The following is a 72,089-nucleotide window of genomic DNA, read 5'->3' as shown; positions in this document are numbered from 1 at the left end:
CACAAATATACATTTAGAAAAGAAAGCAGTAAACACAAAGGAACAATTTTGCTTTTTTTAAGAAAAGATGCCAGTATAACCTCATTTTATTTTTTGTAGGATCATAAAACTGATCAATTTAATTGATCAGTAGAAAGAATCAATTTAGATTGCATTCAAGCATTTAGTAGAAATTTCTTATTTCATGCTTGTAGGAAAAATGAAATATTGGCTTATTGATCATGTTAGATGAATTTATTGTAGAAAATATCTTATTAATTTATTGAACAAGCACATAAGCATATATGATGTGCTATGTAAATGTGACAAATACTAAAATATCTACAAAGAAGAATAATCCTCTGTCTACCCTGCCTAAGCTTACAATCTAGTTTTGCATCACTAGACTGGAACATTCAAATTACTAATTTAGTTTTGTCTGAGCTTCAGCAGAACTTGTTGCTCATACATCAGTGAATCAGAATTAATAGGAATCTCTGAACTTATTAAGGGCAGTTAATTCTGAAAGATAGGAAGACCAAAAAGAGGGCCAAAGGGCTCCATCTATAAAAAGGACAGCATCAGAAGCTAGTAAAATATTTTATAGCGATTATGCATATGAACAGAGATTAATTTCAAAGATATCATTCTTCATTTTAAAACAAAACAAAGCTATTTTATACACACATACATATGTATATATGTATAAATACATAAATAACTATTCCCACATAGCTGTCAAGCTAATTTTCCTAAGGTATATGTAAGAATGTGTTTAGCTATATTCGAGAATCCTCTTACTCAACCTTTAACTTAAATTTTCTCTTCACTTGTATTCAGATGCTTTATGATCTAGGAAGATTAGACTCCCAGGTGTTTATATTAAATTTGTCATTTCAGCTTTGGTGTCTGTGGCCATGCAATTATTTTCTGTGCTTGAATAGTCTCTCCTCCTTTCCACCTTGAGGATCAGTTCAAGTGAGGAGAAGTTCAAGTCTTCTCCAAGAAGATTATTCTAATCACCAAATTATTGACTCTTTCTCTAGTCTAAGATTACCTTGTATTTACTTATATGTTTTTGTGTTACATTCTTCTAGTAGGAATTCAGTTCATTAAAAGGAGTGCCTGATTAGTTTCTTTGCTTTGTACTCCTATTATATCTCCCCAAACTTCTGGCCTTTTGAGATTCTTTTGAGTTCTGATTCTTCCTGTGTTCTCTGATCACATTATAATTTTATAACATGTCATTGTTTTCTTGATAAATGTTTATAATGGAATGATGATGTTTGGTGATGATATCAACCATATATATGTACCGGGTTAAGTTTGGGAGATAAAATTTTCTATATTTATTTATTTAACTATTTTAACTTTATGGGTATCTGGTGGCATAGAAAATAAAAATGGCTCTATGAAATTCTAAGGGACAATACTAAAATTCAGACCAATAAGACAATAGGGCGATTTTAGCATGATGCAAGCTTCTCACATAACATTAAATTACTTAGAAATTTTTGCTTTAAAACTTTCTGACCAAGATAGTTATTTAAGCAGCTGCTACAGCTTCCTCAGGCTCCCAGCTCATTTCAGTTTTCTACTTAATTCAAGTTTACCTTGTACTTGTTTTCCAACTCCCTTTTGACATTAGAATATTAAATCTTTTGATTCTGAAATGGAATAGAATTGCATCAGAGAGTAGTTAGATAGTGTTCGTAATTCTGAGGCTGTGGCAGGAAATATTCCCTGGAAAGAACAAGATAGGGAAAAAGATAATATTGCAGACCCCTATTACCTTCTCGAGGGCAAACATTTACACAAACTGTATGTTATATGTACTGCCTTGTATACTAGAGAAGTTTAGAAATATGTTATAAGAATGATAAACATGGAAACTGCCCCTGAATTTGCTAATAATTTCCTCCCACCTCAGTTTTCTATTCTTGTCCTACCTTAGATTATGGGTAGAATATCTTGCTCTGGGACCCAGTATAAACTCCATAGATTTAAGCCTCTATTAAGATTGTTAATTCATTTAGCAAATTTACATATTTGAAATGAACAGGGACTTTATAGTACTTCCTGAGATATTATGAAAGACTAGACTATTTACTTAGTATTTACTTTTTGAATTAATTATATCACTGCTATTCCTTCAAGCCCAAGGACTAAACTGATTTAAATGGGGATGCAAACAGCTTTGACAATCAAGTGGAAGAATTCTGCAGTAGTACTCAATGTTTTCATTAGAACTTGAGAAATTGTTAGCAAGATACATGGTTGAAAATTGAGATTCCAGGAAAATAATCTACCACCTATTATCATCATTATTCATACAGTGTTGCAATACTACTCTGGCTCGAAAGACTTAGATTTCTATTAGTTTTCTAAAGTCTAAGTAAGATACAGTACATTAGAACACTATTGGAGTTAAGATCACATATTCTAAGATAAAATCCACCCAGAATACAATTTTCTGAAAACCTCGATTCTCATCCTAGAACTCACCAGGGAAATTGTGACTAGCTTGTTCTGCCTTTTTGCATTTTTGCATGTCTTCTTAAGAACATTTCTTAATGTTGTTAGGATAGCCTGCCTGGTTCTTATTCTTTTCCAACATTTTCCCCAACTTTATTTTATGCCAAACTTTCATATATCTTCCATATGAGCTACTTCTAATGTACTTTCAATGCATTCCCCAAATTGTCAAATATCCCATTCCAATGGCAAGGGGTTAAAATAGGAAGATATGTTTATATATACTTTATTCTAGATCACTATTGTGGTAGGAATATGATGTTCAGTTCCAGAATCTACAATTTAAGAGAAAAGTAAAAATCTGGAGAATTTCCAGGAGGGATCAATCAGAATAATGAAGAATCTTAAATTTATGTCATATGAGGATACATTAAAGAAAATATGGATGCTCAAACATGTTTAAGGATATGTAAGTCTATCTTATAGAAGAGATAATCCACTTGGAATGGACAATTTTAGGAGGGAACAGGGCCTCTTTCACTGAAGAACTTTCAACAGAGACTGGATGACCTCTTATTGGCTATGTTATTGTTTGGATTACTTTCTTATTTAGGTTGAACTAGTTGGCTACTGAGCCCTGTTCTGAAATTTGGTGACTTTTATTTTGAATAGAATCTTTGCAAAGCCAATTTTGAGTGAGTATAGAAAACATACCCCATTTGAGGAAGATAAAAGGAAGTTCCTGAATAGCTGACAGTGTGGAAAAAGAAAAAAAAAGTAAAGTACAGATGTTTTTGTGTATATACTCCAGGTTCAACTTTACTTTGGGGAAACCATGAAGTAACTGAGGATATGAAACTTCACTGGGTTTCCTTGTTTTGAGAACTATTATAATTAAGCTCAAAAATGTGTCTTTAAGGGCTAATCTGATAATTTTCCCATATAGTCAAAAGACTATATGGGAAACATGCTTCATTAGTTCTATTGGGTCATACACAAAACACTTAGGAATCTTACTTTTTCTTATTGTATATTTCTTTGCTTTTTTTCAATTCTTTGACAGTTGTCTGATAATGTATAATTTTTGTTAGTGAAAGAGTAAGAGGAAGAAGTTGAGGAAAAAAATTCAATGTTGTTTAAAGCTGATTATCACTTTTTTCTCCTTTGCGTCAATGAATTAGAAAAGACAGAGTGAGGTTTATCACCCAGAAAAACTTATTTGAACAATTGTAGTAATTAAAAATTCTTTAAGCTCTTAGTAATATAGAATTTAAAAAAATAGAATGAACAGGAATTTAATTATCATTAGCTTAATACCCTAATTTTTACTTTAGGGAATGGGAATCAAAAATGAGAAGTTTAGTCTAAGATCATGCTACTTAGTAGCAAAAATGAAATTAATGTCCATATTTCCTCATTTCTGATATAATATTGTTTTCATCATACTATTCTATTTCCAAGGAATTAACTGTGAGGAATATTATAAATAAACATTTCAAAAATAAGCTCTATTTAGATCATAAAAAAGGGAAAAGAAACCACATGTGCAAAACTGTTTATAGCAGCTCTTTTTTATAATGCAAGGAACTGGAAACTGAGTGGATTCTCATCAGTTGGAGAATGGATGAGTAAATTATGTTATATTCATGTTATGGAATATTATTTATTGTTCTATAAGAAATGATCAGCAGGATGATTTCATAGAGGCCTGGAGAGACTTACATGAACTGATGCTAAGTGAGTAGAACCAAGAGAACATTGTACACAGCAGCAAGATTATACAATGATCATTTCTGATGGACATAGTTTTTTTCAACAGCGAAGTGATTCAGGCCGATTCCAATAATCGTGGAGATGAGCCATCTGCATCCAGAGAGAGAACTGTGGAAACTGAGTATGGATCATAATATAGTATTTTTACTTTTTTGTTGTTTTCTTGCATTTTGTATACTTTTTGCTTTTTTTTTTCTTTTTTGATCTGATTTTTCTTGTGAGCATAATGTGTGTATAGAAGAATTGGGCATGTTTAACATATATAGGATTATTTGCTATCTATGGGAGGGGATGAAGGGAAAGGGGGGACAATTTGAAACACAAGATTTTACAATGGTGAACGTTGAAAATTACCTATGCATCTGTTTTGAAAATAAAAGGCTTTAATAAAAAGAAGCTTTGTTTGTATCTAAAATATGCAGAAGTGTGTGACATTAACTTTTATTTTACTTACACATTGTTGGGGAGGAAGACTGGTTTAATAACCATGATCAATGACTCTCCTTCTCATAGCATAATTGACTGAATCATACAAAGTGATACTGAAAACAAAATTAATGAGTGTCATGTTAAGGTTTAAAAGAAAGTATAAAGATTGGCTAATATTCTTTTTGTATTCAGTTTAAAGAATTTTTTAGATAAGCTTGAAGGAATCAAAAGGGTCAGTTCTCATTATTGACTAAATATTTCACGTGCTCTGGAGGATTAAAATAAGCTAGTTTTCTAGCTCCAGAGTAACAATTGAGGCACAGAGAACTTTAAAGAATTCTTTAGAAATTGGTTAGTTATGAAGGAAAAGCCTAACCCATCAGAGTGGATTGCATTTTGCCTCTCCAGAATGCAGGAAAAAGATTTTCTCTTTCCCATCCCTGTGGTGGTTCCCATTCCTTGCATCACAGTTATTCAATTAGATATTAAGAAGATAATTATGGCAGCTCAAAATAAATTAGCTACTGACCAAATCCAACGCTTATTTTATATTAAAATTATCACAATCATAGGAATAAATGAAACAATATAGTAAATCTTTATTAAGCTATTGTGTATCAAGAATCATGCATACCTCAATATATCCCAACTCAGTCAACTAGCACCAAGCTCTGTTTTAGTTGAAAGACATACACAGACAAAAAAAATCCCTGTCCATAACAAGCTTATATTCTATAGATGGAGACACATATGAGTATATTAAAAATGTATATAAAGAAATACAAGCTATTTTGGATGGCAAGGCAGTAGCAACTGGAGAGTTTAGAAAAAGACTCATGTAAAAGATAGTGTCTGAGATTCTCCTTGAAGAAAGTAAGGGATACTAAAAGTCAAAATTGGGGATGTAATATATTTACTTCATCATAAACAATCTGTGAAATCTAAAGAAATGGGAGATAAAATGCTCTTCATATGTGAAGAGCAACAAGAACACTGGCTAGACTAGTAATGTTTATTAAAGTTTAAAAGGTAGATAAGTCTTGGATTGAAGAATTTTCAATGTTTAATAGAAGAGAGTATATATTATCCTACAAACAATAAGGAGCTACTGAAATTTCTATAGCAAAAGAGTGAGACAATCCAATCTACATCTAAGAATAACTTTTTGATAAGTATTTGGGCAATGTATTGAAGAAAGAGAAGACTTGAGGAAGATGAATAAGTTGGGAAGCTATTTAACTTTTCCAATTGTAAGGTGGGGAAGATCTTAAATTACTTCCCAAAACAATTCCTCTATTTGATTTCCTATTGGGTTCATAATACCACCTTTCAATAATATAAGTTAATTTTTGAATTACAAAGTATTTTAAATTCATTATCCCATTTGATCCCTATTAGGTTGATATAATAGATGTCATCTTCACTTTTAGAGATAAGGAATTTAATAACTATAGGAAAATGACTTTCTCATGATCAAAGGTGGTGAGAAATACACATTTGTATTTGTATATCCACAAATAAAACAAAATTAGAAATTCTCAACTTAAAAGGATTTCAGAGGACTAAAACAATGGATGACTGACCAAAATACTTCTATATAATACAGCTGAAAAAAATCATCCATTCTTTCAGGAATATCTCCACTTAGGGGAAAACTAGTCCTTCCTTAGGTAATCCATTTCACTTTGGGAATCTTGTAATAGTTAGGGATATTATTGTCACATCAGGGAAATTCTGTGACTTTCATTTACTGTTCTTAACTGTTTTCTCTGAGTCCAAGAAGCACAATTTTTCCATCTGAGCCCAGTGTTCTAACCTATGTAATTTTTAGTTCTTTATCTACCATCAAACATGTTGGCTGTATCTCCTACTATAGCACTTTATGTTATAAGAAAGTTTAATAAAAATGTTATCTAAAGGGAGACACTGGAGACTTCTTTAAACAACCATAATTAGTGACTTATTATTTAGATCCTGACATTAAACTAGTCCCAACTATATTTAAGTGGACTGGTCTTAGCTCATATATGTCCATATTTTCCAAAAGAAAACTATGAAGGGCTCATCAAATAATTGATTTAAATCAAGACAAACTATAGAAATATCATTTCTCTGTTCTCCTAATTTAGTGATCCTATTAAAATGGTTTCAATTAGAATGTCTTTTTGTTGGTGAAGTTATACTTTGTTTTAAAGATCATTGCACATTTTCCTGGATGTTTATTAGTCTTTAATAATATATTTAAATATTTTGTTAGGAATGTAAGTAATTTTCACTAGCCTTGAACTCCTTTCTTTTTTCCCTTTTTAAATTAATCAGGGTAATTTATTTTATCTCTTCTCCACAATATCTAAGGATAGGATTTATTAACTGTTTGTGGTATACAATTAGTAGCTTCTATTGGCAATTTCACTGTTTTGATTGAAATTATAGTATATCGATATATTTATGATATAATAAAATAATGATTTAACACTTTTTAAAAATAGACCTGGTCAGGTTTCATTTTGCTTTACAGGTAAAGTATAGGACCATTTTAATTTTCTTTGTACTTTCTTGTCCATTCTAATTGCTACCTAACTCAAATTGTTTTCTTCCTGTACTGGAATAAACAAGAGCAATATGACATTTATCAGAAACATGGAGCAATAGTAAAAACAGATTTCAGATCAGAATTTGGGCCTAACAATTTATAGTTTGGAGACCTATAGGAATTGATAATAAAAACAATCATATAACATTTTTTACTTAGGGCACTAAAAGTCAATAAAATTTTGGAGTTATATGGCACTGTGGACCAATTGTAATCTTCAGAACGTCTAAATACAAAATTTTTAAACCAGTGTGGAATGACAGGGAATTTTCTTAATTTACTTTATTACTTTGAAAGTATAAAACCACACTCAGCAGTGAGTTTAATTGTGTTGTTCATGGAAACTGAAGCACTAAATGATGCTTAAGAAGAATATGAAGAATGTTCTATGTGTTTTTAAACTCAATTATTGAGTAGGATTCTTCAAAATAAGAGAAAGAAAAGTATATGCACTGTGATCTGCTAAAACATCTAGACAGTGGAGTTTGTTGGGTGAAGAATTTGAAATTTAAGGCAGGGTGTCTTTTTGAAATGGTACCAGAAACCTATATTGTTATCAGAAAATATATTTTGCATTTTGTAAATTGTGTTTAATTCTACAAACTTAATATGCTTAAGTTGAGATCTGTCTCACTGTAAATATGATAATAATTTTAATAATCCTTTCAAATCATCTATGTCTCTTCTTAAAATGTTATTCCTTAAAGGGCATTTCTCCATTTGCAGTTCCCAAATAACTGGGTGACAAATGACAAAATATTTCATTTAATATTGTGTTTAATAGAAGTATAGCTAGAAGCAGCTTGATAGTACCTTGAGTGGGATAGAGACTGTATCAGAAGAAAGACCTGAGTTTGAAAGCTGTTTTAGATACTTAAAAGCTGTATGACCCTGGACAAGTCACTTTATTTCTATCAATCACAGTTTTTTGCTTTAATTTGTAAAATGAAGATGATTATAGCACCTACCTGAAAGCACTACTGTGGTAATCAAATGGGATAAGACTTATGAAGGACTTTGCAAATTTTAAAGATGTGCACATATATTATATCTGCTACAGAAATATAGAGTACAAGTATCTGTGTATATAGAAAGAGAAAGAATATATAGATAGTATATGCAGAAATAAAGATAAATCTATAGAGATATACAAAATAATAGAGTACACACATATGTGTAAAATATCTATACATACAGCTAAAAAAAGAGAGAATGTACAGATTTATAAAAATATAAATTTGTATTTCTATATATTCTATCTTTTTGCAATGTCCAGATCAAGAAAAAAGATATCCCATTATCTTTTATATGAGTAGATTATAGACCAGACAATATCAATAATATTATTATGCTCATCTTTAGATGGCACATTTTAAGAGAAATAAAATGGATCATAAGAAAAGGTGCTGTTCCAAATAATAGGGGATCAAAGACTTGTGTGTGTATATGTGTGTGGGGGTTTATTAGTCTTTGTGTTATAATTTCTCTCCTTTTCCACCCACTCTCCCCTTCCTAAAACAGCAAATAATCTAATATAAGTTAAGCATGTGCAATTTTTCTAAACATCTTTCCATATTTGTCATTCTGCACAAGAAAAAATCAGATCAAAAGGAAAAACTATGAAAGGACAGCAAAAAACAACCAAAGTGAAAATACAATGTTATGATCCACATTTAGTCCCCCTAGTCCTCTCTGTGGGTATAGATGGCTCTTTCCATCACAGGATCTTTGGAACTGGCCAAGTTCATCAGAATTGATTATCACATAATCTTTTTGTTGTTGTATACAATATTCCCCAGGCTCTATTTATTTCATTTAGCATCAGTTCACAAATCTCTCCAGATCTCTCTGAAATTATCCTGCTGGTCATTTCTTATAGAACAATAATATTCCATAACCTTCATATACCATAACTTATTCAGCCATTCTCCAGTTGATGGGCAGCCACTCACTTTCCAGTTTTTTACCACTACAAAAAGGGTTGCCACAAATATTTTTGTACATGTGGGTCTCCTTCCTTCCTTTATGATCTCTTTGGGATACAGGCCCAGGACAGACACTGCTGGGTCAAAGGGTATGACAATTTGATAGCCCTTTGGGTATGTTACAAATTGCTCCACAGAATGAATGGATCATTTCACAACTCCACCAACAATAATTAGTGTCCGACTTTCCCTATATCCCTTTCAGGATTCTTCACTATTTTTTCCTTTCTTCTTATCCAATCTGAGAAGTGCAAGGTGGTACTTTAGAGTTGTCTCAATTTGCATTTCAAAGACATTATTATAAGCACTAAGTGGTCAAAAAATAGGGAATGTTTTCTTTTGAGAACAATAATCTTAGTAGGGGCATAATTAGGGTTTTCAAACTTTTAATTTAATTCAACAAATGTTTATTAGGCAATCATTGAGTTAAGCATCTAGTTTTTATTTATTGTTGTTGTCCACAGGCTGTTGTGTATGACTCTTTGTGACCCCAATTGGGGTTTTCTTGGCAAAAGCACCAGCATGGTTTACCATTTTCACCTCTAGCTAATTTTTCAGATGAGGAAATGGAGACAAACAGGATTAAGTGACTTACACAGGGACCCATAGCAAGTAAGTTTCTGAGACCATTCTTGAACTCAGAAAGATGAGACTTTCTGACTCCTGACCTGGTACTCTGTCCAATGACCCACCCCTATCATTTACTAAATATCTACCATGTATCAGTTATGTCCTAAGCACTGGGGATACAGAAAAAGGGATGGAAAGCAAATAAAAATCCCTGCTCTCAAGCTGCTCATAGTCTGCTGGGGGAGATAGCATGTAAGCAGTTATGCACCAACAGGATATATACAAGTGGAAAAGTACTCATATTAAAATGGACCCAGAAATAAATTTCTATAGAAGGTAGGACTTGAGCTGAGATTAATGAAAGTCTAGGAAACTGAGAAGCAATGAAGAGGGGGGAATTCCAGGAATGGGGAAAACCAGTGAACGTTAGTGAAAAAAGACAGTGTAGGGAATAGCAAGTGTCCTTGGATCATACAGTATAAAAAGGGGTGCAAAATGTAAGTCAAATGGAAAGGTAGGAAGGGTACAGGTTAGGAAGGACTTTGAAAGACAGGCTTTTTAATTTGATCCTAGAGCCAATGGAGTGTATTGAATTGGGTGATATAGTCAGACCTGCATTTTAGGAACATCAGTTGTATTGAAATGGGGAAGAATTTGACAAACCAGAAGTATAATGCAGTAGTATGGGGGTGAGGTGTTGGGACCTTGCACCAGTGTTGTTGCACCAGAGAAAAGAAAGGAATACATACTAGAAACATTATAAATGTATAAATGATAGGGATTGACCTATGATTGGTTATAGGAAGTGAGTGAGACTGTGTCAAGAATGACATAGAGTTCGCAAGCCTGGGGGAGTTGCTTTATAGTTGGCCAACAAGTTTTAATTAAGCATGTCTTATGTGATGTGTTAAGTACTGGAAATTAAAAAGAGAAAAGCAGTTTCTGCTCTCAAAGAGCATCTCAAGGAAGACCTTTAACATTACTAGGGAAGTTATGAAGAGGGGATGGTTTGGGGGGAAAATAATTGAATTAAAATTTAGACTTGTTAAGTTTAAAAGTCTATGGGAAACCCAAATGGGCAGCTAGCTGACAAAATGGGTAGAACACTGGTCTTGGAAACAGAAAACTCATCATTCTAGTATCTTTGTAAATAAACAAACCAAAAAAAAAAGTTTGGAGTCACAAAAAAAAAAAAAAAATTAGATGTGACTGAAATGACTGAGCAACAGTAACAATAACAACCAGTTAAGTCCAGTTCAAGATGTCTAAAAGGCATTTATAGCTGTGAGACTGAAGGGTCAAGTATATCTGAAATATCTGCATAGCAATGCTCAATTGGAATCGCCTTCTATGTAGAAGGAAATGTGTTGGGTGCTAGGAATTGAAAAATTAAAATTACATAGAATATGCCCAAAAGGACTTATAATTTGTTTGTTTATTCAGGGGGGGAAGGGAGAGTTGAGGATGTTAAAGACAAAAATAACTATAATGCAATATGCCTTGTGATGAAATGCATAGGCAAGTTCAAGCAGAGTGACATGAGTTATGAAGATTTTATTTATGTACTCTGATCAGGAAAGGCTTAAAAAGTCATGAAAGATAAGACACTTAAAATGAGCCTAGAAGGTGAGGAATGGTATTTACAAGCACACAGGGTGGGGAGAAGCTATTATGCAGAAAAGGCCTTGTCAGAATGGCTTAGAGTGCTAAAGCTCAAAATGATTTTGAGATACATTAAAAAGACAACAAAAAGCCACTAAAAAGGTGCAAAAGCTGTAAAAGGATGATAAAATAATGTATTAAACAGTGCTAGCAAGGATGTGAATGTGACAGTGACAACAGATGTCAAAGAGAAGGCAAATCTCTTTTATTTTTGCTCTTATTTTCTTTCCATGTAAAAATTATCTTTGAACTTAGAAGTGTAGACTAAACATAGTTAACATCTAGTTGAAATTCAAGACAAGTTAGGGGATGATCCGAGATTATTTAGTTCACCTCAATGCACTCAAATCATCAGACCTACATGAACTACATACTAGGGTACTGAAAGCACTTGTCAGCAGAATTGATGATACACTTGTGGGCGATCTTTGAAAGATGGTGGGATTGTGGAGAGTAAGTGAGTTGCTATATAACTGAATCAGGACAAATGTCTTTATTTCCCCCTGAAAAAAAGTTGGGGGAGGGTTAGGGAATCATTGTTGCATTATTCATGTTTCTAATGCTTAAAAGTGCACAGTTAACTTTCATTTCCTGTCCCCCAAGTTATCTTGGAGTGGGCAGGATTTCTTTCTCTAAGTAGAAAAAAGGAAACCATGAATCAAAATTTTATGCACTGATCATAGATCATTTTGACTTGTTAGTATTAGAAGAAAGCAATTTTTTTCCTGTTTTGTAAGCCATAGCTAAAGTTTCCACATTTGTTTTATACTCTTTACCTGTTAGGAACATAATGATTTTTGCAGAAAGACAGAAAACTTGGGATAATATATGCAAAATAGGCCCAAGGTTTGCCTATGTAATTTTTCAATAAAAGTTTTTAATTCTCTATTGATCAAACTTGATATAGAGAAACTAAAGAGCCAATACATATACAATATGTAATATGAATACAAAAATGCATAATTTTCTTTTGAAAATTGGGTAACAGAATTTTAAACTTTTTACTTTATAGATAAAATATCAGTACACACCAATTGCTCCTAATTATCCTCAGTATCAAATATAAAATTCTCTTTTTAACATTCAAAGCCCCCCACAATCTAGTCCCACTTTATCCTATAGGGTCTTCTTATATTTTATACCTTGCTAAATATACTTTGATTCAGCAACACTGGTCTCCTTGCTGTTTTTTAAACAAGACACTCACTACATCTCAGGACTCAGAATTTTCACTAACTGTCCCTTAAGGAAATAAATGCTTTCATCTATGTTCCTTGTGTTCCCTATCTTACTTCAAAGCTTAGCTAAAATTTATCACCTTCTACAAAAAGCCTTTCTCAATCTTTTTAATTCTAACACATTCCTTCCATTGATTATTTTCTGTTTATTCTACTTTTTTGTATAAGTTTGTTTTCATGTTGATTGTGAGTTCCTTGAAGGATAGTACTGTCTATTCCTTTTCATTGTATTCACATTTCCTTGTCATATTGTAGGTCCTTGGCAAATATTTATTGAATAACTGATGTTATATCTCTAATCACCTGTGATCATTCATCATCATCATCATCATCATCATCATCATCATCATCAAAATTTATAGCTTTATAAGTATAAAAATGGATATGTATGTGTAGATATATTTATGATTTAAATATATTTACATATGTACACATAGATATAGATAAACAGATTGAAAAGTGCAAGAGGAAAAGTAGTGTTTAGTATGGGCAGAAAATGAATCAAGGACCAAGTTAGATAGAGCTTTCAAGATCAATAAAGGAATTATTATTTTCTTTATGACAATGAGAAATTTATGGAGTTTATTTTCTATGAAGTCTATATGCATTCAGAATATATAAACAAATACATGATGTAGATACACATACATATAATGTGTATAGATGTATATATATTTATGTTGTAAATAAATGCATGTGTACTATCTATCTATATATACATGTATATAATGTATGTAGGCATAAATGGGTAATAGGTCAGAACTTTGGAGAAATATACTTGAGGCAGGGATTCTTACAACAAGGCATTAACTCAGTGGAATTGATAAGACACTGGTTATCTAATTTAGCGTGGTGATTAATAGTTCTCTAATTCAGTATAATTGATTTAATCTTACAACAAATAATGGTTCCCTAGTGATATAATGATTGGCTTATACTCACTATGATGAATTGATTTAATTGTAATAGAGTGAGTATACTGGGGATAAACTCAGCCACAGAGGAGAAGACTTGACCAGCCTCATGGTGGCTTTTCCTCCTTCATCACTTCTCCACTAGGACCAAGGACTTGGCCTGGTCCCTAGATCCTCCAGAGAGCTAGTCTGGACACAATATTTTAATCCACAACAGTGTGGGGGCTGTAGAAAGCAACAATATATTTTGTCACCCCAACTTGGGTTGGACATTACATTGATATGTGCAGACTGCTGACTGGCTGGCTGACTGAGACTGCTGATGCATTCTAGCAGACTGAAGGAGACCATAAAGGTTTTGGACTTTATCCCTGATATTCTCATGGTGATTATTCTTTTTTTTTGTGTGTGTGTGTGTTAATAGTTTTTGTTTACCAGATATATGCATGGGTAATTTTACAACATTGACAATTGCCAAACCTTTTGTTTTAATTTTTCCCCTCCTTCCTGTCCCCCTCCCCCCAGCAAGTTGACCAATACATGTTAAATATGTTAAAGTATAAATTAAATACAATATATGTAAACATGTCCAAACAGTTGTTTTGCTGTACAAAAAGAATCGGACTTTGACATAATGTACAATTAGCCTGTGAAAGAAATCAAAAATTCAGGCAGACAAAAATAGAGGGATTGGGAATTCCATGTAGTGGTTCATAGTCATCTCCCAGAGTTCCCTCGCTGCGTATAGCTGGTTCAGTTCATTGCTGCTCAATTGAAACTGATTTGAATCATCTCATTGTTGAATAGGGCCACATCCATCAAAATTGATCATCATATAGTATTGTTGTTGAAGTGTATAATGATCTCCTGGTCCTGCTCATTTCACTCAACATCAGTTCATGTAAGTCTCTCCAGGCCTTTCTGAAACCATCCTGTTGGTCATTTCTTACAGAACAGTAATATTCCATAACATTCATTTACCACAATTTATTCAGCCATTCTCCAATTGATGGGCATCATTCAGTTTCCAGTTTCTGGCCACTACAAAAAGGGCTGCCACAAACATTCTTGCACATACAGGTCCCTTTCCCTTCTTTAAGATCTGTTTGGGATATAATCCCAGTAATAACACTGCTGGGTCAAAGGATATGCATAGTTGGATAACTTTTTGAGCATAGTTCCAAATTGCTCTCCAGAATGGCTGGGTGTATTCACAATTCCACCAACAATGTATCATCAGTGTCCCTGTTTTCACACATTCCCTCCAACATTGCACATTATCTTTCCTGGCATTCTAGTCAATCTGACAGGTGTGTAGTGGTATCTCAGAGTTGTCTTAATTTGCATTTCTCTGATTAATAATGACTTGGAACATTTTTCATATGGCTAGAAATAGTTTCAATTTCTTCATCTGAGAATTGTCTGTTCATATCCTTTGACCATTTATGATGAGAATGGCTTGATTTTTTATAAATTAGAATCAATTTTCTACATATTTTGGAAATGAGGCCTTTATCGGAATCTTTAATTGTAAAAATGTTTTCACATGGTGATTATTCTACTGAAACCAAGGCTGGTCCCGAAACCTCCAGAAAGCTAACCAGAACATTATATACATGTATGGATATATATGGTTTCCTTATTTCCTCTTCTTCTCTCCTTTCTGATTTTTCAAATGACTTTTAGAGCTTTAACTTCATAAGTTATTTGTGCTTCTTGAACAATCCTATCTAATACTTTTTTACTTTTCCCACTAAGTTCAATCTCTCTGCTTCTTAATTAATAACCTATAAATAAGAGAAAATAATTTTACTATTGAAACAATTAAAGATTTAAACTTATTTTTTTTTGCATTTTTGTTACATATTTTATACATATTTGTTGCTGCCCCACTTATTTATTTTATTCATGATTATGTTTACTTCTGCAAAAACATATATATGAATGCACATATATATATATATATGTATATATATATATATATATATATATATATATATATACACACCCACACACCCACACACACACCCATACATGCATTTATGTATGTATAGTATTTTTAGTTTGCATTTCCCCATCTCCTCTCCTTTTTCTAAAAGTCTCTCTTCTGGCTACTCAAAATTGTATTGTTTTTCATTCTTGAAACCATGTAATCTTATTATTATTTATTTAGGGTTTTTACATATTCTGTTCTCTAAGATTTTTAAAATTATCTCTAGATACTTTGCTTTTTTAAAGTCAGTTGCTTTGACGTATGTAGAATCCATATGTTACTTAATATAATTCTCTTTTATGCTGTTGGCCAAATTATCTTTGTATTTAATAATCTTATATTCCAAATAAATGATTAGATTTTTGTGAGACTTTTACCTGTTGGAGGGAATGTTCATTAAGCCATTATATTTCATACCCTTTTTTTGTTTGTTTTGTTTTTAATTTTTCATTGAGAATTTCTACTTCTAACATAAATTTATTTCTAATATCGTCTAAACATTCATTCATAGATTTCAGTTGTAGAGTTTTAGGCTTGTTAGAAAAATCTGAGTTGAAATCTTTCCTGATCACTTAGTAGTTGTTGACTTTGGACATGTTATTTAAATTCTCTTAGAGTCAATTTCCTCATCTATAAAATAGCGATGGTAGTATCTAACTCACATGACTTTTGTGAATATTAAATGAAATAACAGATGTAAAGTATTTTGTAAACCTTAAAGAGCTATCATAATCATCATCAACAATAACATCTTTTCTTAAATCACTCTGAGTTTCTTTTTTAAACCCCATCATCCCTGAGATGTCTCTAGTATTTGTTTACTCAGCTAATATTTATTCATTTTACTTGATTTTACTTTATTTGATACTTTAGGTGAATCATTTCATGGTATAGTAACATGTTAATTGTGCCCTTACATATACCTTAGTTTTTATTTCTCTATGTATCACTCTTGATTTATTTGCTTATTATCTTTTTTTCTCATATGTGGCCAGTTGCTTGTCTCTGGTATTCCTCCAAATGCTTCTATTCCTTCCCCTTTTCCTCTGGTTTTCAGAAGTTAGGAGTCTTTAATCATCTCTCACTGGGGAGTATGGAGTACCAGCTAGGTGTCTAACCAAATGAAATTTTAGAACAGTGATTTAATACCTTTTTGTCTTGTGAACCACTTTGAAACTGATGAAGCCTTTGAATCTCTTTGCAGAATAATATATTTAAGTAAATAAAATAAAATACACAGGATTACAAAGGAAACTAATGTCAATGAAATCATGATTAAGAATTTTTCTATGTTAAAAAAAATCCAGATTAAGAATCCCTGTTTAAAGAGAGGAATGGCCCTCTAGGTTTTAGGGCAACTTCCATTATAGTCTGAAGTGCTTTCTCCTTTATATGCTTCCTATGTTATCTATCACCACTGCCCCCAAAGCTTTCTTTTTCTTGGTATAACTGGTAAAATAAATGTTTTCAGCCTCTTTTTAGGCATTTAGGCTGAAACTACCATGGGGAATTGGGAAGTATCACAAATTGCTACAATGTAAAGCACAGGTATAGAACACTAATTTAATTTACTTTACCCAGAGTTCAAAAGTCGAAGGTGGAGATGCTGAGAAGTATCTCCATATATTTTATATGTACTAGAAACCTAGCTGTCATTCTCAAAACCTCATTCTGTTCTCCATAATTCCCAAACTGTTGCCAAACTTTCTGTTTTCTACCTTTGGACTCCCATTTTTCTTAGTGTTACTGTATTTTTACATCTCTTTCTACCTTTTGTGGATAATTCCAATTGTAAAAAACCCTTTCTTATGTTATATTAAAATGTGCTTTCCTCAAATCTCCAGCTATGTAAGACTAATTTTCTTTTGGGGAATTATAAGAAATAAGTCAAATATTTCTGTTACAAAACAATTATCACTTTCTTTTAGAACTGCATGTAATTAGTCAATATTTGGCAAAAGACCTAGTTACTTGCAGCCATAATAATTGGTACTGAAAAGTGAAAATGTTATTAGTTCAAATCCTATTCAAAAAGTGAATGAAAAGTTAATTGCCAAAAAGCTATTTTAAAGTATAAGCACAATTTCAAAGTAAGTGATTAAGAAAATGTGATGTGACCTTTTTAATTCATTCTGCATAAATTGTCAAAAATTACACAAAATGCAAATTTCATTGTGTCTATTTACTACATAGTTTCCATGTTGTCCATAAATATAAGTTAAGTATTTAAGCATATTTTTACTTTGATTAGTTGTTTCTGTATAGAAAGATGTAGACATAAATTTGATTTGATCCTTGTTTTCTTTTCTAAATTAATGTCGTGTAAATTAACTTCTTGTTTCCCTTCCCATAGTGACTAATAGGAAGAATAACCTATTGTTTTTCTTTACTTAATTGAAATATGTAAATATTAGACAATTTTCCATTTTAATGCCGTATTTGATATGGTTATTTATTTATTCTTTTTCTTATAATAGGTAGAGATATACTTAGTTTGCCAAAAAGGGGCTAAGAGCTTTTGCAGTTCTTCAATAATATAGAAATAATTGTGCTTAGTATCTAGTTATCAAGACTCATTGATTAAAATCAGGAGCAACACACTTAATCCTGTTAATAACCATATTCAAGTTGAACACTTCTTCAGTGTTGTATTTCATGGTCAGCTGATCAGACTCTATTGTGCTTCTTGTCCTGAACACAAAATTGCTAGTTATGGTAATTTCATAGAAAATTGGAAGAAAAATTGCACAAACTATAAAGTGCATTATTATTTACTGATTAGACAGAGTTGAATAAAAGTTTAAAATCATTTAAACATTTTTCTAAATGTTCTTCATTATCAGCTTCATTATCATACCTGATGCCATTTTATTTGAGGTTTCTGTATTCTGAAAATATGACAGTCTAAGGTCTCCTTTCCTTTACCTTTGACTGATTTCATTCGTACTTCAAGTAAGGGAGGAAAAGTCAAGACGGTGGGATAAAGGCAGGAATTTATAGTGCTCTTCTCCAAACCACTCTAAGTTACTTTAAATGACTTTAAACAAATTTCAAAGTTTCAGAACACACACAAAGATAGAGAAGACTAATTTTCCAGCTGAAGTCAACTTTCCAGCTGAAAGTCAGCAGAAAAGATCTGGGGTATCAGAGTGGGAGCCCAGCATGCTATCCCAGTGAAGATAGCACCAGAACAGCTGTGGCCCAGGAAGAGCTTAAAAAGGATTTTTAAAATCAAGTAAGAGACATAGAGGAGAAATTAGGAAAAGAATTGAGAGTGCTGGAAAAGAAATACAAAAAGCTAATGAGGAGAAGAATTGAGTTAAAAAAGGAAAATGGATTAAATGTTAAAGAAGCTACAAAAGCTCACTGAGAAAAAATAATTCCTTGAAAATTAGAATTGAGTAAATGGAAGCTAATGACTTTATGAGAAATCGAGATACAATAAAGAAAAACAAAAAGAAGGAAAAAATAGAAAAAATCTCTCATTGGAAAAAACAACTAACCTGGAAAATAGATTCAGTAAATATAAATTCAAAAATTATTGGTCTACATGAAAGTCATGGTCAAAAAAAGAGCCTATACATCATCTTTCAAGAAAATATTAAGGGAAATTCTACTGAGTGATATTCTAGAACCAGAGAGTAAAATAGAAATTGAAAGAAGCACCAATCATCTCATGAAAGTGATCCCAAAATGAAAATTCCCAGGAATATTATAGCTTAATTCAAGGTCATTCAAATTTTTCTACTTTTTTTTTTTTTTTTTTTTTTTTTTTTTTTTTTGCTAAGATACTAGAGTGGTTGCATCCAGTAGATTCATTTTGTCAACCAATCAGAGGTTAATTGACTTGACAAGGGTCACACATTAGGAAGCTTATGAGGCTGCATTTGAATTCAGATCTTCCTAATTCCAACTTGCTGCTCTAATCAGTGAGTAGCCAACTGCTTTCAAGGCAAGGTATAATATTATTCAATTCCATTCTCTACCTAACAGGACTATAGCAAAACATTTGGAGTCATTGAGATTCAAGAACCTCATCTGGAGGTTTTTACTCTTCCAAAATACTAGATCTTTATAAGACACATAACTATTTTGTTGGTCTTCCTGATATAAAATTTTCACATCGTGTTCCTTTATGACTTTATCAAAATTATCACTAGGTCACTGCTACTTAAAATCCATAAAAGAAAAATCAGTTTTAATTCTTCAAATTTTTGTACTTTGCTGTACTTTGGTCATTCCTTCTCTAGAAGTATAAAGGAGGACGTGGACAAAAATTGGACAAGACAGGAAAATATGCATAAGTAATGATGTTTCTTCTTAGGGAAAATACTCATTTTGATGACATAATACATTCTGTGGACATTTTTTAAAGTGATGTTATCTCAAGGAAGTGGAACCCTTTTTGTGCATATTTCTACTATCTTCTAATCATAAAATCATTGCCACCTGCTCCAATACACAAATGCATGCTCTGCAGACATATTGTTACACTGATGCTCAGAGCATGTACTGAATTTAGAATACCACAAGCTTCTCCATACAATATTCATTTTTAATTCACATAGTACTTGTCATTCAAGATTCTGGATCCATGTTCCATTCACTGCATTTCCATCACCTTAACATATAAATTCAATTTTCATATTTTAAAATAACATTTTCTTTTAAAACAATATTTTGTACAGAATCTAAAATACAAATTATTTGTGGTTATTCATTCTCCTATCCAAGAACAGATTATGCATGTAACCAATTTAGAAAAGATGATGTTTCTCTTTTCTTTCCTTTTCTCTCTTCAATCATTCTTCTTTTCCTTCCTTCTTTCTTTGCTTCCTTCCTTCCTTTATTTCTTCTTTCCTCCCTTCCTCTCGTCATTTCTTCTTTTGTTCTTTCCTCCCTTCCTCTCTCCTTCCCTTTTTTCTTTTTCCTCTCTTTTTCCCTTCTTCCTTTCTTCCTCTCTTCTTTCATTTCTTTCTTTCTTTCTTCCTCTATTCTTCTCTTCTTTCATTTCTTCCTCACTTCCTCTCTTCTTTCATTTCTTTCATTTCTTCCTTCCTTCCTTCCTTCCTTCCTTCCTTCCTTCCTTCCTTCCTTCCTTCCTTCCTTCCTTCCTTCCTTTCTCTCCCTCTTTCCTTCTCTATTTTTTATTTTTCCTTCTTTCCTTTCTTTTTTGCTGAATTTACACATGGATGACATACTAAAAATTGTAAAAGATTAAGATTTAAACTGAAAATATTAAGTCTAACACTAAGATATAGAGACTGATATATAAATATGGGAGTTCGGTATATTCTGTCTAATCTTTTGTTATGTTCATATACCATTTCAGCAATAATGTTAAGAAAGCAAATGATATTTTTATTGATGCCTTTTTGCCTTTCCATAATAGAGAAGAATCTCTCTCACTATTCCTCCAAGAAATAAGTAGTAACAGTCTAAAAAATTGTTATCTATATATGACCATTTGAAGACATATTCCAATATTATTATCAAAAGAAATATAAATAAAAAACTCTGAATTTCAATCTTACTTTCAGTAAGTTGCATCTTCTCCCCCTGAAAATGGGAATAGTCAATGTTGGAGGAGTTATGAGAAGATAAGGACATTAAAATACTATGAGAATATCTATTACCTAATCTATTCTTTCTGGTTATTAATTTGTATTTATGCATGAAAAATTGCTAAGATGTCCATGTTGAGATCTGTTGATCTTATAAATTGTCATATAATCCCAATAAATTAAAGGAAGAAAAAAAGGTTCATCATAGTACTCAACAACCTATTCACAATAATCATGTTTGTAAGAACCGAAGTGAATAAAAAATGTAGGTGCCCATCTCTTGGAAAATGGTGAAACAACAGTAACAACAAACAACACAATACAAATGCAATGAAATAGTGAAAAATTATCATTCAGTAACAAAGAAACAATACAGTCAGAGAAATATGGGAAGAATTGTATGAATTGATATTTTGAAATGAACTTTTTGGATGTGGCAGTATATGAGTATAATCTTAGTTACAAGGAAGTGTGAGGATGATAGATCTCTTGCTATCAGGAGTTCTGAGCTGCAGAGAACTATGCTAAACAATTAGAGCAATAGATAGAATACTGGACCTGGAGTCAGACAGATCAAATTTGTTCTCAGATACTTGATCTGACAAATCACTTAATCTTATTTGCCTTAGTTTCCTCATCTGTAAAGGGAGCTGGAGAAATAAATGGCAAACTATTCCAATAACTTTGCCAAGAAAATCTCAAATGGGGTCATGGAGAGTTGGATATAACTGAACAGTGATTGAAAAACACAATGCTACTCAGGTATCTGCATTAACAATGGCATCACGTAAGGTAACTCAGTTGTATTGGGGATGGCTGGTGTCTAAAGAGAAATGGACTGAAATGATGGGAGTAAATCAAATCTTCTATGCTTATCTGCAATGGAATTTAAACATTGTGAGTAACCTCAGTGGGGGGAGTGAGGAATGGAAAGAAAAATCAAAAGGAAGAAATAAGGAAAAAAGGAAGGCAGGAATGAAATAGGGAAGTCGGAAATAGAGACACAGAGAAAGAGAGAAAGAGGTGGACACATAGCAATGTAAACTTTAAGAAAAAATCAGTAAAATGAAATTAAAATTGCATAGCTGAAAAATCTGGAGAATGTTGGGTCACAAGGAACAGATAAAATATTATATTATTCCTTCCTAACAAGAGAGTGTTAAAGAACTATTGAGGCAAAATGTTGTACTACATATGTTAGCAAGTTCTCTTTGTCAAAATTTTGTGTTTAATTTGCTTTTATCTATAATAACATGTTTATGAGGCGAAAAAGGCATTAAAGCTTCTTTTCCAAATAAATGTGATAGAAAAGAAAAAAGTCATCAACAAATCATGTTATCTGCTGTCTTAAGACTAATGCTGAGATGGCATATGACCAACTTTACAGTGTTACAAAATGTGTGAACAGAGTGTTCTGAGTCCCCAAATTTTATGATTATTGAGAAACTGTTGATTCTTGGAGAAACAATTTTATTGAAGTAAAAAGAAGTTCTATTATGGCACAATAGATAATAGTTTTTTTTTTTTTTTTTAAGATAACTTGTTGCCTTGGTGGGATATAGAAGAAGAAATTATAAATGGGTTCACAAAAGCTATGTATAAAATCATGGATATCAAATGTGCAGAATTTATTATAGACTATTTACAATTCATCTCTAACCATTAAGAATGACATCATGGAAAATAACCTCATGTTCTGCCATAAAATATTTGTAGGACCCCAGCCATAGTATCTAGTTGGATCGTTGGTATGACCTATTATGTTTTTATTTTTAAAGTATTTTAGCCATTATCCATTACAAATAGGATAAATAAAAAAGCTGAAAAGAAGCAAAATTTACATGTGCTAGAAATAATACATAGACATTATCCAATACATTACCTGACAGGTGAACTAAATGCTCAGATACAGTTTGTTTACTCAGAGGTATGGAGGGCATAGCTAATACTTGTTGTTCTCTGTCATTCTGCTGTAATCATGTGGAAGGACTATAATCAAACTTTTTTCTCCCCAAAATTAATCTCCAAATCTTCAGGAGCATTTTATACCAATTCAGTTCAATCTTCCGTAACAATTATTTAATCATTTTCCAAATTGGTATGCCTCTGTGAGGCAGCTAGGTGTCACAGTGAATAGAGCAGTAGTCTTGGGAATCAGAAATACTTAAATTTTGAATTTTTTACTGAGATTCTAGACAAGTTCTTAATTTCCTTTGGTCTCATGTTACTCCTTTGTTAAATGAGCTTCATAGTATCTCCCATTTCCCAAGGTTGTTATAAGAATCAAATGAAAAAACATTTGGAAAACACTATAAAACTTAAAATACTTTATAAGTGTTGAGTTACTAACTAAACATTAATTATGTTTATGCTATATGTCAACCAGTTTGCCAAACGCTGGTGATACCAAAAAGGGACAAAAAATAATTTCTAACTTTGAGGGGATCACAGTCTAATTGAGGAGACAACAAGCAAAAATCTATGTACAAACAAGGTATATACAAGTTAAATAGAAGATAAGTAGAGAAAAGTATTGGGGAAGGGTTGGGAAGGACTTCCTACAGAAAATGAGATTTTTCCTTGGTATTCAAAGCCAATAGACTCTTAAATCAGATGATCTGTGTTCGAATTGTGGCTCTTTTCCTTGCTATATGTGTGACCTTGGGATAATCATTTAAATTTTCTGGGACTATGTTTGCTCATCTGCTAATAAGAGAGTTAGACTGAATGTTCTTTATGATCGATCCCTTTTATGATCCTGTGATAATATTGAACCTAAAAGTTGGCAAAATCTCAGAATAATACGACAAAAATTTATTTTAACTAACCAAATAATTGGTCTGTATCTGGAAGCTTGGCATTAATTAAACAACATAACATATACATTTTTGTTGAAAAAATGAAAAGTAAAATTTGGCATTTCACAAAGTAATCATACAAAAGATACAAGAACTAATAATTCTCAAGTATTTCTCGAAAATGAATTGTAGATATTAACATCTGGCTCTCCTTTTACACAAATAAATTCCACATAAAAACAAAAGTATTGGAGCTAGTCTCCAATTATTTATAGTTGATTTGGAATCCAGCAGTTACCCAAAAAGTTCTTATTAAATATTTGCTATATATATGAAAAATTCTATCAGCTACTATATAAAAATAGTTTGCATTGCTCCCTTGTCATAGTCAAAAATTCTTATGCAGCTATGCTGTCTTTCTATATTGTTTCCCCCTAAGGATATATACTGAGATCCATCCATGCCTGATAATTCTCCACATTTTCAGTCCATGTCTTTTCACAATTTTGTCAAAAGGGTTCCATTTGACACACTAGGACATTTCTCACTTTCTCCTCTAGTATTGTGGATAATGGTGGAACATATAGTTTTTCTGTGAGGTTTCTCTTACATTTGTCACATGACCAGCAAATCTTTTCCAATCGTAATTTTTTGCTAATAATCACCATTTACTTCTCCATTGTCCTCTGAGTGATATCCATCTTTAATTCTTTGGTGACTGAAAAGTTCCATGACCCTAGCCATGCAATACCATTGTATAAAGCATTGATATTAAAAGAATAGACCTTTGTATCTGACAGGAATTTGAGGTCAGAAAAGCAATTTTGCAATTTTTAAAAGGCTGTCTAGTTCGTTCACCTCCTGTTTGCTTCTGAGCCTAGCAAATCTGTCTAGAGCATCAGTTTAAGACATATATTTAAATGGACAAGTTTCATACAAATTGCATAACACTTTGGGCAGTCAGCATTCACTGGTGGCTCTAGAATCAAAATTTGTTGTTTACTTGTTTTTAGTTTTCTCCAACTTTTTGTGACCCAATTTTCTTGGCAATGATAACTGGAGCGGTTTTGTCATTTCCTTCCCTACTTTGTTTTAAAGATGAGGAAGCTGAAGCAAATAGTGTTAAGTCACTTGCCTGTGGTCCCAAAGCTAGTAAATGTCTGAGACCAGATTTAAAACTCCTGAGTTCAGACTTGGCTTGCTATTCACTGAGCCACATTGTGCCCCTGATTCTTCAGGAATTGTAAGACATGTTAAAATATCACAAATTATGGTCACTGCTCATGGAGCAGGTCACTTACCTAAAGCCTTAAGTTTCTCATATGTCAAAATAAGAGAGGGATGAGGGGGAAGTGTGGGATGAGTTAAAATTTGTTAAACCTTAAATATATTGTCTGCAAAAGTTGGCTGTTATTATATTCATTAAAAATGAATGGGTAGTAAAATCCTGACTAATTAAATAACTAGTCCATAAAGTGGCAGACTTGGAGTCAGCCAGATCTGAGTTCAAATTGTGCCTCAGTCTATTACAGTTGCTGTGCCTTAGCTCCTCCATCTATAAAATGAAGATAATAACTGATGGTACATCAGAAAGAGCACAGAGCCAGGAGTGGGGAAACTTGACTTCAAAACTTCCCTCATACATTTACTAGCTATGTGACCCTGGTCAAGTTATTTAAATTATAATTGCTTCCGTTTCCCAAAACTGTAAAATGAGGATAATAACAAAACCCATTTTCCAGTCTTGTTGCAAGGATCAAAGGAGATATTTGTTAAAGGAAAAAATGCTTAGCAAAATGCCTGGTGCATAGTAGATGCTATACAGTTTTTCATTTTCTTCTCTTTTCCTTCCCTCCCAGAGTTTCTGTAACAATAAATGAAATAGTTTTTGTTAATTACTTTTTTAAAATAATAAATAGCTTTTTACTTTTCAAAATACATGCAAAGATTGTTTGAACATTCACTGCTGCAAAACCCTGTGTTCCAAATTTTTCTGCCTTCTTTTCCTCTTCCTTTCTTCCCTAAATAGCAAGTAATCTAATTCAGGTTAAACATGTGCAATTATTCTAAATATAATTATATTCTGCACAAGAAAAATCAGATCAAAAGGGAAAAAAAGGGAAAAAAAAAAGCAAGCAACCTATAAGAACAACAAAAGTGAAAATACTATGTTGTGATCCACATTCAATCCCCATAATCCTATTTCTGAATTCAGATGGCTCACTCCATCACAATTCTGGAATAATCCTGTTGATCATTTCTTATAGAACAATAATATTCCATAACATTCACACACTATAACTCATTCAGCCATGGAAAGAACCTTTCAAGCTTTATCCCTAGCTATTGTTTAGACACAGATAAACCAAGGCTTATATTCAGGGTTACATTGCTATTAAATATCTGAGATAGGCTCTGATCTTCCTTTCACACTTCCATCTATGATCCCTGTGATCCTATAATATTGGAACTAAGCATATTCACTCATTACTTTTTATGTGAATTGTTCACCTAACTATATTTGAGCAGTTATATATTTTAATAATGATTTTGCATTATTGTGGGGTCTGATTGAGGGTGATGGCAATCACAATAGCTAGCATTTATATAACACTAAGTTTTTTTAAAGTTCTTTATTATACTATCTCATTTTATTGTCACAACTCTTTTGGGAGGTAGATACTATTATTAGGCCCATTTGGCAGTTGAGAAAACTGAGGCAGATAGAGATTTAAGTAACTTGGCCAGGCTCAGATATATAAGAGGTATTTGAGTTCATATTTGAGTTCAGTTCTTCCTAAATCCAACCTCAGTCCTCTCTTCCCTGGGCATACGACAGCATCAGGAAAATTTGAAATCAGGAGGTAAAAGTCCTTCTTTGTTTTTACTCTGGACTGAATCATATTCTTAACAATGAGGTATATCTTTTGGGAGTACCCATAGTTCTATTTTATGTTTTTTCTTATGTTAATGATCAGAGAATCATCATGCAAAGCCATTTCTACAAATCCATCTTGCATAATATTTATATATTCATAGGAAACACCTTGTTGGAAGAAAGCCTTTAAAATAGCATGTTCCTATAAATCAAATGTTGTTCTTTTATAATCAACCAAACATGAATGCAGTGGGATTTTGTGCTCTTCACTTCTCTCAACTAGTTGTACTATATGATGAGAAAGCTGTGATATGTGCCGAATATCCCTTGTGAGAATCTGCCTGCCCCATACAAATACCTGTAATTTGTGTGTAGATTACTTTCCTGAAAGGGATTTGGCAAGCCCTCACACCAGAGATGCTAATCCTCCCTGAACACCTTTCCCATATTGAGACTGGAGAAGTTAATGATCTGGGAATACGATAGCTGTGTTTTTTATTTATTTTTTTCTCTTGACTTCTCCTTTCTTTTAAATAGCCAATAGTGTTCCTCCTAATTTTTTGTGTTCTTTTTCTGTTTTTAAGCTCTTAGCTATTCAGCACCTAGTCTCCCCTCCCTTCTGACATCCCAAAAAATTCCATTCCATTCTCATACTTATTCCTTTTATTTTTAGTGCCTGCTTTGTGTTATTTTCAATTTATCATGTATATATATATATATATATATATATATATATATGTGTATATATATATATATATATATATATATATATATATATGTAGTTTGTACATTATTGTTTGAGTGTTTAGTCTTCATTAGATTGTGAGCCCCATGGGAATAAGGGACTGTCTTTCGCCTTTATGTGTATCCCCAGGGCTTAGTACCATACTAATAAATGTTCATAGTTTCTCTAATTCACCTTTGATGTTCACCTTTCTTTCAAGTCTTACCTATGGCTCTAAGAAACTTAATATATGAAGTAGACCCAACTTGGTTAAGTAATTTTGTCAGATGGATCAAGCTATGTTGAGGGTAATAGACAGACCTTAAATCAGGAAAGTAAGCAGATTTCTACACTAACCACATGAAGACTTCCTCAGATGGAATGGATGGATGAGAATGGTTATTGCAACAGCCATGAAGACAGTTGAAGTAGTCACTATGGGGCACTTGAAACTTCATCAGACATCAAAAATACCAAGATCATTCACTACACCTGAGGTTATCACCACTTGGCTGACTTTTTGTTTTTCAGTTGGACTTGGATGATGCTGGAAGAGAGAGTGAGTTTGATGACTTTGTGTAATAGCCTCACTTAAATCCATTTCACATACAAGTCAAGACATCAGTCTTTGATGTCACTTATCCACGTTGAAATGGAAGATTATGTTGATATAAATTTAAATAAGCATATAGATCAGTAGTTGTTGGCTTCTTCTGGTCACTTTTTTAAATTTTATGTTAACATATATTAAAATTTTTTTTCTCATGTTTTTGGTATTTTCTCTTCCTTCAAATACCTTATGAATAAATAGATTCCTTCTTAACTGTTTTACCTTCATTACAAATTTCTTCTATATACTTTATATTACTTCATTTGATTTTTCCAGAAGATCAATTAGGTATGTATTATTAATAATTATTACAATTATTGTATTATTTTAAATATTCTGGACAGAGTTTTGGGTCTGGAGTCAGGAAGATAAGTCTTCCTGAACTCAGTGTCTTAATAGCTATGGTGACTCTGGGCAAGTCACCTAATCCTCTTTGCTTATTTTCTTCTTTATGTAAATGAATTGTAAAAAGAAATGGCAAATTACTTCAGCATTTATGACTAGAAAATTCTAAATGGAATTCACAAAAGGTTGGTCACAATTGAAAATGACTGAATGACAATAAAGATGATTTATTACCTTATTTTGTCTTATTCATACTAAAATTTTTACTTTTGCTTTTAAATTTTTCATAGCCTGTGGTATTCAAATTATTATGGGACTTTCTTCTTGCTTCATATAATTGTCATTGCTTGTCTGGATTCTTTCTTCATGTTTACAATTTTTTTTTCTCACTGATGTTGATATCAGTTACTCTAAAAATAACTGTGAAGAACAAATACTACAATAATTGTAAAATAATGAAATTGGATTAGATTATTTAAAAGGTCCAAACTAGCTGGAAAATACCATAATTCTTTTGTGTAAATAAACTTAATGAAAATAGATCTGTGAATTGAAGTACCCGGTTTCCACCAGGTAGGATAAAATTTAACTAAATTTTATCTATAGGATTTTGTTTAAAATTTAGGTCAACACACATTTAAAGAGCTTTTATTATTATTTTAAAGAATTTCAAATAGGTATGGATGATACAAAGACCAGAGTGAAGGTACTTGTCCTCAGAAATGTCTGGTAAAAACAAAGAAACAAAACAAAACAAAATTCAAATATAGTATAATAAGAAAATTGGAGAATAAGGGGGAAATCTAATTCCCTTTGAAAATAAAATGACACCAGTTAAATAAAATCATGAATAATCCTATTAATTCACTTTCAAATGTTTTTCATGGATTATTATTGTTGCTGCTCAATTATGTTTTCTAAAAGTAATTTTTTTGTACATCTTGAATCAGTGTCTTTGTTGGTCAGTAAACATGGCTTCTAAAATCCTTCATAATCAATCACCCAATTACCATTGTTATTTTAGTACTACCTTTCCATTTTAGTGAGACTGAGCTGCTAGTTCTCTCTTCTTCCCCACCCCTATTTACACAAGATTCTATTTCCTCCCTACACTACTGGATTGGTAAAGCAATAAAGTTGTTCCACTTGTTCTCATATAATGCTGTGCTGAGAGTATGGGCAAGGTATAGTAGCAGAGACTGCAACAGCATTAGAGATTTTGCTGAGAGCATCCCAGAAGAGATGTTGTTTAGCAACTTTGCTAAAGTTGTGAATTATTTCTAATAGCTTTTTATTAGAATCTCTGGGATTCTCTAAGTATACCATCATATCATCTGCAAAGAGTGATAGTTTGATTTCCTCATTACTCACTCTTACTCCTTTAATCTCTTTCTCGACTCTTATTGCCAAGGCTAGCATTTCTAATACTATATTGAATAATAATGGTGATAGTGGGCAACCTTGTTTCACTCCTGATCTTACTGGAAAAGTTTCCAGTTTATCCCCATTACATATGATGCTTACTGACGGTTTTAAATATATGCTCCTGACTATTTTAAGGAATAGTCCATTTATTACTATACTTTCAAGTATTTTTGTATTTTATCAAATGCTTTTTGTGCATCTATTGATATGATCATATGTTTTTTGTTAATTTGATTATTAATATGGTCAATTATACTAATAGTTTTCCTAATATTAAACCAGCCCTGCATTTCTGGTATAAATCCTACTTGATCATAGTGTATTATCCTGGGGATGATTTTCTGAAGTCTTTTTTGCTAATATTTAAGATTTTAGCATCAATATTCATTAAGGAGATTTGTCTATAGTTTTCTTTCTCCATTTTCAGCCAACCTGGTCTGTGTCATAAAAGGAGTTTGGTAGGTGTTGAGTTGGATGCTCTGCCAGAGCATTGTGCTGGTTGGGATGGGGAGTGCTTATTGAGAATGTTAGGGATTAGCCCTCACTGATTAATTAATTAGTTTTTGTTTTTGTTTTACTTTGTTAAGCTTTTGGGTGTCTTGGTCTTAGAAGGCAGATATATATATATATATATATATATATATATTTTTTTTTTTTTTCCCCCTGTGGCCCAATAATGCCTTATTTGGGGAAGCTTTTGAGAACTGGTGATGGGTGGAGAAAATTTCTTTTTCTAAATTTTGTTTGTGTAAATCAAAATCTCATAATAAATCATTATTATAAATATTCAGGGATTGTTGTTTATCTTTTCTCCTTTGCACTTGCACTTGGCAGTCTCTTCATAAATATTTATGGAATTGAATTACATCTAGATCAAAGACTATAATCTATAGCAAATTCCAAAGCAAAAATTGACCATAATAAAATGCTTTTCATGTAAGTACTTCAAAATTTCATAAAGGTTTACATTTTCTAGGATTTGAAATGGTGCCTTGTAGTGGAAATAGACACTCATTCAAAAAAAAAAAAAAACCACAAAGAATTACCATTCATTCCATATTTTTTCAGTATAATCAATAGACAAACTAGTCTATTATGTGTATTAGATATATTCCTGTAAAATTGTATAAAATCAAATTGTTGGAAATTGAATATTGTTTTCGCATTTCACTTTCGTTTATGTGATATTTTTCTGAGACAAATATCTTTATTTCTGGTTAACATTCAAGTGATAGTATCTTACTATTTTAGGTTTCCATGGAAACATACCCCCAAAGTCTGTTAAACAATTTTCTCTGTAAATAAAAAAAATTCAATGTACAAGGGATAGCTCCTCTTTATATGTGCTCATCTAGATAGAGATGCCTGTATTATACTTGAAAAGGGGAAAAAAGTATCTGAATTCAAATTTTGTTTATGTTCTTCCAAGCAAGAAGTTATTTTTGATGTACCTGCTATGTTAAAAGTACCATGATAATCTCTGGAGATACAAAGACTAACACAAAACAGTTTGTTTCCTCAGAAATTGTTGAAGTATTGCAGTGTACAATAGGGTTACAATACACATGTATTTAAATAATTGCAAAATATAAGGAAACAGTTGGGAAGGTTAAGTTTAGCCAATCACATATTTGTAGATAGGCCAGTTAAAAGTATTGACAAAGTAATTTATTGGGGAGTAATAACGGGAAACATAGTAAATTGTCTCAGTTAGGAGGTAACACTTCAAAGTTTTGGAGAAAGCTAGGGATTCTATGATGGATCTGAGGGGAAGAAGCTTACACTAACTATATTTCCCAGAGGAGAACAATGAAGCACAAATAATAGTACCTAACCAAATCTGGCCTCAGACACTTAACACTTCCAAACTGTGTTAGTTACCCTGGGCAAGTCACTTAACCCTAATTGCCTCAAAAAAAAAAAAAAATATATATATATATATATATATATATATATATATATATATATATATAGTATCTAACCCATGTTGAAGTCTTGAAGTCTTCTGCTTCCTAGGATTAATTTTCTTTCTATGGGATCATGCATGAGATCCCCAAAGATAATTTTTATATGGCATCCCACTACTCAGTAATTCTCATGATTTAGTAATGCATGATCTTTTAGAGAAATAATAAGCCATTAATTGTTCTCCTAGGACTCAGTCTTCTTTCCTACAAAATGAAAATAAATACTAGAATTTTCTGCCCCAATAAAGTGCTTTGAGGAGCAAATGAAAGACTACATGGAAAGCATTAGATAAATAACAGTTTTAATTTTTCATAGTAATAGAATATATGATTTATTTGTTTTTAATCTTAGTTTGCATTTTTCATATTTGAGGTTTTAAAGCTAGAAATATCCATAGATATGAATTAAAAAATTGCTTCATGATGAAAACAGGAGAAATGAAATTTTAAACTTTCCCCAATATCAAAATACAAATGTGTATGAAATATGTATATTATATATAGTGTATATAAAATACATATACATGTATGCATACAAGAAAAGATATAGATGATAAATAAATGATAGATAGATAGGTAGAAAATAGATAGATAGATGCCGTATTTCTGTAGTGATGTGTTTGATTTCATTCTTCCAACTACATCTCTTCATTAAACATCTGGGGTAGCTCCGAGAAACTGAGATGTGCTTTTCACCAATGCTGTCAGTTTGTCCTGAGTCAGGCCTATTTCCCCTATCATTGATTGGTGTCATTGATAGCTAATGTAACATCATTAGATTTTATTTTAAAATGCTTAAAAGATAAAATAAGAGAAAATTACAAACAATTTTTTTTAATTTTTAGGGATAAATGGTCTAGGATCATATATATCTTGATCTGTGGGGAAAATGGGCCACTATAATGCAATTTATACATAACATTTTCTTCATGGTTTACTGCAAAATGCAGTGTGTCCAAAAATATGTAAGTCTATTTGACTTTATTACTGCTTAACACTTTCAGGCTGGGTTTTGCACAGACTTACACACTAGACTTCTGATAGATCACTCTTCTGACCTTTGTAAGCTGTTATTATCTGTGATTTCTGTCACATAAAAGAAAGATAAGAAAAGAAAAAAAAAAAAAGAGAGAGACTCATATTCACAGATGGATCTCAGATGAGGACAGCCCAAGGTTTTGCTTCTTAAAGCATTGTCTCTACTTGCCATCAAAGGAAGGGTATGGGGGAAGGGGAGAAATTGAAACACAATGTTTGGCAAGGGCTAATGTTGAATAATTATGCACACATATGTTTTGAAAAATAAAAAAAATATTTAATAAAACTAAAAATTTAAATTTAAAAAAACCCTTTTCATAAAACTATAGATTATAAGGAGACGGCCTAAGAGAAAGGGCATTTGATAACTAGTGCCTTTTTCATATATTCCTAAAATACTACAAAAAGTATTATCATCCTCTTTATCTTTATTGGAATTTATTTTTTTTAAATGTTTTAGATGATTTAAATGTTTTAAATGATTTTAGAGAATTCAGGTATCTAAATTCAAAACATAAGTTCATAGCAAATATTGTTCAGTTTTTTTCAATATGTATAAAAATAAATGCAAAGTATTGAAAATGGGCATAAATAAATGAGAAAACTAGTAAAGGCCTCATGTTGCAGTTGATCCTTGAACTGAACCATGAAACAAGATGGAGCTTTCAATAGGTAGAGGTAAAGAGGGACAGTATTCTAGAATGGTACATGGAGATCCTGTAGAAAAATATTAAGACAAAAGATGGAATGTTGTGTATGGGGAACTTGAAGTAAGCCAATTTGGCTAGAACATAAAATAAGTAAGAGGAAGTAATTAGATTTAATTTGGAAGTAATAATTGAAGACAGATTGTAACCAACTTTAATTTTCAAACTGAGTAGTTTGTACTAGAACTACTGAAAACTTTCTAAGGAAAGAAGTAAAATGGCAGCTGTTTACAGGATGGATTGGCAAGGGAAAAACTGGATGCTGGGATGGCAATTACATAGCTATTCAAGTTGCCAAATATACTTTCTGTCTTTTTCTCCTACATCCTCAGGACCTCAAGTGATAGTAATTGGTTTACATTATGCAGAGATGACAAGCTAAATTTTGCTGTATTTCTGAAGATCAATTTTTACCTTCATCATAATGTAATAATATTTTCATACTCAAGCAAAATATAAAGTATTTTACATAAGCACTATCTTTACTTTTGGTAAAATCTATAAAAGGTTTTTTTAAAAACACATTACAAAATTCAAATAACCCTCATCATCAATTTAAATCAGTAGTACTAAGCATTTATGAGATGAGTTACAAAAAATTGTTAAAAATATTTCAATGGATGTTCCCCCTTCAATGTGTTTTACATATGTAGTTTATTTATCATAGCTGGTTGATCACATGAAGATTCTGGTTTACTTTAGGGGATATCACACTCCTTGAAACTAGAGCTCCCAAACAGAGCCCTTGTAACTCCAAAACACTAAAAGTATTCCAAAATACTAATACAATATATCCAATTTACAAATATGCTGTCTACCATTATTAAAAGGAACAAAAGAACAGTGTTAAAATTGTATATTCTGCAATAGGAAATCATACTATGATAAAGACAAACAGTGATTTACAGATTTTCAGTATTCCATAAAAGTACATAGTGATATTATACAGAGTATTAAATTTGAAGTCAAAGATCCTAGATTCAAATTCTGTCTCTTCTTTAATAAAACTTTTAACTGTCCTGCATTTCACTTTCCTCATCTGTAAAATGAATAGGTTGGACAATATGAATTCTTCTCTTTTAAAATCTACAATTGCTCTTCAGTTTTTTTTTTTTTTTTTTTTTTTTTTTTTTTTTTTTTTTGCCAGGGGATCTTTTTAACTAGGTCCTCTTTGAATTCCACAAAATCTAATTCACTGTCTCTAGCTGGTATGGTGTATTGACTTTTTTATTTGGTGTTACAGCCATGCTAACTTTGTCTATTTATTGATGTCCCCTAATTAATATTATTTGCTGTTCTGTGCTGGCATGGTCATACATACTGTCCTCTGCTAATACCTTAAAGAACAGTTAATTTTCTTTTCAGTTACTAGCAATTGCAGCTATAAATAATAAGAAAATTTCTCTTCTGATTCCCGGTATTCATAACCCTTTTGTCTCTGTATAAAAAAGACCCATATGAGCAGTGTCATTGTATCTCTTCAGAGAGCATCTCTTTGTTTCCCACAATCCTCACAAAAATGTAGCTTCATTTTTGTCTTGGACTCAAGGATACTAAAAACTTTGATTTTATTTAGAGATCCAGTGATAGAAAATCATCTTACCCAATTGTTCTTTTCATCTCTTGAAATGACTAACCTTATCTCATAGAACTAGCCTAAACTAATTCAAGGAAAAAGTGGAAAACAAAAAGCATTATCATTTACTTATTATTTACTCTTTACCAGTGATGGGAATATTCAAATCACATAGACTTAACTGTAATAATTAATAGTCATCAATTCTTACCCCTACAGGTAAAGGTACATTAAATTTGATTGAGTAATAATGCTTTGTAAGCAGTAATAGAAGCTACTTAGCCAAATAAAAGTCAAAGAACGAATCATAAAGATGAAGAATTTATGGGTATAAATGCTATGGAAATCTACCAGTAGATATCCTAAATAAGCTTGGGAAAGAGTAAAGTCACAGTTTACAATTTTTGATCTGCTTAAGTGTAATAATTTTATTAAGTATATCATTCTTCCAGGAAACACTCAGATATCCATAATCCCTTATTAGATTAAGTATTTACTTCTATTTATGGCTAAATATTGCCTCAAAGAACAAGATAGCACCCATCTAAAATAGATTTTTTTCCCTTTTAAATTCTTCACTCTACTCAGGATGACCTTTTTTTTTTTTTTGGATAATCTATGTATATTTACATTTTACCATGATTGGAAAATCCATTTTACTTGATCCTTTTCAGAAAATCATAAATCAAAAATTATAAAGGATTTTAGAGGGAACTAGACTCAGAGAGGTTAAATAAGTTGATCAATGTTACATATATTGAAAGATAACAGATAGATGATAGACAGTTGAATGGATGGAGGGATAACACATTTATTAAATACTTCCTATGTCCCATAAAATTGTTGAACTTAGAAGATGCAAATATAAACAGGCAAGGCAGCTGCTTCCCTCAAGAACTTTATATCGAAATTGAGGAAACATATACATATATATATATATATATATATATATATATATATATATATATATATATATATGAAGAAGTAGAGGAAACAACTCAATGTCTGGAAGGTAGGGAGAGGAAGATAGTGATCAAGAGCAGACATTAGTATATGAAGAAGGGCAAGAAATTCTGTGGAGATCTTAAACTGTGGGGGAAAAAAAAGCTCAACTTTCACATTCATAGTAGACCTGGCATTTTGAATGATTCCAAAACTAGTACTCTTTCAACTACACCACTTTTATTTCTGTAGAGTCAGTTTAAAAATACATTCCCCTTGGACATGTTCCCTGATTAAGCACATGTTGCAAAAATACTAATAGCTCTCTGTACCCAAATTACCTGTATTTTGAACATTTTACATTGTTCTAAGTATAGTCTATGCAATTCTGTCCTCCATTCCCATCCATATACTAAATCATATTTAGCTAGTTCACTTTTTATTATGTTATAGATTCTCTTAGAATCATTAAGTACAACATCATCAGTTTTTGAGATGTGTACCTCAGTTGTAAGCTTCCTGCCCAGATCAACTGCATACCTTTAAGTCATCTGAAATATCTGTTACAATGAGACAACACAAAGCATTTATGTTTTATTAATAAAATATTGAACTGGGATTAAAGCAATTAGGAAAGAAATACACTAAATGAATTTTCAAAGAGAAATGTAGACATTTATGAAATCAATAGGGTCATATGGGGTCATACGGAGAGAGCATTGATCCTACAAGCAAAGAATCTGGCGTTCATATTTGTTTTTTTATTTATGTGGACTGGTGTGATGACTGGAACTGTCTTTTATTTTTCTCCTCCTCCTGCTCCTTCTCCTCTTCCTCCTGCTCTTCCTCCTCTTCCTCCTTTTTTTTCTCCTCCTCCTCCTCTTCTTCCTCCTGCTCCTCCTCCTCTTCCATTTCTTCCTCCTCCTTCTCCTTCTCCTTTTTCTTCTTGTTCTTGTCCTTCTTTTCTTTCTTTTATTAATTGTGTTCCCTGCACACAACAGGGACTTAGACCTGAATTTAAATATAGCTCATATATTTACTAGCTTTGACTCTTCGAAAATCATCTATTCTTTATCTGCCTCATTTTCCAGGACTGTACAATGAAAAGTCAAAACAGCCTCTATCTCACTGACTTGTGAGGATCAAGTGAGATAATATTTGTAAAGCAAGTAACACAATGCATGGTAAGTAGTTGACATAATAATATATATTCCCTTTTCTCCCATCCTTCATAGATCGATAATTATAACCTCCTTAGTGAATAGGTAGGGACAGTTGAGGAAAACCTTACTCTTGGGTAAAAAGCAATCAACTTTCCTCTCACAGGAGATCATCTCCATTCTCAATTTTCTCTGCTTTTTTTTTTTTTTTCTTTAAAAATCAAGCCAGCTTCATGGATGACTACTTGCATTTTATCTTCTTAGTGAGTAATATCTATGAAACATGTTCCATGCAAAACTATTCTCAAGTAGACCTTCTTCCTGCAACTATAATATCAATCAGAGACACAGTTCTTTAGGATTAGAGAAGAGAGAAGAATAAATATATATTAACACCTACTCTGTGACTGGCATTGTGCTAAAATATCTGTGTTCCTCAACTCTAGAAATAGTTGCTTTATGATACTTTTTGTATACTTCAGAAATGAGGCAAAAATTGGTTAAGTGACTTGCTCAGAATCATACAACTAATGTTTGATTGCAGAGTTGATTTTAGCTGTTCTTAGCTCTGGATCTATTGTTTCACCTACTTGACTATTGATGATCACTCCTGCACTCAGATATTATGGAAGATGACAGAAATACATTTAAATTCATAGAAAATCTGATCATAGCAAAACCTATGTTAAATTTCTGTCTATACTTACATATATAAATGTATGCATTCATATATAGATATCCATTTTTTGTTTGTTTGTTTCAAAAAGGTGTCCTTTTGAGATCATGGTTTATGTTATTTAATTCAACATGACTAAATGCCTATTGTAGGCACTGGAATTATAAAGAGAAATAAAATGAAGTTGTCATCAGAAAATGTTATGTGTTAAGGATGTCTATACATTGTGAATTGATCTTAGAGACTTTTATTTAATCTGTGGATTTGCTCATTTTAGCATCTGTTTCCCTTCCCTATCCCAACAAGTTCATTAAACAACAAGCATTAATTAACAAAATCTCCAGCATATCTAGTATGTTGCCAAGTACACTTTGGTGACTCAGATAGTGTTTATTGATGAAGATTGAAGAGGATGGTAGATTCTGAAGGCTTTTGTCTAATATTACTAAGATTTGGGAAACATGTTATTCATCTTGATCCATGACATATAGATGAGGGTATAATTGGCCATCATCAAGTTTCTAGTAGGTGAATAAAGAGCAGTAACTAAGGCTTACAAATGGAAACATGAGTAAAAGAGAAAAGTAAAATTGTAAAACTTGTCTTTTCAAAGAGATCTTAGAAAGGTCAAAACATAAATGATACAATTTTTCAAAATAATCTAAGAGAGTTTACTTACTTTTCAAATCAGTGATGGAAAAACTCACTATGTTCTATACTTTGTAATAACAATAATTATAAACATACACACATATGTATGTGTGTGTATAATCAATAGTGCATGAAGAGTAATTAGTTCTAATGTAATAAGTTAAAGTTGAAAAAGAAATAAAGATGAAAATATTATAACATAAATTCCTTAATTTTTCTCTGCATTTAAAATACATGAAGCTGTGAAAGCTAATTGTACAGCATAATACAAGGCACATTGAAAATGAAATATTTCTAAATAAAACATCTTTATGCTTTATTTAAGGAAATATAGATTATAATTATTTATATAGTTTTTGTTTTTAAAAATGCTACTCATAGGCCAGCTTTAAGAGTATAAGTTTCAAAGAATAACCGAACATGCAATTTAAAGATAATTTATGCATTCCATAATTCCCTTTATCAGTGAAATCACAGGTTCAGCCTCTATTCCCTTTCCCTACACTTATTTAGACAGGAATTAAACCCACGTCTTATTTACTGAAAGCCTTTCTCCCATTTCAACCTGCTTCTCCAAACATCATTTTTTAACATTTGATATAAAAATATGGAATATATGCATATATGAATAAATACACATATTACAAACCATTGTTAATTTTTTTGCAAATCTTGTCCTCTTAGTTTTACTGAATGTATAATTATCATACTTCACATATACATTAAGAATAATTGCCTTTTTTGAAAATTATATATTAAAAGGAAGGATTTTTGATATATATATATATATATATATATATATATATATATATGAACAAAATACTATACTAGATCCCTTTGCTGTAAAAAGTGTTCCAAATTATGTTTTTAAATTCTTCCATATAACTAATGAGTTTTTATTAAATTTGTTAATATTAATAGTCAATATTATAAAGGTTAATTTTAATAGCTTGCCTTGATATATGAGTAAAATTAAGCTTATTTTTTTATAGCCAAATGGCAATATCTGATTTTTCAGCTGGGAATTCATTGAAGGTAAAGGAGCGTGAACGCCTTCGAAGGTTTGTTGTTCTCAGGGGTCTTCCATTTATTAAGTCCAAGTAGATGTCTGATCTCAGAAAGCGTGTATAACTGTCTTGCTCCATAAGTCGATAAACTCTACTTTGGGCAGCATCAAAACTGTGGATGGTGGGTTGGGAGATGCTCTTAAAAATTGTTTCTTTTGTGTGAAAGTCAAGGTTAACCTGGATCATAGAGAAGAAATTAGTATAAAATCAGAGCTATTGATAGGTTCAATTATATAAAAACAACCCCAAGAAACAACAACAAAAAATAAAGGCAGTTTCTTCTTTCTTCTTCTTTTAAAGGGAGCTGTAACTCCAAGGGAATTGTAAAAGCAAAGATACCAGCATAGCTTTTTCTCAATAGGAACTCATCTTTCATAGTTATAACCTAACTTACCCATCCTAAATCTTTGTTAATTTACCTACAAATTCAATTGTTCAACAGGAAAAAAAATAATAAATTTGACTATCCTCAATGTCTAAAGCAAAAATGCTTTTGCTTTAGTGAGTAAAAAATCATTTTATCCAATTTTTTGCTTTCCTGTGGTTATGGAGCTGACCTTTAAGAGGAAACCTTGATAATGAACTTGAAATAAGGAAAGATAACTATCAGTTTCTAAGAAAAGATAACTGGTGACACAGAGGATATGACATGTTTCAGCTATCTATCTCTCTGTGAGATATAGTGGCCAAATAGTCCCACCAGGTAAAAGAAAACATAAATGCAATTATCCTGTTAAGGTTTTCTGATTTCCCATGTATCTTTCCAGACTACTTTTAAATTCATCCTAATTATCTTTAAATTAAGATCTTATGCTAGAAAGACAATCACGAATGTGAGCAAACATGAGACAATAGAGCATTTCCAAATTATCAGTTTCACATGCAATCAGAATGCATTTTAACTGACACTGTACACCTCTTATCTATCTCAAGCTCAACATGCCCACAGAATAGTACTATTTTTCCTCAAATCTACCACTCTTCCAACTTTCTTATTTCTTTAGATGTCACATTCATCCTTGTGGCTATCCAACTTCCCAACCTCCAAGGAATGCTTAATTCTTCATTCTTTCTCCCCCTACTTACCCGGTCTCCAAGTCTTATTGATGCCTCCTTGTCCCATATCTCTCAGAGTTGTCCCCTGTCTGATCACTCAACCAGTATCAATTTAATTCATCATCACTTCTCAGATATATTTTCAAATAACTCATCTCCTTGCCTCATTTTTCGACTTATTCTCTATAGAGCTGACATTGTACATTTCTAAAGCATAGATCTAATTTTCACTTCCTTGTTCAATAAGTTCCAGTGGTTCACAACTGCCTCTTATATCAAATACACATTCTTCTTTTAGGTGACTTAAAACTTTCACAATGTTAGTCCAATATATATTTTTCCCAGATTCATTATACTGTACACTCTAAGTCCATTTCTTGCCATTCTTCAAAAAATGACATATCTCTTAAATTTCTGCTTTTGTACACTCTCCAAAATTGGGAATGAATTCCTATATCACTTCTTCAATACTTGAAATCTCTAGTTTCCTTCTAGGTTCCACTCATAAGCCACTTCTTTCATGACACTTTACTTGATTATCCCTAGCTGTTTATAACCCTCTTTTATTATATATTACATTTTATATATTGCCTTTATATTTATTTTGAATATATTTACATATACTTTTTAAATACAACTTTAAAAACTCTCTGACTTTACCATATATATGAAATTATGACTAATAATAAATGTTTTCTGGCTTACCTATATTTTCAAACAGGGGATAGTAGGAAAAAGTAACAATGACAAAGAAAAAAAACACTATTTTCTTTATGAATGCCAGGATCAAAAGTTTTCTCTCCCCCACTCCAAAGTAAAGGTTCTTACAAATTTCTCTACAACAAAGAAAATGAAGCATTTGGATCTTGGTCCTCCATTTTGTTTTCTCCTATGCTAAAACTATGGGTCAGATAACTATATTAATTTGTTTACAATAATGGGTGAAGATGATACCTGTTGTCCTCTTTAATGCTATTTACTATGAATATAGTACGTCAGTGCAGGGAGGGTGGCAATTATAGTAATAGCTGGCGTTATATATACTTTCAGGTTTGCAAAGCACCTTATAGATATGTATTTTTTTTCATTTGATCTTCACAACTTTGAAATATAGATGCTATTATCCTTTTTCTTTCCTTTACACATGAAGAAAAAAAAACAGACAAAAATTAAATAACTTGACCAAGATCACACAGTTATAATTTAATGGTAGATTTTAACTTAGATCTTCCTAACTCCAGGTCCAGTGTTTAATCTAGCACTCTACTTAGTAGGCTTAAGTATGACTTGTGTGGGGAGAATAGACCCAACTATATTAAAAAGCTTTGGTCTCTTTCTTCATCACTATTTTCCACCCTAAACTTCTAATCTCTGACAGGTATGGCTTTGAAATATATACATATATATATGTATATGTATATGTATATATGTATATATACATATAAAACATAATATGCTATTTTATAGCATTACATAATAATAGATCTATCCATAAAAATAAATAAGACCTATGTCCTCCTCTATGCTAGCTCTTAGAAGACATTTCTATATTGGGTGGAAAGCCAAATTCTTAATTTCTAGGAGTTCATTATCAAACTAGAGCTAAGCAGGAAATCAAAGAAATCAATAAGTCCGATATACTGAAAGAGAATCAGTACATTTTTGTCTATAATTATCATTGGGACAACCTTGACTCTGAAAGTTTTGGTGGGAAATTTTAAAACTAAGAATGGGAAAATGTAGAATAAATTCTCAAGTTCTATATATCCTGTCCAAACTGTCTGTCCATTTATCAATCTATTATCTATCTACTCTCTCTCTCTCTAGCTATATCCATTTAGCTCAATTTTTAGATTGACATAGCTATTGATCCAGCTCTCTGTTTCTACTTCTACAGATATTCATATATCTATCTATATATATACACATATATACATACATATATGTGTGTGTGTATATATATATATATATATATATGCATTTGACCTCTGCATACATATATATATATATATATATATATATATGATACACCATATATCTATTGTGTATTATCATATTTTAAAATGGTAGTTTTATTTTAATGAGTTTCAGAAATGCAGGGTTGAGGAAACTATTTATGCTTATATAGATCGATATCTAAAAGCATTTACATGGCACAGAATGTTTTAGTATTTATGGCCATGTAGATTATATTCATCAGGCAAAAGTTGAGCCTGGGTTTTCTTGCCCTCAAGAGTGGACTCTGCCATTTTTCTCATATATATTCACATATAATTGATGTGTGTTTATGTGTGTAATTGGATATATCTATCTATCTATCTATCTATCTATCTATCTATCTATCTAGATATATATGTTTATACAAATATATATTTGAATAAGGACATATAGTATATTTAGTATGTATATATTTCCCAAGTATTTCCTGAAAATATTAACGTAAACCACTATTCATCTAACATAATTCTGAACTTTTGAGTGTTGAGTATGATGGCACTATGTATTTATTTTTATCAAGTGGATTTTCTCTGATGTAATTTTTATTCAGTTCTTTCAGATTTTGATCACCTTTGCCCCTCTTTTAATTCTTTTCTGTTTCTCTCTTTATTTTTTACTATACCTCCTGTGGAGCATCATTTTGTATGAATTTTTCATATATTGCTTGTGCTTTATGGAACAGTTGATGAGGTTCTTGACTTTTCTTGAAATCTTCACAGGCTGCCCAAAATTCAATGTTTTCTTCACTGAATTCAGTTTTAAGGAACATGGTAAAAGCATCAAATCCATCTACCAATAGAAAAAAAAAGACAAAGGATATATCTTTGAAAGATTAAAACCATAAGGGTAATACCGTTTGACATTAGACAATGACCATAAATACTGGTAAGATAGATATTTTTTTCCAGCCCATTGTGATCAGGAATGGTGTATTCAGAACAACTGTGATTTCTTCACAGCAAAATCCAACAATTCTTTGATAAATTAAATAAAAAGTAAGCCTGCTGAATTTAAATGTAATCTCTGATTCTTCTCAATTGCAGTTCTTAAGATACATTATGGGGAAATTTTTTTTTCTTCAGAAAACAATGAAAAGTTTATTATCCTAAGCAATGGGGAAAGAATACAGTTTTTAAGAATGCCTTCTCATATTTTGCTTCAGTAATTTCTTTGGGCAAGTTAACAAACTCCCAGAGCTCCAGTTGACTCATAATAGAATGAGAATAGTAATACTTCCTCTCCTTAATATGACTACCTTGAAGATACATTTTTAAACACTTTTAAAATCAGATATGAATTCACATACAGCCTTACACACTTACCAGATGGCCTTTGGTAAGTTACACAACTGACTTATATGTAAAATAAATAAAAGAATAACACATCTTTTCCAGGGATGTTGTGACGATAAAATGAAAGTATTGTGTAAACCTTAATTTTATCCATACATATACAAGTTTTTATTTTACTTTTAAAACAGCAAAAAGCCTCCCCAATCTAACTCCAATCTACTTTTCCAATTTTATTACACAGTATTTTTCTTCATTCATTCCATACTCCAGAAAAAATAGCCTTGCTGTTCAATGATCACAAAATTCTCTTTCACAATTCTGTAACTTGAACTGGCTACCTCCCATCCTCCATATTTAGAATAAACTCAGTCCTGGTTTCTTAGATACCCTTCATTTCCTTCAAAACTCAGCTAGAGTAATTTTCTATAGTATATTATTTTTTTATTCTTCTAGCTTCTACTATTCTTCTATCTTAAAGAAGTATTTAATATTTATTTTGAATTCATTTTATGTCAATATAAAAGAAAAGAATTTTGAAAGTTTTAAGAACTTTGAAAGAGAATATGTCAAATAATGACTTTAGAATACTGGGTGAAGACATAAGGTGATACAGGCGCAGCATTAATTATATATTTTCAGATACAACAAAATTTTGTTTTGTTTGACTATACTTCTTTATGGGAGGGCTATGAGGGGAAGGAAGAGTGGAGATTTCTCATACAGATAGTAACAAGAAGGAAGAGGAGAAAAGAGTTAAAAAAAAAAAAGAAAAAGACAAAGAGGAAGCAGAGGAGGCAGAGAAGGAGGAAGAGAAAAAAGAGGAGGAAGGGGAGAAGGAGAAAAAGAGCCAGAAGAGGAAAAAAAAAGCACCATTAAATATTTTAAAATATAATGAAAAGGGGAAAGGAAATTTAGAAAAGAGAACAAAGTATTTTACTATCACATTAAATTCAATATGTATATACACATATATTTGAACAAGCTCAGTAAAATGTATTCAATTGCATTTTTATAACTTATATATGTAAAGGTTCATATATATTAATAACATGTTTCTATTTAATTTAAAATTTAAAATTATTTTATTTTCTTATTTATGTATTTCTCAATAGAAAGCAAACTTTTTGAGGTCAAGGATTTGCATTTCTATTTTTATACCAAATACTCCGTGAAGTTCCATGGAGGATATAGTAGATGACTAATAAATGATTTTGAGCAATATAATCCTTAAAAGGTATTGAATTAATAAGGACTAGATGAGATTATGCTTAGTTGTATGTACATAGTTACTTTTTTTTTTTTTTTTGGTACAGAACTATGTCTTTGGATCAATTAGGATCAATTATCTTCAACATTTTACCAATGATTTGGAAGAAGGCATCCTAAGTTTATAATATATAACTGCACTCACATTCAAATATCAGAAGGAAGTCTTGCAATGCTATCTCCTGATTGTGTTTGCATGAAAAACGTTTGAATTCCCTTATCTTAGCTCTGTGTATTTGTAGTTTCTGCTCCCATAATTAACTACACTGAATGTTTTAGGTGAAACTTCTTTCCCATTATGGAAAACTAGATTAGCCTCATGGGACTGTGTGGCAAGCTACAGCTTACCCAGTGACTCAGTTCCTTGGGCTAGAGACAAAAATTATCCAAATTGTTTAGTTTCTGAACCACTCAACAAGAATTTAAAAGCAAAACAAATGAACAACCATAACAAAAACAAAATTATCAACAAGTAGGGAAAAGAAAAAAAAAAGTGATTAGCATTTGATTCAACATTTCCCTTGCCTATTTTATGAACACTGTAGACCACAAGATAGTGTGCTGGACTCAGAGTAAGGGAAACCTTACAAATCCCAACTCTGACATTTAATAATTAATTGTGCAATTCTGTGAAAGTCATGGGCCTGAATTTTATGGCCTCTAAGGGCTCTTATAACTATAAATCTATTATTTTATGTTGAGTTTTTATTATTGGATTCTGGTGTTGAACACTTTTTTTTTTTTTTTTTTTTTTTTTTTTTTTTTTTTAAGAGAATGTGAGCTCTCAATTGTTATTTTAGGTATGTTATGAATTGAAGTTTTCCCAACTCACCATAAAGCCATAAAACTCAAGACCTAAAGACATTTGTCATAGTTAGTCTCTCTTCTTGTGGTTTTAAACCAATATGATAGTACAAGAATTCCAGATGTGTCTTGTTGATTTTCACCTGCTTTATAATGACTGTGTCACCTTTACAAATCATTTAATCTGCCATTGCTCTACGGTTAGAATTTCCTCACTTGGGAATTCTTTTTACTAGTGAAAACATAGGCCCTATCCTTAGCCTTATCTTATTAACAATGGCATAAGGAAAAATACAATTTGAAAGTATATTTTTCCTTTTTTTCCTTTCATCAGCTTCCATTTATTGGATGAACTTGTCACAAGCAGTTTGCACTACCTTTAAATTCCAAGTCTACTTTACTTTTACTTTACTATTGTCAACTGTGTTTCAGTAATCATTTAAAAACTTTAGGTAAATCTGGGCCTTACCAGGCTGACTTTAGTTAACAAATAAACTATTCTTTTAACTACTGTTTTGACAGTGTCTTAAAAAGATTTTTCTTTCTTGTATCTCTGGTTGAAAAAAATTAGTTGTTTTGTTGTTGTTGCTGCTGGTGTTGAACACTGGAGTAAATAAGAGAATTAAGCCATATGATTTTGTTAAATCACTGAATTGAAAGTGACAGTCACAACCAAAACTGAGAGAACCAAGAAATCAGCTAAATTCATTTCTGAGACTAGATCTTTACCAGCCATCTAGTAAATATTCTTTTTTTTTTCTCATGAAAACTTCATTTATTCTGATTTCTTCTTCCTAGATATACAGAGACCTAGTTTGCAGAGGAATCTGCTTTATTAGTAGTTCATATACATACAGATTTGTACATCATAGTAATAGCTAGCATTTATGTAGCACCTACTACTTGCCCAGCACTATGCTAAGTATTTTACAAATATTATTTCATTTGATACTCACAACATCTCTGTGAAGTAGGTATTATATGAACTTCCTTTTAAACGTCAGAAAACTAAAGCAATTGGAGAAGTGATAATGGAGAAGTGAGCCAGGCTCAGACACTGATATTTAAGGTCATATTTAAGCTCAGGTGTGTCTGACTTCAGGTACACTGTTCTATATATTGTGTCACTTAGCTAGGTGATATGTATATGTACATGAATGTCTGCATATATAACTTATATGAATATGTGCATACATGTGCATGCATATGTATGTAAAATGCATGTATAGCATAAGCATACACATATAATGCATATATTAATTTATATGATACACAGTAATTTGTCATAAGCATTATATATGTCTGTATAATAAATAAAATATAAAGCTGTGAGACAATAAATAATGGGTAGCAACCAAAACTAATTCAAATACATAATCAATAGGAGATAATATTGTCATATGACTGGACAAAATGAAGATGAGAAGAAGTAATGCCATTTACAAAACTCCCCAAGCCCTTCAGATAAGTATCCTGCAAAATATTTGGAAGAATATGAGCAAGAAATTCATAAGATGAGGTATTGAGGAACTACTATCCATGACCATAGAGTGAATTCACAGACCAGTGAGATAGAGGTTCTATGGTTGGGGAACATTTTATCTGCCAAGGACCCTAGAAAATTATCAGTTTATAGAACAAAAGTAGTGAGCTTTTGGCTCATCATCTTCTGGGGGTTATTATGAGAATTATTTTACAATCCTTATATATAAGCCCCAGAGCCTGATGGTCCCCACCCTGTTCTACTGGAAAAGCAAACATGTCTAGAATAAAGAAAATGATATTTTCACTGTCCTCAAAACCAAATCAGATGGTATCCTTAGTACTCTGTTCTTCAAAAGCTTACTTTTAGGGACTTTTAAATTATAGGACATTCAGAAAAGTATGAGCAAAATGGTGAAAGTTTCTGAAAACTTTTATTAAGCCCATTCAACAAAAAATAATCAAGTGCCCATGTTGCACAGAGAACACTATGCATAGGCAAAATTTAATTTCAGATCAAGCACTTGTATGGTCTGTTATTTAGAAATATTGAAGAGATTTTTATGGAATGTTTATATCTTTATATCTAGAATATAGTAAATCCATTAAACAAAATCTTACCTCCCACAGAAACAGAACTTCTTCCTAAATATTACTAAGCACTTTATAAATAAGTGGTCATTTATATTCGAGTTGAATGAAGAACATTCCCTTTTTGGATCCATTTCTGCCTTTTAATTTTCTTTCCTGTTTTGATTATTTCTCAAAGTAATATTTATTTAATATTATATATGTGTGTATATATTTCTACATACATATTTATGTATATGTATGTACATATCAGTATATATGTATATGTCTATATATAGATGTATCCATATATATATGCATATATATGTATTTGCTAGTGAGTATTAAGCTCTGAGATCAAAGGATAATAACTTTTCAGTTAGGTAAGAATTTGTAGCAAGACATAAAATTATTTGCCTGATCTCTGATTTTGATTTTTTTAAATTGAAATTCAAGGGGACAAATGTCCTTAACCAGTAAGATGGGAAAGTCTTTGGGAACTTTTCTCAGAGAACTACTGAAGAACTGTCCTTGTCCCTCTCTGTAGCTGTTAAAATCCATCCAGAAGTGAAATTCACACTTTTAAATTACCATGCTGATCTCTGCAGTGGATTTGAGTATACCTTATCCCCAGCTTAGGTCTAATATGAAAATAGGAAACTGTGAGACTATCTCCTGTTGTGCAGGGTTAATACATCAGAGAAGGCTCCAATATATTTTGAGGAAGGATGAAACTATGATTTTAAGTTAGCTTATTCATATAACACACTTATTAACCAGCTCTTAAGAAAGGTAAATTTTTCACCAAATGAACCAACAAATAAATGCCAAGGTACAGAAAGGGATCTGTTCATCACTACTAAATGAAACTAACTCACTTTGTCAATAGGACAGCATCCAATTATAATACATGGAAAACACTGCCATATAAATGGTCTCTAAGCTATTATGGCCCTCAGAAAATAATTCTCTTACTCTAGAGAGAAATAACATTTAGGAGGGACTACTTATAATTATAAAAAGATCTTCAAATTTTATTTGTAGGAAGTAAATAAAGATTTTAAAAAGTATCGTAGGCAGATTATCAATAAGAAAACATATGCTCTCAATTGAAACAACTTTGATGGATGAGACAACACAAGTATTATTAATGCAATAGTGTGGGTGAGGGAGGGAATGCCAAAGCATAACTTCATCTGTGTCAAGAAGTCCCCGTAAGGAAAATCCCTGTGCTAAATTCAGATCCACAGCTACTGTGCAGTGACTCCTCTTACATAGTAGTTTGAGCATGTTAATAATCAAATAATTTGACCTAGGCTCACACAACCAGTATGTATTAGAAGTAACATTGCATAGAACTCATTTGTTTTTGACTTCTGTTTCTTTACCCTATATGTCAGGCTTCACTAGTCCCTAATATCTAGACTAATGCAATTTTATATAAATGCTCAGTCCGTGCTAATTGAATTAAATCATTTTTGAGGTATTATATAAGTACAACAAATCATATGAATTTTAAAAGTGTCACTAGAATAATCTTTTAATAATAAAATTGGTTGCTTAAAGAGAAATTCTGTTATTTCAGATTGTAGTAATATTGGACTTTTTAAAAAAATAAACTCAGCTGAATAAGGTCCTCCAGGTATATAAGTCACCTCCCCTTCCTAAGATCTCTACTCCCCATTGCCCCAAGTTGTGTTAGGCAAAGTTGACTGGTGCATTGAGTTTTGTACTATGATGGAATCCTCATTGCCCTGAGGCAGTAACTAAATGGTACTTTGGAGGTCTGCAAAAATTAATGCAGCTGCCAGAAGAGCCTGCCATAACCCAAAACTAGTTTTCATCTTGGGAAAAGCTCAATGCATCATACAAACATAAAATACATACAATTGTATGTTCCTAAATAGAAATCTGGGCATCTGTTGTTTCAATTTCTGATGGCAAGGAAACAGGAGAGTCAGGAGACTTTGGTGTAGCTCAGTCCAGTCACTAATCACTAGATTACAGTGTTGTTTATTCTAAGATTTGAATCAAGACTTTTGACCCTGCCATGAAGTAGAACAGCTCCTTCTGACCCAACAATCCCTTTGTGTACACCATTTATGGCTTCACCAACCTTAACTTTAATTTTTAATCTTGCAGATAGATGTGCAGTATATTGTTTACCATGAAAAGGGCCAATTCAAGATCATTGTTTTCCTGGAACATTTAAGTTCTATATCTTAGAGAAAAATAGGAAACTAGAAATGAGGAAATGCAATGAATAAAAGACAGAAGGTTAAAAGTTTAAGAAACATTCATCTTCTGTAAGAGAGGAACATGAGCTTCCTTTCCTAAGCAATATCAGTCTTAAAGAAAGTTGGGTGATAATTTCCAACATATCAAGTGATCTTTGTTTTCATTTTCCATTCTTATGTAAGAACAGCTTACACATTCTGCTCATGTTCTCTCTATATTGGTAGAAAAATCAGCCATAGCTTATATACAATTCAAGAGAGGAAATAGAAGGAAAAAGGGAATCTTCTGAAATGAAAAGGAACTGAACAAGAACACTGAGCTTAAAATCTTGGTTTTCTCACTTAATAGTGCTTTATTAAACTATTATTATTTGTAACTTTGGAGAAATCATTTAAATTTTCTGAAGTTATTTCTTCATGTGCAAAGGAAAGGGATATGGAGTGGGGGAAGGATATTATTAATTGTACAACTTAATTGAAATCTTTGTAAAATTTAGTTTTCTTCATAAAGTGCTACATGATTATGAGTTATTATTCTTTCAGCAAGTCGATAAAATGCCTTAGGTCTGTAGGGTCAAATTCAGATAGAAAGCATACATAAAAATCCTAGAAAACCACATATTAACATTATCAATGTTCTATTATATTTTTATTTATTTTGTTAAATATTTCCCAATTATATTTCAATCTGGTTCAGGCTATGCTCTAGAATGTTGGGAGTCATATGTTTGACACTTCACTAGAATAGCTTTTTTTTTTTTTTTCCTGAGGCAATTGGGGTTAAGTGAATTGCCCAAGGTCACATAGCTAGGAAGTGTTAAGTGTCTGAAATCAGATTTGAACTCAGGTTCTCCTGAATTCAGGGCTGGTGCTGTATCCCCTGTATGAACTAGCTGCCTCTAGAATAACTTTTTTAGATTACTTTCACCTTCACCTTTACATAATGCAAACTATATGTAATGCAGCTAAAATCCTACTCGGATGGCTCTAACTAGGTTCTTAAATGGTTTCCTCATAAAAACACAATCTCTATAAATTCTATAATAATGGAAATGACAGTAACTCAGTTCACAGATGGAATAAAGCATAAATTTACTTTCATTTATATCTACAATGAAGCTAATAATACTTGGACTGTCTACCTCAAAGGTTTCTTTGGAAGAAAGATGGTTTCAAAGGATAACAGGATCACCAAGCGAGAAGGAAACTTTATTAAACATCTTGAATATGTTCATATACCTCATTTTGCAAATAAGGAAACTGAGGTCTACTAAAATTAAATGCGTTTCCAATTGCCTCTTGAATATCCAGAACTGGATGTTGCATGGGAATCTCAAAATCAACGTATATTAAAACATAATTCATTTTCTTTCCCTCCCCGTGCCTCCAGCCACATTCTCATCTATCCTTTGCCTTTCAGAATTTCTCAATCAATAATAAATATTTCTTATATAGTTGCTTTCACTGTTAAGGGTACTACCCCCTTCATAGTCACTTAGCCAATAGGTCAACAATCTCAGAATCATCAAACACTACTTATTCTTTCTTTATTCATTGCTAGTTCTGATTATTTCACTTTTATAGCATTTTAAAATTCCTTTCATATAGTTACAACCTTAATTTAGATCCTTCCTCACTTCTGGCCTGGATTATTACAATTGCTTTCCAACAGCTCATCTAATTACCTCAAATCTCTCTCCACTTCAATCCATCCTTACTGAGCTTCCTGTGGATTTTTTTTTTCTAAAGCTTATGTTTGATCTTGTCTTCTTTCTGCTCAATGAACATCATGATGAAATAAAAATTCCTCTCAGATATTTTCAGTCCTCCATAATTTGGGTCCTTCTTACCCTTATTGCCCCCTATATATTCCTCTCCATGCCTTCTGTGATGCAACTATACAGATTTACTTTTATTTCTTTGAATATGTTCTAAGTTCCATATCCAGGACTTTGCACAGCCTGTCTCTCATTTTGGGAATGATTTCCCTCATCATTTCTGCCTCTTAGTTTTCCTAGTGTTCTTTTATGAAGCAGGTTAAATCTCACCTTCTGAAGGAAATCTTTCCTGAATTCCCTCACTCTTCTCCTACTGTCCTTCTAGATTGCTTTCACCTGCTACACACAACACACTCACAAATACTACACATCATTGCCTTTGTATTCCCAGTGTTCAACATGGTACCTGATAAATACATGGTAGCTGGTGGGTAAACTATATACAGTGCTGGAACATTCAAAGTTGAGTTCAGAAATAGCCTCAGACACTGGGAGACTTTGAATAAATTACTAAACCCTGTTTGCCTTAGTTTTTTCATCTATAAGATGGACTGCAGAAATAAATGGCAAACTACTTTGGTATCTTTGCCAAAAAAACTCCAAATACGGTCACTAAGAGTCAAACATTACTGAAAAATGATTGAACAGCAACTGGTCAGTGCATACTTAATAAATGCCTATTGACTGTCTAATTTGCCTGAGTTTATACAGGCAGTAAGTGATAAAAAGAAAATTTAAGACCAGATTGTCTAATTCCAGAGCTAGGACTCTTAGAAATGAGCATGTGTTTTTCATCTTGGGAGATGAAAGGGCTCCTGATGTCTCAACTTCCTTTATCAATGAACATTTTAAATTTGACCTACATTCAAATCCGTTTCTCACAGCTACCCTATGGTCCATTGATTTGCCTAATTATATAGAGGTCAAATTATTGTGGGTTTTTTTCAAGTTTACAAGGTAATTATGTCAAAGGTAAAATTTGAATCTATATTTTCTACTAGATTTTGAACCTATAGTTTCTATTAGCTCTATATCTAGTCGATCAGTTAACAAGAGTTTTTTAAGCACCTGCTATGTATCAGCCAGTGTCTTAAAAACTGTGAAACAGGCAAAAAGATTTGATCTCTAGGAGCTTACATTCCAGTGGGGGAAAACAACAACATGCCAACTAGAATGTATCTAATATATGTATATATATATATATATATGTATGTGTATATATGTGTATATATACATATTTATACATACATATACATGTATGTGCATGTATACATGTATATATAAACACATGTATACACTTTCATAAATCTTAAAAGGAATGTACTAGCTTTTCCTCAATACAGAAATGGCACCAGGAAAAACATATTTCAAAATTTATGAGGTGCTAACATAAACAAAATGAGGTATTTAGATTACATATTGAAGGTACATTAAAATTTCAATTTTGCATGATTCTATTTCAGTCCTTGATCATTTGCTTCTTTGCCAAAGAGAAGAAGGGAAAGGAAGTGATTTTCAGTTCGACTTCTTTTAAAAAGTAAGTTTTGTAGGAGAAGAATGCTGTTTTAAATTTTATAGACATTTGCATATTGAATATAAAATTTGTCTGTCAACCAAAATATAATCAAACAAATTGATGACTTCAGCAGTTAGTATATTATAACAATGTAGCTCCCAAATATTGCATGCTCAGTGCTAGTGACCTCCTTTTGAGATTATCCTGTGTATATTTTGTGTGTACATAGTTATTTGTTTATAGTCTCCCCACTAGACTGTGAGCTTCTTAAAAACAAAGGTTGTTTTTTTTTTCTTTTGCTTTTTGTTTTTTGTTTTTTTGTTTTTTTTTTTTTTTTTCTTTTGCATCCCCAGGGTTTAGCACAATGCCTGTCATATAGTGATAATTTAATAAATATTTGTTGACTGGGCTTCCACAGTTGCCCATCCAGTATGATTCTTATTCTTTATTATGTCTTTCTATTTATCCACCCAATGTACTGGTGATATTTAAATGATTTGTTCTTCTGATTTTTAAATTATTTCAGTACAATTCTTGGACTGTTCACCATTCTTGGTCTCAATATAAGCAATTAATTGTTTTTAAGTCATAAAGTTTCTCCATTACAACCTTTGCTCTCATTTGTCCTTTAAATCATTTTGAAATCATTCAGGCAAACTTTCTACTGCCCTCTGGATGATACTGATTTGTAATTTGTTTTTGATATTTTCATGTCCCATAACATTTAAATACAATAGGATCATTAGAAAATAAGCTTTGGATATAGTTAGGGAGACTCAGATTCCAAGTCTACCCAACTCAATTACTGTGAACTTGGGAAAGTTAGAATTTACAAAATGATAGACTTGTACCAAATCTTCTTCTAATTCCATGGTTTTATGCTATTAATGACTCCAATGGTGGTATTTTGTAAAGATAAATTAAATAGTGTTAGTCTTAATCTTGACTCATTTACTAACCACAAATACTTGAGTACCTTAAAATTTTTAGATCTCAGTTTCTTTGCCTATAAAATGAGGAGAGATATAAAAAAGGAGAAAATGGAAAAAAATATATATATATACTGTCTACTTCCTAGGGTTGTTATGAGAAGTAGTATTGGTAAATAGATATATAGATGACAAATAGATATACATAAAGATATTGGTATAAATATACAGATATGGGGAACCTGTAAATGTTACTTATATATAAACTGCTGACACTCATTTTTCATCCTCTAACTCTTTCTGCTCAAAGAAATGATCAGATTTAGTGACCTATGTAAAAAGGGAATGCAAATCATCAATATTTTATTATCAAACTGCTGACTTAGAATAGCTTGAAAACAAAGATTAATCTTGTTAACTTGTTCCCTTTCTAAATATTTCTAACACTTTCAGTACTTCCCTCTTTTCTTGTTATTACATAGGCATTTCTATATTTATATCATCCCCATCCCAATTTACCATCAGCCAGCATTTCCTTGCTCATCATTTTAAAACTCCTATCTTTCAAGTTCCATCCTTTGGTAAAAATCTCCATTTCTTCTAAATTGTCCTTTAAATCATTTTACCTTTTTTAAATGGAAAATTGATGTGCGAGAGGAGTTAATACACTGTAGATTTTGAAAACCCTTGCTTTATTTTTACTAACATAGTTTTACAAACTCCAATTAATTTCATTATATGATCTTATATGATTAAGATTATTCACTGAAATCCTGGTGCAGTTTTAGAAATTTTCTGCATCATGACTTTGGGAAATCTACTTCACAAAGGGAATTGTCTCATTTTTCAAGGCAGATCAGTTTTTAATTATTTCTTGTTACTTTTTTCATATTTATAGAAAAGGGGTGACATCAATATTGTTATCAACATAATACACTTTAAAATGGAAGAGAACACTTAAAAGTAATAAATCAATACTTCATTTCAACACTCAACAGTATTCTTTTTTATTCTTTACAGTAGATCAAAAATTCATAGTGCTCTAAATGACCCATCATACTTAATTTAGATAACTGCCATATCTGTTTAATTACACACATACTTTGCATCATTTTCCATTATGGAATAATAGTTATTACTTAGAAAAAAAATACTACTAACCTTTATGGGAAAGCAGTTTATCAAAGGATTCACCCCACTTCACTGCTTCTTCAGGGGAGACACTGTTCAAGAAATGAAATGCTTTTTGATAAAATGCATTTAGTACTCTAATTCTCCTGACATGCTGTCTGCTAGAGAGCTCTCTCTTGTTTCAGAAGGTGTGCGATTATAGTACTTTGTAATAGAAGTTCTCTTTCCACTGGAGTCTTCAAAATATTTTGTCTTATTTCTTCTGATACTTTTTTTTTTGGCAAAATAATGCAATCTTTTAAATTAAAAAAAAAAAAACTTTAAATATTTTTCAAAGGTTGTTTCATTGTTTGAATCTTTAAGGAGCAATTAACTAGGAGCAGGATATTGGGTCATCCATCTTTTGAAATGCTGACCTCAAAATAAGCAATATTTTTGCTATGGCAAGTTGGGTAGTATTCTATTTGAAACGGTTCCCCCATTATACTGCTTATTTATAAGTTTGATTTTTTTTTTTATTAAGCAAGGAGAAAACTTGTCTAGTAAATTATCAAAAGAATGACAAATTATTAGAGATATCTTTCTTTTCTTATTTTAAATTTAATATTATTTAAATATTTGACTTTCTTATTATAATATGTCAAAAGATTATGAGGTATTAGAGAGTTAGGTGCATTATTTTTATCTAGTAAACATGATAACAGCATAATGGTTATAATTCTCTGAAATAGCATACTTTTTTTAAAGTTTTACTTTAAAAACTAAAGAATAGTAAGTTCCCTTCAGGAAAAATCTTAATATTTTCATAAAAGTTTTAGTAAAACTTAAAGTTAGCAAGATATATGTCATAAATACCTAATGCTAAAAAGCAAAACCAAAATGTTCAAGCACATGAAGATATATGATATACATTTTTAGTTATTTTACAAAGGACAAAATTCAAATTACAGTGTGTTTTTAAAGATTTACATGTCAACTTTTAAACATATATACAATATTTAAAAAAACTTTGTTTTTTTCATTTTACTTTTTTGTTTGCAGTTAAAATATATTTATTGCTTCTTATCCACCTTATTCTTCTTCCTCCCAAAAAATTGTTCAATTACTAAATTAAAAAAAATCACAAATCCTTAATTGTAAAAACATAATGTATATTGAATATCAATTAAAGTTCAAAACCACCTTTAGAATAGATTTTAAAAGAAAAATATTTACCATGTCAATTTGGCCAAGTTTTCAGAACTACCACCAAGGTTGACATTTTCAGGGAATTCAGGTTTCTGCAGGAGAAGGCTTAGTCTATTTCTCTTTTCTTTATTTCTGTAATAGAATATAAACTGCTTTGAAAATGAATAATAATTGTAAAACTTCATTTTTCTATTTATGATACACATAGGGATAATTTACTCCTCCATTTATGATATTTTAACCCACATATTAAGATAAGTATTTCTCAGGTGATACAATTGTAAACAGTGAAGACCATGCTCTTTTATATTCTTGACAAAATTAAGGGAAATAAACTATAAAACAATGACAATAATAACAATATTAAGTAGTAAAATCCACTTGACAAGGAATAATAACTATTTTCACTTGATAAATAGAGAGGGGACTATGACCCTATCCCCTATTAGTGTTCATACTGTAAATTTTATGGGATAATTTAAAGTTTTCTTTTGTAACACTTCATGTGCCACTTACTTTTCCCACATTTTAAGAAAATATTTCCTTCATATAGGCATATTTATTCGATTTTCTATCTCAATACCACAATTAGTATAATCAGCTTTACATTTCAAAAAATAATATTTCAACATGTTCTAAATTCCTATTTACTAGTTATCCAAAAACATACTTTACCTGTTTTTTATATCTTTGTTTAATGCTTCTTTTCCTATTGAGTGAATCACCTTGTAGAAATTTTTTTCCTTTGAGTCTGACATAGTTAGTTGAGAAAAGAAAACCAATGGTTTTTCCATTTTATTCCTACAAAGTTAAAAGACTTCTTATTTCGACCCTGAAACAGTTTGCTTGAAGCATCCAAATCCTTCATTGTTACACATGGAGATCACAAAACTTTTTACCCTCCGATGTTCTAAAAAGAAGCAAAAGTAAGAGACAGTACTCAGTACTTCTCCTTTAAACATGAAGCACTGAGAAATTGAAATCCAATTTTGCTCTGGGTTGTTTAAGGAAATGATATTACGCATTTACAAAGTGGTTGTTGGCCACTAAGATAAAGAGTACAGTTACCACAGAGCAACTTCTGCTTGGTATTTTCACAATCAATATAAGCCTTTGAGCCTAAACTGACATAGTCATTTCCGACAGGAACTATTTTTTCATATAATATTGTAAATTTTTTAAGTATGAATTTATAGCAGAATCTTGAATTAGGTGGTAAAAGATAAATTTTAGATTTTATTTTTTTTCTGTCCTAAAACACATACATGTACTGTGCTGTAAAAAGTGCCAAACTTGAAATCTTGGGATATTGAAGTATCTAATATTATTTTGAATTTGAATATTGAAAAAAATATGAAAAATTTAAAAGTAGCAAATTATATAATAGTCCTAAAAGGAATCTTGGAAAATATCTTATCCAATTACCAGGTAGGGAAATTGAGACTGCAAGAGAAAAAGTACTGACCAAAGTCATATTTCTCAATAGGGTTTGTGCTCTTAAAAATAGAACCTGATACTACAAACTGATTTAGATAGGTGTTTGGGGGCTCAATTGACTTTTCTTCCCAAGAAGCTACTCTCCGTATATTTTAATAAAATTTAACCATAGTTAGTTGGGTAAACCTTATACAATTAAAAAAAACTTGTCATATGTCATGAATATCCAAGGAAAACCTCAATTTTTTGAAAAGACATCACAAAAGGATCCTTTGTGAAGTTTCCTAGTTTATATCAGTTTGATGAATATTGATCAAAATATGACTTGTGTATAATTGAAAAATTGTAATAACGCTAAAGATAAAGACACAATCATATGAAAATAGATTATAAAGTTGTATATTTCCTGGTGTGCTGTTGGGCTGTTGTTGCTGTTGTTCTGTTTTTTAGGTTTTCTTTTTTTTTTTTTTTTTTGGACATGAAGACATGTGAGCTATCAGATCCAAACTATATAGATAAAAGAGAAGATTGGGACTTGATAAAATCCTGTTTTCCCACCAGATGAAATAGAATAGGGCACTAAAATGAACTCAGTATTACTTTTTTTTTGTTGTTGTCTCTGCCATGAACACAAGACAAAGGAGTGTCAAAACAAACAGCTATTAATGAAAGAGAAGAATTCAGAACAAGATCTTCTCTGTATGTTTCACAGGATTTTTTTTTTTTTTTTTAGTCAGGCAACCTTTAGTCTTGGCAAAGCTTTTAAAACCTGCCCAACAGCATCTCATCTATGTCTCTAAATGAAGACTGAGGGATGAAACTGTAGTTTTAGTATTTCATTCATGATAAGAACTGAAGATCCCTGAAAGACATTGCTCCCTTTTTAGGAATAAATTAGATTTGATTCACAAAGTCTTTCCCAGTTACACACAGAAAGTCATTAACTAAACAATATAGCTAAAGTTTGAAGATGGCTTTCCCCCCCCCCCCCAACCCTACTGCTCACTAGATCAAAAATCTATGAGGTTAAAAGATTTTTATGGAAGAGTCATCATGATAACATTTATGAATTTCCTGTTCTTTATCTAAAGAAAAATGAGTGTTCTTGCAAAATGCTGTGTTTGCAATAGAGGAAACAAACATTTATCAAAAAAAGGAGTATCCATGGGCTCATTAGCAATAATATTTTCTAACTTCTTTAATTTATTAACAGATAATTTGTGAAGAAAGTTGACTAAGTATTCAGTGGCAAAAACTATCCCCTGGATTCCTAACCCAAAACCTTTCCATCCACATCACCAAATAGAATTCCTTTTTTTTTTTTTTCCTTCTTTTTTTATAAATTTCTTCTAAATCTCCTACATACTTTTCTGGGAAGGTTCCATTCTAGCAGGTAGGGGCAATATTTACATTTTGCTGCAGATATGTATATATTACATGTATATCTTTGGTGTATATTAGATTATATAATAATGTCTTGGTTAATTAATTTAAAAATTAACATATTTTCTTTTGCAATGCAAAATATATACAAAGTTTCTTTTATTCAGAAAAATTATATATTTCCACAATTTAATTGAACTTTCTTATTTTCCTTTTTTATTCAATAAGTCATTTAGCTTTTAAATGATTTTTTAAAAATTACCAAATCAAAGTAGAGTTTAAACTTTTAAGGACAAAAATGATATGTGGAAATTTTATGCATATTTAAACATGTTTTACAAGCTCCTTTGGAAGCAACTGGTAGTTCAGAGGATAGAGTATTAGGCTCTAGAGTCAAGAATACCTGAGTTCAAATCCCAACTTCCTAGATGTGTTTTCCTAGGGAAAATTATTTTTTTAAGTTTATTTATTTTTAATATACATTTGTTTTATGAATTATTTTGGAAGAGAAAATCAGAGCAAAAGGGGGAAAAACATGGGAGAGATAAAAAACAGAAAAAAAAAGAAGTGAACAAAGCATATGATGATTTACATTCATTCTCCTTATTTCATTTTCTGGATGCATGTGGCCTTTTCTGTCCAAAGTCTATTGGACTTGCTTTGGATTACTGAACCACTGAGAAGAAGCAAGCTTTTCATAGTTGATCATCACTCATTTTTGCTGTTATGTGTACAATGTATTCCTGGTTCTACTTGTTTCACTCAGCATCAGTTCATATAAATCTTTCCAGGACTTTCTAAAATCAGTCTGCTCATCATTTTTTAATAGAGCAGTAATATTCCATTATTTTCATAATCCACAACTTATTCATCCATTCCCCAGTTGATGGGCATTCACTCATTTTCCAATTCTTTGTTACCACAAAAGGAACAGCTATAAATATTTTTGCACATGTGGGTCCTTTTCCCTCCTTTATGATTTCCTTGGGATACAGATCCAGTAATGGCACTGCTGATGAAAGGATGTGCAGTTTTATAGCCCTTTGGACATAGTCCCAAATTGCTCTCCAGAATGGTTGGATCAATACCCAACTCTACTAACAATTCATTCATGTCTCAGTTTTCCAGCATCCCCTCCAAAATTTATCATTATCTTTTCCTGTCATCTTAACCAGTCTGAGAGTTGTGAGGTAGTACCTCAGAGTTGTTTTAATTTGCATTTCTCTAATGAAGCGTTATTTAAAGCTCTGAGCAAGTTCTTAACCTCTGATTGCTTAACAAAAAGGATCCACTGGAGGAGGAAAGGCCAAACTATTCCATTATATTTATCCCAAAAAAGGGTCCCAAAGGATCAGATATAACTGAAATGATTTAACCACAAGAAGTTTCTTGAGGGATGGTTTCATGTTGTCTTTGCATCTCCAGCATGTAATCCAGTATTTCACACATAGCAAGAATTAAACACTTATTGCCTGATCAATGGCAGTGAGACCATAAAAACTTTGTACTTCCTTTCTATTTCTTTATTATTGTTTCAGGAAATAACAGTTGCCTTTCTAATGTCTTCACTGATTTACATCTCAATTCTTGTCTTTACTAGTTTTCTGTTCTTTCTTTTACTTTTTAGTTGCTCATGTTTTCGCAATGTAGAAATGTGTACACTAGCTAGACAATTCTTACATTACATAACTCACCAGGTCTGGAATTGATGGCTAGATTTTAGGGAGACTCAGAAATTGAAATGGGGAAAATTATGTCTTTTTTCAATATAACTGATTTATTTTTTTCTTCATTTAAAATAATTTCTCTAAGAGTGGGTTTTCCCAGGCTACTAAAGGGAATCTCCCTCTGTCTCTCTGTCTCTGTCTCTGTCTGCCTCTCTCTGTCTCTCTTTCTCTTCCCCCCCCCCAAGAATTCCTTTCATCATAAATCATGTTTCCAGATAAAAAAGGAAAAAAAAAAGAATTTAAGAACTAGTCTGAGAATTGAAAGATGAAGAAAAACTCTAGGATAATTAGAACTTCAATTTATATTGACTAGATTAAAATAAATACTCAGTAATGCATTCAGACATGAGTAGAAGGGTAATCCATTTTTTGTGTCAATATGTGATATGTTGATAGGTAATGCATATCTGTCAACTGAGGCAGCAGCCCTAAATCCCACTTACTTGAATTTCTTAATGATTTTGGAAGGTAGTTCCATTAGGTTACAGTTTAATGATGGAGACTTCAGATATTACTAGCAAGACTAAATAGGGGCAAGTTTACATCATAATGCAAATAAGCTTTATACCCAGTAACTATTCATTTTGTGATTTTGACATATGATAAATACCTCGAAGTACTTTAAAGGACCCACCAATATAGCCGTTTAATGATTAATATGCTCTCCATGCAGTTGTCTTCATTTTATTTCTCCATAGTAAGGTAAACTCATTCTTCATTCAGTTTTAGTAAGATACTTAATAAAGTATAGCTAGTATTAGTAGAATATCAATAACAACAACAGAACCATCAATTTTTTATAATATGTTAACATTTGCAAAATGTGGTAAATATATCATCTTGCTTGATGCTCTGGACCCTGAGACATACTTAGCCCCCATTTTATAGATGAGAACACTGAGGCTAAGAAAAGTGAGTTGAGACATGCTCTTCTGGTCTGTTTGTTCCATTTGGCTACATAGGGCAACACTGAGGAATAATGGATAGAAGTTGCAAAGAGAAAAAAAAAATAGGGAAAAATGAAGAAAAATTTTTAACAAATAAAGCTATCCAAAAATAGTTTGGTGAAATAATGGGATTTACTTCATTTAATATATTTTAAAAATTTTATTTATTTTTAATATACCTTGCTTTATGAACCATGTTGGGAGATAAAAATCAGAGCAAAAAGGAAAATCATGGGAGAGAAAAAAAGAAGTGAACATAGTATGTGTTGATTTACATTTAGGTTTATTTTGTCAATAAGATCTAACAGGATCAGTAAGTTTGAGTTGTCTAATTGATCCTCTATTATGATCATTGACTCTGGTCCACTTGGAACCTGAGCTGCACAGAGCATCTGATAGACTTCTTTAAAGCTGGTGGGCATATGAAAAGTGTCGGCCTGGTATCCCTTCTCCCCATCCTATGCATCACACGCACCCACACTGTGTCACTTCCATAACATTTCTTCCATTCTTCTTGGATCCTTGAAATTGATATATTACATAAAAGTTACTAAGAAGACACTTTATGAATTAAATAAATTTATAATAAGATGTGAATTGTATGGATTGTGGGATGTTGGACCTTTTATTGCATGTAGTAAAGATAAAAAATTAAGGAATTCTATAAATATTTGTAAAGAAGAGTACTGCCTTTAAAAAGAAGAAAAGAAAAAGACATTTAAATATGAAGAAGTCCATTTTTTCCATTTTTAATTCAGTTCAACAAATGATAGTTATGATTATCAGTAAATATGGATTACTTTCTTCCTCTATGTAAGAAATTGTCCTAAGATGCAAATACTATCTTTGTAAAGGATGAACAAGTATACCTGTGACTTAAACATAGAGTAATAACATGGATATAACCAGGAGAAATGCTAAAGTATTTGATTGATTTGATTAGTATAGACATATTACATATTGCTAAGTTTAACAGCAAATGCCTTATTTGAAATAGTGTTATCACTGAGATAATATATAGCTGATTTTCTCCCATTTTTCCACTGAGTTATCTGATTACTGAACAAAACATAATGGAAGTGGAGTGATGGGTAGTTTTACCTTCAGAAACTCTCATCACTTAGAATTCCTGATACAGGTTTCACTTTGATGTTTTAAAATCATTCTTCTCACCAGGTAAATTATAATATAATACATAATGTCAGCTGCTTAAAAACTTTATAGAGCATTTTATTTTTGTTTAATGAAATGTAAGAGCACACATCAGATACTAATTGGGCAAATTACAAGTATACTATCTTTCATTTAAAGTAACATGTTCCACTATATTTATACTCTTTTTTGGTTCATTATCTTTTATTTTTCCTTTCCTTTCCTTTCTTTAACATTTAAACTCAAAATAGAAAAATAAAGCATATATTTTTCCATGTGCACAGCAGAACAGAAGAAATAATTCAAAAGATGAAATGGCAAATTTCCATTTCAACAAAGCCTATGTAATAATACTGCTTTGTGCTCAAAATTGTCCATCTTTCTTTTGGCTTGCTTATAGGTTTTCTTTTGTTCTCTGCTATAAACTTTTGATTCTTTTTCCCCATACTATTTTCCACCCCCACCTCTTCCAAGAAGACCAAAATTAAGCATACATATATTTATATATAGTATACACACATAATATATACAATATATGTACATACATACACGCACATATCTATAATTATATACATGTGTTACATAAATATGTCCCCAAAACATCTATGTAAGGTCACTATACTTGTTTATTTCTCTAAAGGTGGGTCACATCATCCTTTATATGTCCACATTTTTCTAAATGTATCAATTTAGTATTTCCTACACCACAGCAATACTCCAATACACTCATACAAAGAAAGATTGCAAAATTCTCATCCCAAGTCAAGGTTGTCCTTTTGGGTAAAAATTCTAATATCACAATTGATCTATTCCCAATCATGGCTTTTATTTCTGTCATTTTTCAGCATTGTCACCATTCTCTTTTCCAACTCTTGATTTTGGAATTGCAACCAAATCAATGCTACAATTACTTGTGGAAAGATAATTGTCAATTGATTGCCCTGACGTGGTTCCATTCAATATTCCTTTGCCTTTCTAGATTAAAAAAATCCTTCCTGGACACATTTTCAATATGTGAACTCTTATTGAAATCATAACCTCTTTGACAATAAATGGCCCTTTTTCCTCTGTTTTTTTTTTTTATTTCTTCTTTATTTTACAGACATATAATGGGGCTCACACGAATTCTTGATTGTTTATCTTAACTCATTATCCAATTGCTGAGTCTGGTAACCAAAACTTGACTACATCAGGCCTTCACGAGTACACCTAAAAATGAAGAGTGATTTTTTTTTTCTAGTTCCATTTTCTCAAACACCCACCAGTACACTTCTCTTCAATATTAGCAGTTGAAAATTTAGTCAGCCACCCTTAAAGATCTTTTGGAAAGTGATATTTACTAAGATATTATATAAAGAATTATCAGTACAAAACCTTTCCTGACATTGAGTCCCAAGTACATACGGTCAAGTCAGTAAGCATTTGTTAAATGTTTACTACGTGCTGACACTATACTAAGTGCTAGAAATGCTAATATAAATAAAAATAAAAATATAATCTCTATTCTCAAGAATTTTTCTTCTAGAATATATATATATATATATATATATATATATATGTGAAAAAGGAGAATGGGAAGGAGAAAGAAAGGGCAAAATCTGGGTAGGGACATGATAAAGAAAGTCAGGAGAATCAAGAGTACATCCTGTGAAGACATGATATACCCTTTAAAATAGAGATTCTGAGAGAAAGCAGCCAAACAGAGGGAAAGCCTGAAAGGACAAAGTGAGAGTACAAAAGTAGAATCAGTTTCAAGCATGAAGAGCCTTGTAGACAAAATTTAGAGTGTAGCCTGAAAGAATAAATGGACACATACAGAATAAAGGAAAAATTGGGTTCAAGTACAGAGAGCACACGGTGCAAAAGGGGAATTCACAGTTCCTGGTTATTATAAGCATCACAAATGTTCATCCATATTTGTCCTTGGTTTCTGATACAGACATCACCACCAATTGATTCAGGGTTGAAATTTAGGACACTGATTGCAAGATAGCAAGTTCAACATTTTCTAAATACTTTGAAACTAAAATTCCATCATCCAAGCAAAGCAGGAATGTGTTTGTTATTTTCCACCCAAGTTAAAGTCTTTTCCATCCTGCCTTCTGTAAGCATTAAGCTAGCATTTTCTTCTCTTTCAATTATCTAGAATTCTATTATGTATAATAGAATAACAAGGTGATGCAGTGGATAGAGTTCTGACTCTGGAATCAGGGAAATGAATTTTCTTAAGTTCATATCTGGCCTCATCTGAGCTTACTAGCTGTGTAAGTCACCGATTAAGTCATTTAATTTTGTTTTTGCCTTATTTTCTTCAGCTGTAATAGAATCTGGAAAAGGAAATGGCAAACCACTCTAATATTTTTTCTAAGAAAACCCCAAATGAGGTCACAAAGAATCAGACACAACTAAAAAATGATTAAACACTTTCTAGCTAACTGTGTTTCTATTAAAAAACAACAACAACAACAAAAAAAAAAAAAAAAAAACCCAGAAGATATAATGAAATCTTCTAGTCAAATAAAGCCTGGGCTTCTGGTCTCACATCATTACATTTTACCAAACAGATTTCAAAAAAAAAATTTTTGTTGTTGTTGTTAAAGTACAAAGCTCATTATTAACATTCAATTAATTAGACATTTGATATCCTATTTCACTTACCTGATAGGCTTGAATAAATGAATTAAATCAATAACTCCACCATTATAAGGGAATTATAGATTTAGAACTTTAAAGAACCTTCAAGGTCATGTACTTCAATCCCCTCATTTTAAGCAATAAAACTAAAGCCCAGAGAGGTTAAGTAATTCAGTCAAAATCACAGAGAGAGTAAGTAGCTAAATCTATATTTGAACTCAGTTCTCAGACTCTCATATACCCCATTATATCATGTCCTCTCCAATTCACTTATAAAATTGAATAGTAGGTTTTTATTATATGAAACAATTTGATTTGTAATTAATAAAATACAATTGATTTTGTTTACATGCCAATTTTCCTTTGAACAAAATGCTATTTCTGCATTTGACTTTGTACATAAGTCTGTAACCATAACCAGGAAGTCAATACTGTTTGCTCTGTCTAATTAAATGAAAACAAAAGTTTCCAAAACTGAGAAAGAAATTATCTTACTTGAGCCAATAATGTTGTCAGACACAGATTTAATAACTTCCTATCAAAACTTACATCTCAAACTATTCAAATTATATCTTATCTCAGAGTTGGAAATGAAGAAATTGTAGTTTCTTTTCTTTTTTCTTTTTTTTTTTCTCTTCATCCTCATCCTCCTGCTCTTTCTCATTTTCCTTCTCCTCCTCTTCCTCCTCCTGTTCCTCTTTCTCCTCCTCCTCCTCCTCTTCCTCTTCCTCCTCCGCTTTTTTGACATACTCCCATTCAGAGAATTCTGGAACATGTATGCCTTTGACCCACAATTAAAATTAGAACTGGGAGAGATTCAGCAAAGCATTTTGAAAAGTCTTAGAGAAATTTCTGTATAGGTTATATTTTCTATTTAGAATGGGAATTTTGTATCACTCATTATATATATATATATATATATATATATATATATATATATATATATATATATATATATATATATATATATGTATATATGAAGATAACTTAAGTCTCTACTTGAGTCAATCTTTGTGAATCATGACTCATAATATTGTTGTACATTTTTAATTCACAATCTCACCAAATTAATTTTTGATTTAAAAAAAAACTTTTTTTGAAACTGGACTCATTTTCAATTCCTTGATTTCATCACTCAAGATATATTTATATTGTTAATAATCCAAGCTATATTATATTTAATGTTATAATATTTTCATAGTGATGATTTAACCCTAACAGTAGGAGGTTACATTTTACTCTTTGTCCTTTGGAAATGTTTCAGCATATGTGGATATCATTCAAAGAACTTGGAGATTAATAAAAAGGAATTATATTTATTGTATTATCCTCCTTCTTTGTTTTTTCTCCCAAAGCTACCTACAAGGCCAAGTCTTCATTATTGCCATTTGGTGAATTATCAGATTATTTTGATTATTTTCTCCATCTCCTAATATTATTGTTAACTTTGTGTAATTCAGTTGTGTGAATACCTCTATGTGGAGAGTGAACAAAGTAACAGACAAGTTCCTATGCTCAACATTTCAAATATTCTTACTTCTTTGAAGTTCTTGTCAAGGTCTTTTAAACTTAGAGAATGTTTATAGGAAAAGAGACAACTAAACCATTGGCTCCAATGAAGCTTTGAATGATCAGGGAATTTCAATTATTCATGTTATCACTTTCCCTATCATTATGAATGATTGAAAGTCGACTGTAACGCAAGAAGGAAAGTGTAAGTTATAAATTTGAGTCAACTTAAAAAAACCCTGCCATTTATCTTACTCATTTCATTCAAAAAGGCTTCAAGGGAATGCCATCTTTGTGCTAAATTAAGGTCTGGGACACACTTATTTGAAAGTAGTTTTTAAAAAGTTCAGTGAGATAATGCATTTTAAAATGATTTTCAGATTTATATCCTGGAGTTGAGACATTGGAAGATTTTTGTAAACTAAGCTGATGAAATGAATGTGATATGTTTTCATCTCACAAATACAGCTATTTATTCTGGTTTGAAGTTATTCTAAGCCACCAATTACAGAAGTGACAGGGACAATTTGTAATGCCATGCTAATTAAAGTTTCATTAAAGGATGAGGAGATGCAAGATCAAAAAAGAGGCAAATATTGGAGTATTACAATAGCTGCAGCTGATCAGGACACAGAGCATTTGCAGATTAGATGGTGTATAAATTTTAGTTTATGTGCCTATTATGACCACAGTCAACTAAAAACAGACAGATATAATGTGGAACTTAGCTTGCAGCTTGTTTGGCAACATATTCTTCAGTGCTCACAAGGCCTCACTGCCATTAAGAATATGTGTATTTGGAGACTAATATTCCACTTTTATTTTCAAAGGCTGAATATTTTATTGAGAACTAAATATTTCTCTGAATCTTGCATAAATTATCATTGGATTTGTCTGGCGGCTGGCGGCTAGGTCAATTTATTAGCATGCAATCTAACTGATGAAAATATTTTAAAGTCTAGACTGCAAAAGTTTTAAGTTATTTATAGGAGTTATGTAAGTTCAGTATATGGCTTTTGGTTCAGAGTTCAGTTCTTTAAAAAGATTTTACTGAAACAAAAGGGATTTGAGCTAGCAATAAGAAATGTCTTCTTTTAAGAAAAAAAATTGGATTACAAGAGGGCTTGTAAATAGTAAGGTGTGCTTCTGGAGTAAATCATGAGCTCTAAAAATTTCAAAATTAAAATTTTATTTACTATTTTTTATATTTGTTTGATATTTTATTTTTCCCAGTTATATGTAAAATAAAGTTTAACATTTGTTTTTAAAACTTTGAGTTCCAGATTCTTTCCCTTCCTCCCCACCCCAATTAAGAAGATACATGTTATGCAAAATATTTCCATAAAAGTCTTGTGTCCAAGGAAAATATAGATTTCCCCTTGCAAAAAAAAAAAAGATATAAATTAAAGTATTCTTTAATCTGTATTCAGACATCATCAGGGTATAGATAGTATTTTTCATAATAAGTCCTTTAAGGAAGCCTTGGATCACTGTATTACTAAAAATAGCACTGATTCATACATTATCATCCCACAATATTGCTATTACTTTATACACAGTGTATTTAACTTTGCACAAGCTCAGGTTTTTCTTTTTTTTTTCTTTTTTTCTGAAAGTAGCCTGTTCATCCTTTCTTATAGTACAATAGTATTCCATTATAATCACATACCACAATTTATTCATCCATTCCCCAATTGAGGAATATCTCCTTAATTTCCATCTCTTTGCCCTGAGAAAAGAACTGCTATAAATATTTTTATACACATAGGTTCTTTTCTCTCTAAAAAAAATTCTTTAGGATTCATCCAAATAGTGATATTGTAAGGTTAAAGGGTATGTATAATTTTGTAGTCTTTTGGGCATAGTTTCTAAACTGCTCAACAGAATGGCTCAATCAATTCACAATTCCAACAATTAATGCCTCATTTTCCTCATATTCCCTCCAACAATTGGCATTTCCCCTATCTATCCCATTAACCAATCTAATAAGTACGTATGACCTAGTGAATTAAAATTATTTTAATTTGCATTTCTCCAATCATTTTAATTTGCATTTCTCCAATCTCCAACTCCAAGTGAGTTGGAACTTTACTTTTAAAATATGGCTATAAAAAGTGTGATTAGTTCATCTTAAAACTGTTCATATTTATTGATAATTTAACAGTTGGAGAATGGCTCTTTTTTAAATGTAAGTTTGTCTCAATTATCAATATGTTTGGTTTACTGGAGTTGGGCCTGTGCTGCTCTCCCATCCTGGTGCAACAGATCTTTTCTGATGATCTTCTAAGTTCCCTTTAGGTAGAAAATTGTTCCCCATCTTTGTTTGGCTTCTGATGTTCTAAAATTCATTTAGAATCATTGTTGAAAGCTATTTGGAGGAATTTGGGGAAAAGCTCAGGTAATACCTGCCTGTACTCTGCCATCCTGGCTTCACCTCCCAAATTAGAATTTTCAGCTGAAATCCTCTTGCCCAGATGGAATAAGAAGAATTGAATAAATATTATCTCCATGTCCTTCCCAATCACATTTTCAATATACTGGAAATTAGAAAGTATTTTGTTGCTAAATAATAACTATTTTAGATTTCTCAGAAGTCTTTTCTGACCAAAAAAAATTATCTTTTACATAAGGACTACAACTTGAACATAGCCTAAACTTATTTATAGAGTTAAGATTGGGTTAAACATAAAAATTGTATGAATTTGGATTCTTTGTCTTAGCAAAAGATAGATTCTGACTAAATGAATTGTGAATGAATTAATGAAAAGAAAAAGTGCTTACTATGTGGCAAGAGCTGTGGGAAATATTAGGGTCCCAAATAAAAAATGAAGATATTTCTTATTTAAAAGAGTTCACTCCCTAATTTGGGAGAAAAAATATATCTAAGGGAGTTAGTCAGTACTGCAAATGGAGGTGAGGAAGTCTTAAAGATGTTTTAGTGGGATGAATAAGAAGATTCAGGGGTCCTTTGGATTGTGACAACCAATCATATAGCCCTTTTTGTGGGACCATAGGTCAGATAAAGGCAACACATTGTTAGACCCCAAAATATCCTAGGATACAACTTGAAGAGCCAGATGCAAGACCATGGAAATCTTTTTTCTTATCAAAAGAATTTGTGGTTACTAACTTCCATTCATGTAGCCTTCTGGAGAAATGGAAATGGTAGAGGGGGTCAGTGTTCAGGAGACAAAGAAAATGAGGCATTGTAAAGAATATTTCTGGAGAAGGTAACCCAGGAGTATTTACTTCATCAGTGCTTGGTATTAGATGGGTTCTGAGTCGCCTGGAGAAGAGGAAGGGAAAGAAAATAGGGAGTCATCATAGAAAATAGATATGTTTGCTCTATTTTGGTTAGAAATCACAAATTAAAACATCATAAAAGCCCTCACAAGACATCATGCAATGGAGATGAAATCACGATTTATTTCACATATAAATTAATTCATTTCTGAATATGTCTAATAATATTTGATGACTGCAAGCATTCTCATTGTTCATTTGAGTCAGAAGTATTGTCATTATGTTGGATAAGAGCATTATGACTAAGCAGTAGTTTTAGTGCCAAATTCTGGGTATGTTCTCATTTATTTCTAGTCACTACAGACCCACCTATGAAATAGTCTATAGCTAAAACATTCTTCCTTTTCATACACCATAATATCAGTTATGAGGCTTAATATTCATTTCATGTCAACATTTTTGTGAATTAAATGAAGGAGTAATTGTGTTGAAAATGGGCTAACAAGGAATTATTTTTCAAGAATTTTTCGGGGGGAAACTTACTTTATTCCAGCAGATTTTACTTGCCTTGGTAACACTTTAAATTGTTTTCATGTTAAAGATCTTCAGTAGAAGAAGAATTAGAAAGTCAACTTCTTTAGTCATCAGGGATAATTTATTTTCCCTCTGATAACTAAAAATAGTTAGGCAGATTTTCTTCATTGTCTTCTGTTGAATATTATATTTTTGGTTCTCCTCCTCTTCTACTTATTATCCATGTTTTCCAATTCCCAGCTCCTAATTCTCCTCTTCTTTTTAAAAACTCTTTCTTCTCCCAAGGCCTATATTATACTATACATTTGGGGAAGGGAGGAAGAGGATGTGGTATCACTGTTATTGATTTAGTATTTCTATAGCAGATTACAAACATCTCTATTTTATTTACATAATAATCATATAATTATTAATATTTTTTCTCTTATTATCCTTGTATCCTCCTCATTTCATATCTTTCTCATTTTATAGCTAGTATGTGTGAGACTATATTTTTACTTAAAATTTCCTGACTTCAATCCTGGTACTCTGTCCACT

General features: G+C 31.6%; 1 protein-coding gene across 2 annotated transcripts; it reads right to left on the bottom strand.

Annotated features, from left to right (window-relative positions):
* Window positions 1-37,531: 37,531 nt before the first annotated feature.
* RGS18 (regulator of G protein signaling 18) lies at window positions 37,532-57,971 on the bottom strand. 2 transcript variants are annotated; one of them, XM_074308616.1, is made up of 6 exons: window positions 57,662-57,956; window positions 57,014-57,118; window positions 55,829-55,890; window positions 43,416-43,582; window positions 39,627-39,916; window positions 37,532-37,666 (listed from the first exon to the last, which is right to left on the bottom strand). In XM_074308616.1, exons 1-5 carry the CDS (start codon window positions 57,778-57,780, stop codon window positions 39,659-39,661), a joined length of 711 nt encoding a protein of 236 aa, XP_074164717.1. In that variant the 5' UTR covers window positions 57,781-57,956; the 3' UTR covers window positions 37,532-37,666; window positions 39,627-39,658. The 2 variants fall into 2 exon arrangements, with proteins under 2 accessions (XP_074164717.1, XP_074164718.1); XM_074308617.1 differs by lacking the exon at window positions 37,532-37,666 and having other exon boundaries at window positions 38,964-39,916; window positions 57,662-57,971.
* Window positions 57,972-72,089: the final 14,118 nt, after the last annotated feature.

The sequence above is a fragment of the Sminthopsis crassicaudata genome, chromosome 4 (genome assembly GCF_048593235.1).
Source record: "Sminthopsis crassicaudata isolate SCR6 chromosome 4, ASM4859323v1, whole genome shotgun sequence".
Taxonomy (NCBI): Eukaryota; Metazoa; Chordata; class Mammalia; order Dasyuromorphia; family Dasyuridae; genus Sminthopsis; species Sminthopsis crassicaudata.
This window is presented reverse-complemented; position numbering and strand designations above follow the sequence as displayed.

Excerpts from the sequence above, each read along its gene's own strand:
- RGS18 (XM_074308617.1), bottom strand. The coding sequence starts at position 57,780 with ATGGAAAAACCATTGGTTTTCTTTTCTCAACTAACTATGTCAGACTCA. Across the intron at positions 57,119-57,661 it reads AACAAAGATATAAAAAACAG|AAATAAAGAAAAGAGAAATA; the intron begins GTAAAGTATGTT and ends ATTCTATTACAG. Across the intron at positions 43,583-55,828 it reads TAAACTGCTTTCCCATAAAG|ATGGATTTGATGCTTTTACC; the intron begins GTTAGTAGTATT and ends TTCTATTGGTAG.